The following is a 72,089-nucleotide window of genomic DNA, read 5'->3' as shown; positions in this document are numbered from 1 at the left end:
TACCATTTTTTATCAATTCTTGAAAGGGTTACTACAGAAAAAACAAAAATTTAAGGACTTTTTCAAGCAGTGTGTTTTTTATTTCCAAGGACTTCTTTCAAAGCAGCTATTTCATCTTCAAATATCAGCATACATAAATGATGTGATTAATGTTTGTCCTTTCAGTGAAGGTTTACTTATTAAACTTTTTAGTTTAGTTTAGCACTGAAAAAATCCTCAACAAAACATTTGAATGGCATGAGTGCTATTGTGTTCATACCACTTGAAAACACCATGTTCTAGCGCTTGAAAAGTTCCAATCCAAACAAGTTTCAGAGCCTCAGCGTGAAATATGAAACGTGAAACTCACCACAACTGAACTCCACAAGCTGTGTCCTCCAGCGTGTCCCACCCCTTCTGGCTGCCTGCACGCGATGCAAGAGGACCGGGAGAGTCCACCGCGTTGCCTGAAATCAAACAGCATTGTCAACTTGTTACAAATTATGTCCAAATTATGGAGAAAGGAAAATTGTTTTTCAATAACAAAAACCTGTAAGTAGCGCATGGAAATGATGCCAGTTTGAACCTTGGTTTACAACAACTTATGAGACATAATTAAGCATGAGAACAGACATTCTAAGCCCCTTTACATGCTAAACTTTAAAAGTTTAAATAGTCCCCTAACACAATGTAAAGTACTGAGCTGCATCTCAAATTAATCTTGAGGTTTGCAGCCTTCAGCTGATGTATCAAACATCTATGTAACACTGTTGACCTGCTGTGTCCCCCCAAAGATCCTGTCTTCTCTAAAAAAGACATGTTTTGGTCAATGGAGATTTTTAGCCACTACAAATATGAGATATTATGTAAGCATAACCACTTTAACCCTTTGAAACCTTGATCGACTACTACTATAACTAAAACTATATTTATAATCAACATAACATATTTGAAATTGTGTTACAGATAATTATTATAAATCTTTAAGCACCTTTTTCAGGTCATTTCTTTGCTGTTCTTTTTTCCTCTTTTTTTAATTTTTTTTAAATTTGTTGTTCATTTTAGGGTCATTTCTTCGTCATATGCTTTTTGTCTTCCAAAAGGTTAAAATGTGACTGAGAAAGCTCATATAAAATTCAAACAGTGCACAAGCATATAATAATAATCATAACTTAATTTGTATAGCACAGCTCATACAGCGTGTGCAACTCAAAGTGCTTTACATAATAAAATAAAAATTACTGAGAAAAGACAACATAAATAGGATAGGATACATGAATATGACTAGGATACAAGTACACAACCACACACACACACAAAAAGAGAAACAGAGAGAGAGAGGGAGAGGCATAATTGGACTAAAGATGATGCCTTTTACCCAAAAATGACATGGCTTTGCAGAACCGGATTTTTTAGGATACACAGTCTTACATTTCTCTTTCTACAAGATACAGGTAGAATCTGTTGGGATCTCATCTCACAACCTGGAGGATAAAACCACCTATAGATTCCTCAAAAACTGGTGTGTATGAAGGTTATGTTGCTCACTGAGCTGAGAATTCCTCTCTGCTCTGTGCATACTCGTCGATTCAACAGATACTGAATCCAGGACTGGCTGCTACCCAGACACAAGCATAAATACCGACATCTACTGTCACTACAATCTGCTGTTTGCCCTGGATTACGTCAGTGTAAGTCTGATGTTGTACACACTGACCAATACTGACCAAATATTGACAAGCTCAACGCTGTTTGGCGTCCATCATCCTGCATATCAGATTAGCACCGAGCTAACAAATAAAGGGCACAGCAGTACTCTGCCAATATCTAGCTAAATCTTGGGCATTTACACTGTAAGCTTGTTGTGATGACAAGCTTGGCAGTGGATGGTTGGGGCAGATTTTAACACCAGACTAAAGAGCTCAGGCAGACAGAAGCTCTGCTGCTCAGAGGGACAGCTCGTTCTGAGTCAGCCGTGCGGAGGCTACAATGGAGGATGCCCGTAGTGGCCTGGTACAGGAGGTGACCGAGGGACTTCTGGAAGCTATTTGGCAGGAGGAATCCTAATTAAGTGTGCAAGACAGCAAGTAAGCTCACTATTTGCTAATTTGTTTGGCAGTACCTTGCTCCAAGGTGGATTAATTGGCCTTAAGGTAAAGGGAAATTGAAACCCAAAGGAAAAAATCTTGGATGAAGTCAAGCCTTCACTTTGTTCAAACACTTGACTTTTAAAAGCCCCATTCAGTGTCTTACTCAAGGTGAAGTGTTGCTTTTCAAAACCAAGAAACTATCAATTTAATTTCCTCAGTCACATGCAGCCTGTTGATGAAAGGTGTACCATCAACAAGCCTTCTCAAGCGGCCAATTTCACCAAAGCTTTGGTAGGTACTTTGGCAGTAATGTGAGCTGCTCTGTTATCATTGCTCATGCTAAATGGTCCCTTATCAATCTGCGTAGGTGTGTGCACTCACCTAATTGAGTTCCCTCATATAGGTCATGTGTGTGATTCACAACATGCCTGCACATTGCTCTCTTTTCTCTTTCTGCACTCCTACTCTCTCACCCTCCCACTCCACTTTCTTGATGATGAGGACCAACATTCTGCAGATTTGTTAAAGCATTAAAATGGTGATTTCAGTCTGATTTTGATGCTGCGCAGCACATGGTTTGTGACAAAAATAAACATGGAGTTGGTGTTTGAGGGTAGATTGGAGGGAGGGCTATAAGTGGTTTGTGTTTTAATGCCAAAAACAGACAGCTTACAGGTCATGTTTAGTGTGCACAGAATAAATAATATGTAAATTTATGCAGGTTATGTGGAGCCAAAGTTCACAAGTGTGAGTTAGTTGTACACCATTGACAATAGGTGCTAAATAGGTTTGGGTGGTATTATGGTGTACCAAGGTATTTAGAAATCGCGAAAGTGTTTTTTTTCTATACTGTATGTAAGTAAGTAATCATAAATACAGGCGCTTCTCTTTCTAGGAAGGTATCAAAGTATGAAATATTACATACCGCCCAAGACTAGTGCTGAGGTTAGCACAACAAGGTAATTGGGGTGCATGTCAGTCACACAATGATGAGCACAAATGAAAAACTTGAGGTGGAAGACCTGCCGACTCTGCTGCCGAGGGTATATGAATGGAAACAAATTCAACATTAATGCACATGCAATGGCATCACCAAGATGAGATGATCACTGGGACAGGGAAAAAAAAACAAAAAAAAAAACAGAGCCAACTCCTTATCCCCGCTACTTTCAAGCAGCCTGACACACATACAGAACGGGATAAAATAATCAACTAGCAGTTGGCATTTACACTGGCTCAAAGCCTGAGTAGAACTAATTGTAACACAAATCCTAGTGCACAAGTTTCATTTTTTCATTTTTCCATTTTGTTTGTATTTTCCGTTTTACAGCATGAGAGATTTTTTTCCAGTTTTACAGCCTGTGACCTGCTGCCTTTTGGGAAAGTGTTTGCTCAGTGTTTGTAGAGTGTTATACAGAAGTGTTTGCTCCTTATTTTTAGGATGAAAACAGTGTATCAGAGTTGCCAGTGGGCAAAATGCTGCATCAATCCCAAAGCAAGAGGATGTCATCTGCTTTTGACACTTACAATACTGTCTGTTTAAAATAAATGAAAACACAAGTATCCCTAACCTTTTGTTTTTGTCCCCGCTTCATCGAACTCACACAGAATCGTGACTCCTTAAACTGGAGTATGAACTGACCCCTGACTTCTTGGTGCCTTTAAAAGAGAAATACATGGGGCACAAACGCAGCGCAACACATCTGTCACAGTTTGCCCAAAGCCAAGCACATCCCATTATAATTAACAGCTGATGTGGGAAAAGTCAGAGGCCTTCAAAAAATATACTATTACTACAAGTATGTCATGATACAATACTACTGGGATTTAAATATTTAGCAAATGTATTGCAATATTTTGCAATTTATTTTCCTTTTTAACAGCAAATTAAAGCAAATTTTGTCATTTGTCACTTTGTCAAACATCTGTTTTTACCTAATAGGGAAAAATGTTGTCTGTTTATCTTACTTGAATCATTTTCATTGCAACAACATATATTAAGTGGACTTGATTTTTATTTTTCTAGTTGGCTACCAAAACTTTGATTTGTTTTTGCAAAATTTGTAATTTACATATTAAGTATTGCATCGATACAAGATCGCCATGATCATGATTGTACTGTACTGACGTTCTCCCCCACCACTAATCAACTGAAGCTGCTACACCAACCAGGGAAGCCAAAACAACCCTGCAGGCATCACACCAGTATTGCGTGGCCCTTTTTATATGGCTGGTCTATTTCATTTTTTCTGTAAACGTGGCTGCGTGGCCCTCAAACAGGTAAAAAACACATTGAATAATGTAAAAAAAAAAAAAAAAAAAACACGTACAATCTATTAAAAAATGATTAAAATGAAAACATCATTATACAAAAGGCAATGTGACTCAGCAGAGCAACCTTGTGGGTGTTTTTACATTTCACATTAAAATCAATTAAAATCAATACATTCTGAACTTAAAATGATCCAGTTAATTCATTCAGTAACATTTATTTTGGTCTATGCTTCCAAACTGAATAACCAACTGCACTATCACTTTGCAAAACTCAAAACGCTCACACTGAAGCCGGCAGCAACCACATGCTACAAATATGGAGTTTGTGTAGTAGTCTGTGCATCACATCCTAACCCATGTATTTTGGCCATTAAAACCCTACTGGAAGGCGTATGATGAAACGGAAGAAGGCAGATGAGTGGGCATAATATGTACTTAACAAATACACTCATATATGTAAAACATGCCCACATATGTTTAGTGATACATATATAGAAGGCCACAAATCTGTGTACAGTTTGAAAACTCCCTGCCCTGCATCCTGTGACTCACACATACAGCTCCTCTAACAGGGTCCCCTGCAGCGATGGATACACACTCCGCTGGATGAGCTGTACTAAGCTCTACAGGGATGAGAGACAGGGAAGACCCCCTCATGCCAACATAGAGGAGCCTGTGACGTCTGTGGCTATGCGTGTCTGTGTGTGTGTGTGTGTGTGTGTGTGTGTGTGTGTGTACACGTGCTGATGAGTCAGACTGAACACTGAGTCCTGCCTCGGGGGCATCACTCCTCCCTGGCTGCGGCTGTGTCAGCATCAGAGACATTTCAGCCAAATGTCAAGCATACTACCACTACTACACATCTGTATTTATGTTTTTATTGCAAATTTGCATATGTGCATGATTGTGTATAATATATATGCACCACAGTTAAAGTATGCATGCTTAAAATGGCACAGCAGGTAATTAGTAATTTACAGAAGTGCAGAACTGCCGGGCCAGAAAAAAAAAAACAGTATAAGGTAAAAAGCAGGAAAAGTTTCTTGTTATAGCATGATTTTTTCAGGTTTTTACAAGATGTTTTCATTGTATAACAAGAAACTTTTTGTTATCACTTGAAAACATTTTAATCAGGATCCCATGCAAGACAGACCTCAGGCTGTGTGGGATGTTCAGTGTAACAAGTATTTGGCTCATAGTGAGCGCTGAACCATCAGAATGCCCTTGATAATGAATAAAAAGACCCGTGAGGAGAAGACAGAAGCCCCCCTCTTCCACTCTGTACGATACTTCCACTGTATGTCCCACCATGTTCGCTGGCCTTGCCACCTCCCCCAACCACTCAACCGCTGAGTGGCTACACTCTCTCTGAAGTCAGTCCGCACCAATTAGCCTTTGCTACAAGCTGTGCCTTCACACTGTCAGTGCACATCACCTGCTAGTTCAACGCTGCTTATTAAAGACGGAGATGACTGAACATGGAGGTTGTGGTGGAGGCTTGCTCTCAGGAGTGGTGCTTGTCTGCTCGTTGTTTGACTTGAGGAGCAAGATACATCTGCACCAATTTCAAAGCTACATCTCCTTTTTCTCAAAAATTTAAGGTGAGGAAGGGAAGGAAAGGGGGAAATGTGTGTTTGAGAGAGGGAAAGGGATGGTTAGTCTTTGTTGGTCTGTGTAAATAGGGGCATAGGAAGTAGCCATAGGAAAGCTGCATCTCTGCTGCCCCTCTCAGGTAATGAGATGTAACTGCGCACTCTGCTGGGAGTTTGAAGGCTGTTTTACACTCTCTCCAATCTTCTCCACCCCTCCCTCTTCCCAACAATTCTTTCTTGCGTCCTTCCCTCCATCATTTTGTGATTTTTCTTCTTTGCTTTCCCATTTTCATGTTGTTCCTTTCACGGCTTCATTACTCTCTCCGTCTCCCTGTTTGCTGCTCCCTTCTCCTCCCTCTCTTTCTGCTGCAGTACTGTGTAATGGATGCCCATGGGTTATGCGTACCTGCTGCGTACAGTGAGCTCATATAATCTGTCAGCGGAGATAAATTAGTCTGTGACATTAAATTGGGGAAAGAGATTAAAAAGCACAAAACATACCCTTCAATAAGGCAGTGCACAAGATGTATAGTCATCTGTGGAGAGTAAATGAATGTGTTCCCTGTCATAATATTTTTCACACAACTTCATGTAATTGAGAAGGAGTCACATTACTGGGCTAAGCCATGGAAGTCCACTGGAGACCAATAACAAGGACTGCTGGTAATGACAAAATTAATTAAAAACAGAAAGCCAGTGGAGAGTAGGCATGTTTTCACTGCATCAAATTACAGAACTGCAGCATCTTCTGAAATCCATGATTACATTTCCTTTACAATCATCATCACCTTCTCGAAGTGATTAGATTTAAGACTAAACTAGACCACCAAGTTCTAAATCATACAGTATTAAAACTGCAGAATAGGTTATTTGTGAGTAAATGCCTTCTAAAGTAACCCAAATGACTTAACACCAATATATGAGCGTTTCAGATCTGCCACCCCAGTGGACCACCAATTTATTTGCTAAACTTCTCAGAACTGTGTGGAAATATGAAGACATTGGTCTTTAAATTATTTCTTACCCTCCTTTTGGTATTGTTTCACCTTTCTCATTTTTAGATTGCGTGTTTGGTGGCCTAAAATCCAGCATGGCTCCAACCAGCTTCAACATGGTCTCATTAACAAGCAGTGGAAATGCACAAGTGGGTGCACAGGGCCTTTAAAGAGGATCTAATATGCTTACTGTCAGGTAAGTATTCTAACCTGGGTATTTTTAGTATTCTAAAAACACTTAATATTCCTCACACTATCTGTGCTGGAGCACCTGTATACACCCTCTGTATGAAAAGTTAAAAAGCTGTCTCTTTAGCTGTCTCCAGACATGTTCCAGTAGGAATATGATCAGAATTCAGGGATACTTAAGCAACATCAGCAACCAAGATTACTTTTTCCAAGATTACTTGTAGTAGAGTAACCTATGTAATGCAAACACTTGAAGTACTGTGCCTGGAGCAGATGAACATACAAAGAAATCTATCACAAGTTGATGTCAACTTGTCTCAAAAGCAGAAAAAATATATTGAAAACAAAGTATTCAAAATGTTCTGAAGCCTGATTTTATGCTCACAGGGATTACTTTTAAATACTGTCACCTCATTATCTGAAACTTTGGTAATATGATTACACTATTACATTAAATATAATGACATAATGAGTTCTATGAAAAAAATCAAAATAATGGACCAACTATGGTTATGATTAAGGTTACCAACGTTAACAGTTAATTATGGGACATGACCTATGATCTCCAGTGCAGAAGTCGCAAACTTTGAGTCCCACTCTGAGCTGTTCTCTCAGACTTTTTTATGGAAATACAACAACGTCACACCACTTCGTCCATCGCTACAGTCATTATTCACACAAACACATCAAGCTTGACTGGAAAATGTATACATAGTTTGTTATCAGTATTAAAACTAGTGCCTTGTGCTGTTTTGTTAATGAGCACAGCAACCATTAGACATAGGGTGATGATTTTAATAGACTTTAATATCAACTTTTAGAAAGAAAACTTGAAAGTTGTTGCAAAGCTGTAATGAGACTGAGTGCAGAGGTGCTGTCCTTGGTGCTGAAACTTACTGCATGCTGACTGGTTGGGCCTGGAGCTGTCCATGGTGCTGAAATGAGCTCAGAAAACTACCAAGCTCATCGCCACAGTTATAACTCCTTTTTACATAGACCTGCAATCCCACATGGGAGCTGAAACCGTGAATGTGACGCAATTAAATATACTGCTTTCAATCATTTTGCAAATCAGTGCAATTCTCACAGCACATTCACTGCAATCAAGCATTCCCTATCTAGTACCAAACTATTTTGTGATAAAGGCAAAGGGTGGTGGAAAATGTCTGTGCTGGTGCCGTGTTGTGCTTGGGGTAGCAGGGGCTTTACAGCAATGCAGTGACAGCACCACAGCTAAGTACAGAGTCTTGGGAAGATGTACTTAGAGCTTTAGTGGCGTATGCTAGACAGCAAAAGCTGACTGCGGAGTACTGAGCACCACAGGGATGCCAAAGGGAGACACGAGAGGGAGCAAGACAGAGGGAGAGGGTGAGGGAGGGGGAGCAGATGACAGAGGAGCTTCCATTACTAAACAGAGGGAACATTAAGAAGATTTAATTTGCCTAATGACAAAGGCAGATCCCTAAATGGCTGCGCACTATATTGTAGTGAAGCATATTCCATTAATGCAATACATCTCTGAATATTTAGGTCTGGCTCCCCCAGCTTTATTTTTTTCTCTCTCCTCTTCCTTTTAGCTTTTTTTGCTTATACCCCTCTGTGCCAGTTCTTTTTTTATTACATAATATTGCGGACAAAAAGTACAGAGAGGCTGGTGCATGTGCACCCATGCTCTCTTTATGTCTCCCTCCCCCTTCCTCTATTTCTTCATTCCATCATCATCCCCAAAAATACAAACACAGGGCAAATACGCTATTATTCATGCACAGATACACTAAAAAAATGCACACAAACACCCGTAACGATAGCGCAAAGCTATCCAAATTCTTGTCTTGTTCCACACAGTATGCGCAGTATGCGATTAACATCAAAGCAAAGTTTACATACAGAGCTCCAGGGTGTGGGTAAAGCTTGCACATTCATAATTAATAGCGAAATACACACATGCACTCACACACAAAAGCGGCCCTAACTTCATGCTGCCAAAGTTGCCATTACTCACACTGAGCTAGCGGGCCAAAAGAAATCAAGAGTTGTTGTGGGGCGTTATATTAAATGGATGCATTCATAATTCTGCACATGCTAATGAAACATACGGTAACCCCCATTAACCCAACAGAAGTCCAGTCAGAGCGGAGGGAACCTGTACTCACATATAAAAGATGGATTACCATGTTTGTTAGACCTTGCTTGGCGGGGTTCGTGTTTTTGCGAGGCTTCATTTGTTTTAGGTGCCGCTCCAATTTGTTGCACGTAAGCAGCTCATTTCTCTTCGTTAGCCGGCTAATAATGTTATAAGACTTTTGTTTTGTTGAGGGCTGTAACTCTCCGTCCTCTTTCCCGCCATACAGCTTCTTTCCACAGCCCGTCCCATATGACCTTGTTTTCTGCTGGCTGCGTTAGAGATTAGAGATCAGATGAGGGGAGAATACAACTGGGGAGGATTTAGATTGTTAAAGAGAATCTACGCTTTTTAAGCAGGGGATGGCGAGGAGAAAAAGACGGGTCTTAAAAGATACATTAAAGCGGAGCCACAGCAGGACTGGGAGATGAGAAAAAAGAGAAAAGGAAGGGTCTTGGTGTGTATGTGAGTGCACGGGCGGGTGTTCGTGCTTCTTTTTTTTTTCTTTGTATGCCTTTGGCTAGAAGTGGTGGGAGGTCTTTCGTTTTTTATTCTAACATAGCTGTTAAACCTCTAATTGTGCTTAATTACCTGATGGCTCTAATTAGGGGCCCTTGATATAAAAAGGGGAGGGACCCTCCTGAACTCCCTCTCTGTAGTGTTTGTTCATGTATATATGATGGACCAAGACGGAGATGAAAAAGAATTTAGAAAAAGACTGGTCACTCTGTATTATCAAACATAGGTCAAAAACTTGTGTCGGATGATCGCAGAAAACAGGATACAACAAGACAGAACAGAAAGGAAATCCAGGCACTCCAAAAAACGAGGAATTACATTTAAAAAGCCTTTATTATATCATATATATCACTTCATAATCATTAAAAAAGCCAACATATTCATCAGGGCTTTAACAACATATACTATAGCCCTACTGTGGGGCTGGGCAATATGACTTTAAAGTAATATCACAATATTTTTAGGTTATAACGCCATGCAAGATATATATTTCGATATGTTGAAATCTCCACTAAACTACTGTACTGGATTTCCTCCCTGTTTATCATGAAAAAGAATTTGTTGTAATGAGGGAATTTCCAGATCTCCAGATCCCTCGTCTCAAAGTCAATGGGTTTTTAAAATGTTTTTATTATTACTGTATTTCTATTTTAAATTTTTACACAATTTGAGCTGGTACTCTTTTCTACTTTCTATAATTCTCTATGCTTGGCATAAGAGCAACTTTAACGAACCACAATCCCCCCCCCCCCGGGATCAATAAAGTATTTCTGATTCCAAATCTCAAAATGTGTGAGCATGTGTTCACTTTTGTCCCTCTCCTCTTCCTTCCTTCGTCTTCTCTCGTTTTTTTTCCTCCGAATAATGATGAGGGGTTGACATGGCAGTGGGCCTGCTCTGTTAACCAGCTTATGTAACCGTGCCCTGGCGGCTCAGAGGATGTGCTGACAGCATGCTTTCTCAGCGTCATTAGCAGAGTTACACAGCTGGCTCCGAAATAGGGGGAGGAGCGAGGGAGAGCAGGAGATAAAATAGAGGGAGGAAAGGAAAAATAGGGGAGAAAGTGTGACTAGGGAAGTTGGGGGTAGGCTTTGGAAGTATCTATTTTTTCATATATGGTATTTGACAGTATCAGTGTGCGGTGCAAACACCCCAACACCCCTGACAAGGCGAGTTTGCAACATTCTGCAGGCCGTCTTGCCATTTTCAGTATATTCAATACACAATATACTCATGATATGTCATCAAAAGGTAATATTCTTACACCAGTTTTCCTCATTAAATAGAGTAAGACAACCATGCATCTTCTGAATTCATGTTTGTCTCTTTTAGCGAAACTTAGACTTCCACAATGTGGAACTTGTTGGTTTTATCTTCTGTGCACATGTTACCAGGTTAAAGTATCTATACTGTCATAGTGAGCAGCGCTGTTCAGCTGCGGAAAATCTAGAGAAACAGAGTCTCGATGATTTTTTTTCGCATCACGCGTGGTTATCAGCAAAAACAAACAATGAAAATGGTCTTTTGATCATGATATTGACAATGTATCACCAGTCTTTATCTGTCACAGACATGAGAAAATGCAAATTGATGTTTTATTCAACCTTTACTTTCTTCTTGTAGTGAATATTGGTCCAGATATTGGGAATATTCTTGTTTTAAAAGAATATTACCAACAAATATTCATGTCATCCTACTCCTTTCCAGACATGAAATACCGACATTGTTTACTGAATATGTCTGATGGTGTTGTTTTTGTTGCTTATGTTTTATTTTATCCTCCCAGTTTATCTGGTATGTACAAAATAAAGTCTTGGCAGCGTGCTTCGGGTGTGCAACTAAAGGATAATAACAGCTAGTCGTCCATCATAGATCTAACCGAATAAACACTTTCCTGTTTCTGTTGACAATGCAGTAGATTGCACAGCTTCATAAATGAGTAGATTATGTTCTTTAATTTGTGGAAATACAGTAGTTACAACATAGGGCCGCTCTGCAGCAGCATTGCAACAACACATGCTGCCATTATGAACACACGCTGCTCAAACATACAGTGCGGCCCGAGCATAACCCCCAGGGTACGTGATGCGCACTGCATGCAACGTATCCTAGATACAGCCTCTCCAGTATGAAGTTAAAAGAAAGATGAGGGTCCTTGTTTTTTACGGTACTCAAAATCACACCATCAGGATTTCTAAATACTCTTGTATACCCTAATACTGTGATACTGCCTAAGCTGAGCAAAGCAAAGGCATCAGCAGGGATGAGGTGGAGAGATGGCTGAAGATGGAAGGCGGGGTGTGGGAAGAAAGGGGAGGATGCAGAATTGCCAGGAGCGATGGGACTTCCAAGAGGTCTATCCCAGCTGAGCATCTTGTTCTCCATCACACACACCTTTTTACACACTTACACAATTTTTACTGCAGCAATGCAGCAGGAGCACCGCTGTTCCACCTATTGTTTTTTAGCCTCAAAGGAGACAGTCATGAAAGAAGAAGGAGGAAGTAAAAATTACTTTTCTCCCATCGGGCATTCCTACAGCATGCTATCGTGCCCCACATCAGAGGCAACAGAAAAGCAATTCACATGCAAATACCAAATCTCCCTGTGTAGTGAACACAGATTAGAAAAATAGCAACCTTGCATCACAGACCCCGAACAATGTCGGAGAAGACAACGTCAGATAACACAGACGTAATAAAAAAAAAAAAAAAACATCAAACGGAGACGGAAACTGTGCGACAGAGGAAGCTGTCAATCAAAAAAAAAATGTATGAACTCCAGCGCCCTGTGAGGATCAAACAGAGTATCAAGACGATATTCCTTATTCACATTCTGCAGTAACAAGTTGTGCAGTGAGCGGTTAGCGCAGTCAACAAACCCCTTTTTTGATTTGGCTGTAAAGCTGCCATGTACATAAAATGAAACCGTCGCAACAGGAGTTGAATCAGCAGCCAAAATATCTCGGAGGCAGTTACGAGCAATTTAAATTACGCTACAGCGGCTATCATTTCTTGGCCGCGGGGCTGGACGGTGATGAGAGGCACACAGGCATAATAATGAGGACAGCTGAAGATGGAGAAGACCGGCAAAAACTTAAAGAAAGGTGCAAAGCTACATTTTCTGCTCTGTGTTTTGTGGGAGTTTGGGGTTACGTATCAAAAAAGAGAAAACGCACGCCCACAGTCTCTCTGTCTGTCTCCCCTGCGTGATTTAGCACAAGCTGCTTGGCTTCAAGCTGATTGGTGGAAGGCCCAGGCCACTGAGAGCTGCAAGCTCAGGGCCTGGATAAACATCCGCTGGGCACAGCACAGAGACGGAGTGAGAGAAAGGAGGAGAGAGGTGGGGATAGACTGCACGTCTCCAATACCCTCGCCACCACTAGCAGCAGCACAAAATCCCCTTTTCTTAAAACTTTGATGCTGAGGGTAGACGCCGCTGAAATCTGAGGCCCCTCGTTTTCAAGTGTTGACAAGACAGAGTTGAGTCTGGAGGAAGATTTGGGGAAAGCGTGCTTAAGGAAGTAAGAAGAGTTGACTCTGAAGATGCTTTGTTTTTGAAAGAATTGGTGTCAGCGATGAAGGGTTGCATGCCTGCTCGAGGAATGAAAAGGAGTGAATATACAGTATGTGAGTGCATATAGATTGTGTTGTTGATGTTTATGTGTTTGTTTGATGCAGTGTATAAGGCTTTAAAGCCATCGTCAGTAGAGCTGGGTCGATTTCCAGTTTTGCCAGTCTGGTGTAAAAGTTTAAACCAGCTTGATTTATGCAAACCAGGTGAACCAGTATTAGTCATTATTATGGCAAGTTTAAAAGTAGCCTACCACAGCGCTAAATCCAACTTAAATTGCACTAGTAATATGCAATATGACAGCGCAATTAATATATTCTGTTTATGGATGAACAAATGCAACTAGTGTCATACAGGTCAGCCGCAGGAATTAACTTGCTGTTGAGTTGACGCAGCCAGTGTGGCAACATGAAAGAGATCAAAATGCAGCAGAGGTGTTTGAGCGGCCACGTTGTGTGTATGTTTACATTTTGGGCTGATGAGAGGAAACATGGAAGACTTATTTTCTTTAAAAGACTAAAACTGTATCAATAAGGAAAATTGTGGATTTGAAGCTGATGACAGAGCTGTCCTGACTGACTGCAGGTTTGTGAACTGAACTTTCGCCACCTGTGTTAATATTTATTTCCATTGCTTGCTTTGAAAGCGCTGCAGTGTAAGAGAACAAGCTGATTCATGAAGCTAAAATGACTTTTTACTACAAAAACCTAAACACAGTGCCAGCTGGCTGGGAGGAGACTGCCGGCAGCTTAAGTTTCTGCTGAGGTAAATGACCATCGCTAATAAAAAAAAACTAGGCTAACGTAAAATAAGTAAAGTAATTTCCAATTAATATCACAATTTAAAAAGTGTTTTCTGATTCAAAAGGATAGCAAGTAGGCTACTTACCCATCTTTTAAATGGTTACATCTATGGTCTGATCATGAGTGCACAGCTGATAGCTATATGGTTTGTTTACTTGACATAACTGAGGCGCATATTTAATGGATTCAGTGAGGACAGAGAGCTTCGATTTAATGTGATGCTACAGTGTTATTATGTTCCACTGAGGAGCAGCTGCTGAGTCAAATGGGACACCTTGCAAAATTTAGTAAACCAATTCTGTCCGGTGTTTAACTTAATATCAAACTGGTTTAAAAATTTTCTCACCGGACCAACCCTCGCCGACAGTCAGTCCCTCCAGCTCTGACAGCTTGCAGTTGTCCTACCTTACATCTTTTTTCTTTCTTTTTTTTTTTTTACTCCTTCTCACGTCCTCTTGCCTAAGGTAAATGCACACAAACAAACACTGATGTTAGATTCCTTTCTGTCTTACTTTCACACAATTTCCCGCAGTCTCTTCCCTCAATTCTTCTCCTTCTTTTTGAAACTGCTCCCATCTCTGCTGCATCTTCCTCTCTCCAGAGGGGTATTTCTGTGGGACAAGTGCCATGTCATGGTTTCTGGTTATATAACGTCTTGTTTTGTTTGTCTGGTTGTGTGTGTGTGTGTGTGTGTGAGCCTGGGTGTCTGTTCCGGGCGCAATGGTGACGTCACAGACAGATAACAGGCTTAACTTTGACGAGCCCTCCAAATGCCTTGGGGCAGCGCAGTGACACGGTTTCACCTCGAAACCACAGAAACATCCCGCAGCAGCGCTTAACACGGAGAGCAACTGCTCTGGGCTGATGGTAGGTCTGACATCTCCACGTGCACACAGGGGTGCGCCTGAGGAGACGTAAACAACAACTTTAAAAAAACAGGGGGAAATGAAACATGCCAGCAGGGTACAAACTCATTTGCTTATTCATGGAGTCCCTCCATACTGGAGCGTGACCAATATGTCATCAGGCAGGTAATATCCGTTGATATTGGCTTCTTAGAAATATATGGATATAGCTGTGTATACGTTGGCAAATATGCAAATACAAATTGTTGTTCATAAAAGTTTTATAGCCTCTCTTTTCTGCTGTGTTTTGGCCCTTTTTTTGTCTAAAATTTCAGCTTAAAATTATTTTTTCTTTTATAGTTAAACTTTAAAGACATCAATCAGAATTTCTTCAATTTTATTCTTTCTTGTCCTTTTCATCATCTGGTAAGCGTTGTGCAGGTTCACAATTCCCAAGCTCGAAGTTAATGCGGGTTTAAATTAATTAGTTCATTTTCACAGTGTAAGATTTGAATTGCGAGCTTCACATTAGTTTACGCTAATTTCTTTGAGGTTCTTGTTTTGTTTTGTTTTATAAAATGTAATCTTGTGATCATCACTCACTTGCAGATATTTCCCAAAATTGGCTGGGTACTTTAACTTGATGTCTCACTTAAAATTTGTTGCCCATGTGGCCGATGTTGTTTTTCAGACACTACAGGCACAATTTGCATAAAAGTGTGGCATGTGTTTGATTGGAATCTGTACAGACTTGCTCATAAAACACCTTCAAATACTCATATGGTACTACTATGGTAATACTCCACTGGTTTCAGCAGTACCATTAGCTAGGTTGTCTGAACTGCCAGTTGTACTAGCCACTACCTGTGTCTGTTCCTCCTTCGAATGGCATTTGGAAAGGTGAAGACGCTCAAATTTAATGGTATGTGTTCAGGTTACTGTCCACCAAAAATATAAGCATCTTCAAATAAATTACTCTTTTTGCACATTTATACACAAAACTGTATCTGGTGACCTTTGGTCACCCTGACCAATAGGTTGGGAACCACTGTTTTGAGTTACAGGTGAAGCTTCACTCCTTTAGCGAGTCAAAGTAAAACATTTGACCTATCTCCCTCATCAGAATGGAAGCCTATGATTTTAACTGACTCTCAAAGTGAGTTGAAATGTGGACAATGCAGTGATACAGCGTCGCCTCGGGGCCACAATACTACTCAACTGGCGCCAAGGCTCCTCCTAAGTCGGCTGGTACTCGCTGTGCTTTGGCTGCTGAGAGAACATCCCTTGAAGAGGGAGACAGAGAGGGAGTGATAGATGTGAGAAATGCTACTGATTTTCTATTCCGTGTGAGGTATGCCGCCTGCGTGCGCGTGTCTCCTGCAAATTTTTGTGGGTTTTTTCCCAGAGCTTCTTTTAAGTAGCACACTGCAGGCAAACACAAATATCCCTGAGGCTGGGGTGGCGGGAGGGCTTGAAGATGGCACAGAGAGAATCGATTAGGACACACACATATACATACAGGGCTCCCAGACACTTCCTGGTTGCATTCCCATACACACAAACACGTATGCATGAATAAATGTTACACAACACCTACCCCGCATCCCTTGCACTCCAGAACTCACCCTCTCTCCATTCATCATTCACAGTTTTCTCATTTTGTGCCATTCTCCCCTGTCTCTGTTCTGTCCTCCTCATCCCCAAACCCCCCATTTCGCCATTATTTTTCACAACACACTGGAGACAAACTTCCTTGTTCTTTCACTCATCCCACAATGGATCCTTTCCTTCTCTTTGACTTTGATGAATCATTCTGTCCCCCAAAAAGTCCAATTATATCTGACAGAATAGCTTCCACGCCATTGATGTTTACCAAGCTAACTATCTATTGCCAGGACTCTGCTGCTAGTTACAACATGGTTGTCACTCACTTGGCTGAGTTGAGAGTGTAAAAAAGCTGAAGTGGGGTTCTAGCTGCCAGTGCAGTAAAAAAAAAAAAAAAAAACACGTCACAGTGAGCCAAAAATGGTGACAAAATGTCATTGTTAAGGAAGTGGAACTGTGGACACATCCTTATTTAGTGACTCCAGTGTTTCTCTTAAGCTAAATTCTTTAAGACATCTCTGACATATTGCCGCAAATGGTACAAAAGTTGATATAATGATGATATTCACTTTGCCTACTCACCTCCCAAGATGACAGAAAAAATGAACAGATTAATAAGAATACTTTGAGTGCTGGCTGTGTGTGGCTGCACTGGTAAAAAGATGGGATTCGGTCTGTTGCCAAGCTGCACTCGCCATGTTTGTAAGGCCGCCTTTCAGTGCACTCTCTGTTTTGTAAATCACTTTGGATAAAAGCGGCCGTTAAATTATAGATTAAGCACAAACCAGAATTGCACTTGTGATGAAATTATTTCTTTTTAAGAGACGCTGGCACACAATCGACGCCGGCTGGCTTACAACTGGGTGCAGGTGGTCAGAGCTCAGTAGTGTTTGATTAGGATTTCCACATAATGAGTTGATACATGCACTTGCATACAGGCAGAAACTCACTCACACACAAAAAAAATCTATTTCTACTTTCTATTCTTGTGAGGACTCTCCACTGGCTACATTTATTTCCTACCATAACCTTCACCCTGAACACAAAAATAACTAGATAGACCGCCAAGCGGTTGTAAGCCTCGTGCACCACTGAAGTTGCACTTCCAGTTCACATGCATGTCTGTGAAAACATGGATGCTTCACACACAGCAGATCTATACAATCAGCACAGTTTCAAGGTGGGCAGCGGAGGTTCTTGAGTTATGGCCAAAACATGTTTGATGAGGTCAGCATGACCTTGACCTTGACCTTTGTACACCAAATTCTAATTAGCTCATTGTAGAGTCCAGTGGAATACCTGTGTCAAATTTGAAGAAATTCCCTCAAGGTGTTCTTGAGACATCACGTTCACAAGAATTGGACGGACGGATGGATGGACAGACCCAAACGCATATTGCCTCTGACCTCGGCTATCGCCGGCACAGAGGCATAAAAAGCGGTCCGCTTTCTCAACCCTGCAAAATTGGTTGGCTCCTAAAACATAAGCCTAACACCAGGTTTTGGACCTCACAGTATAATTTAATCAAGAGCCAACATGCATACTGTATTTGGCATAATGTCCACCTATTGGTATTCAACACAGTGCTGTGTAGCTTTGATCTTTGTCCCGCTTATGCTCTCCCTGCTCGCCCTCTCTTTCTGGCTCTCACTCTCCCTCCGACTACTCTATTTACCTCAAAGACAGTTTGTCCATATTTCAGTCTGATTTGCATGACAGCCTTGCTAAAGCTGTCCTCTAAGTCAAGGTGGAAGAGGGACTATATGACAACTTGATCATACAAATGCAAACTGGGAGCTGCTGACGAAAATCAATAAAAAAAAACAGAGCTAGTGACAAACGCTCACAATCATGTAAATCTGGTGTTTGTTGGGTGAGATGAGCCAAGATCACAGAGTGAAGACACTGTTTGATGAAGATTTATAGATTGAAGTGGCTTTTGTTCTGACAACTCTATGGGTTTGTAATTAACTCTCAGACTACCAAATGCTTTCATATGAAAGGCCAAAAAAAGAGATCACCCCTGATAATGTCCAGTGGAATGACAGCACCTGTATTTAAGTGTACTGAAAAGTAAAACGTAACAGATTAGGAATATTTCCATATCCAATGCTATTTTCTTTATTAAACAATTAATTATTTGGCCATTTCTATATCACAAATGAGTGACAAATGCCCATCATATTATCCTAAAGCCCAAACTTACAACATTCCAATACAATTTGTTTCCTATTATAGAAAGAAATTCAGTAAATGCTCTTATTTGAGAAACTGAAACCAGTGGATTTTGGTCATTTATGCTAAAAAAACACCAATCGCCAGACGAAAATGTTGCCATTGTACGTTTCTGTAAACAATGGATATGTTACATAAATGTGTGTCCTGCATCGGGAGGTGGAGGGGAGTGTGTTCTCAAGGGGCTGTCATGTGTTGTAAAGCATGCAGGCATGTATATTTGATGAAAGTGAAGGTAAAGATAACAGAGACACTGCAGAGTGCTCTTCATCAATATATGCTCAACTGTGGGTTCTCTCCCTTGATCTATAACAATAAAAAGGCAATTCTGAAGTTAGACGGGAAGGGCATTGATCTGGCCTTGTGAAATATCAACTACGCATCTAGCCACACTTGGCTGAGCCCACCGATCGAACTTTGGCAAGTCATGAGGTGCATGTGTGACGGCGCACATGTGCAGTGAAAAGACCTCGACCTGCGCCCACCACAAGCAATCCAGTAAAGCCAGAATAATGGGAAAAAGATTGGCGAGTAAAGCGGTGTCTGCTCTCTTTGTTTTAACATAACAGCGTGGAACTGAGGCAATCTTTTGGCAGTGTACTCATGCAAACTCTGACAGCCTTGCCCCTGAGTCGCCCATGCCTGGGGAAATGTGCTGAGTTAAGAGTGCTTCATTAAACCCTTACACACATATACAGACGCACACATACGAGCACTCCCCCTCCTCCAGCCCCTATAAATGTGCAGGTGCATAAACACGCATGCGGTACAAATGCATACACAAGCACAAATACGTACACACGGAGATAGGACCCTTGTCGCCTGCAGTGGGCTTCCTGGCACACTTCCTCCACCTAACTGTTATTGCATTAGCTATATAATGTAATGATGGGCAAGGTTTTGACTGTTTGCCATCCTTGAGGGCCTAAAGACAATGTAGGCTTTCACACGGCAGAAAGGGACACACCAAGGTCGGGAAGGATTGAGGCTGACACACGAGTGTGTAAACTAAATTAAAATGAAGTGTTGAAAGCGGCGCACTCAAGAAAAAGGACATGAAAGGAGTGGAGAGGTGGTTTAGTGTTTATGTGTGCCTGTAAAAAAGTCAATGACAGAAAATCTAATGCGTCAATTTAATCCTATAAGTGTTTAAACCAGTACGGTGTTATATAAGAATGTAAAGACAGCGAAGCCCAGTCGCAAGAGGAAAATGTTGGCACTGTATGTTGCTGCAAACCACAGATAAGTACTTTTAATTGATGATATCAATATTTCTAAAGCGAGATAAGTCATGTGTAGGGGCTGACTTTGCCGTCAGGTGGTGGAGGGGAAGGTGGATGGCATGAAACCCAAGCAAGAAGGCTGCCAAACTGCAGACGACTGTTTGAGACTAACAAACAACAAAACCAGGCGGTTTTTTTAACGAGATATTGGCGGCATTTCCAGCGGCAGTTGTGTCATGAACCAGGCGTTAATTAGAGATATCAGTGATTGCAGTTACATGGACATGAATAACCACTTTATGAGGCTTATACTGGTTAAAATATTGTTATTCAGGATATGGGGTTACTTGAGCACAGAGCACAGTTTCTTAAATAGGAGACGGTGTTTACAGGCGAGATACTCAAAAAACCTGATCATAAACTTATTGCTCATGTCCATGTAAATGCAATTTTATGAGCCAGCAAAACTAACTGCTTTTTAACAAGACTTTGGCGGCATTTACTGTGCCAACTGTGCTGCCTGAACCAGTTGCTTTCCGTGAGACACTGGCAGCATTTCAAGCAATAATGATGCCACCAAACTGGGTGTTTAAGCCAAACCATGATTTTTTCTTTTATAAAAAACTTTTTTTTTTTGTGCCTTAAATATAACGTTGAGAGGTAAAAAAAGCTTCAACCTATTTGATAAATATGACACATACAAACATAACATATCCGTGGTTTGAAGAAATGTACAAAGCCAACATTTATTATGGTGATTGGGATGGGCTGTGATGAGCCCTTTCCTCAAAGTTATAACATGTCTCGGTAATCAAATGTGAAATAAAAGCGCTAACTGATACTAGACACTGGTAGAAAATGTGCTGTGTATCTAAAACAGTGTACACGTAAAAAATATCCAAGTGTTTCTTTTTTTTGTTTTAGAAAACATTCAGTAAACTGAAATAAAGATTATGCTTAAGTGAATGGTGTGAAAAAGCACTGAAATCAGAATCCCTGTCTAAACAAATTATTAAACAAAAATATTATTATTAGTGATATTTTCTCTTGTTCTTTACTCAACTGAGAAAACAGCCATGAATAGTAAGAGGAATCACAGAAGGAACAATGCCTCATATCTAATAAATAAAACCCTAACTCTAGAGATAGAAAGACAAAACATCTTTTTAAGACAGAAAGGGATTCTTGAAAGACTCTCAGTGGAAAATTCTGATGCATTAATCTCAATAAGAGCAATATTTCTTAGTGCAGCAAAGAGCATAATGGCCAGAGTAATAAACACAACAGACAGATTAAATACCCTCATAAATAAATACAGTAATATAGAGGGAACTGTTCACAGCGGAACACAATAAATATCTCAGATATTAGTTTATCATGTTGCACAGCAGTCAAAAGAGTGAGTGACGGCTCAGTCCAAACTTGGATGACTGAAGCAGTGTTTACAAATCTGGCTTGCTAACAGCCTTAAAATACAAAGCCAACAGTTGGCCAACAGGTGCTGTTGGATTGTGTGACTGCTCATCAACAGTAGCCTAGTTTTTGAGGCCCTGTTGGCTCGAATTGTCTATTTGAATCAGTGAATCAGAGATACATCAGTGATTTTGCTCATTTTTTTGTTCCATTTTTTTTATCTCCCACAAATGAAAAATCATGGGCTGTCACTGTTTGTAATACGTACTAAAAACTTGTATTCTGAGCATTTTTAGAGGCAGTTTAATTGCAGCTACAGAAGCTGGCTAGCTTGGTTACTGGCTTTTTTCTCGCCAGTGTTCTTTTGTGCACATTGTGCACATTTTGTGCAGACTAGTTACTCCCTTTCACAGTCTCAGAAAGTGCAGCACATGCATTTTGGCGGTAACTGGCCATTGGCTAAATAACATATAAAAGTTATTATTGTATATGGTTTGCTCTGGTGCAAAAAGATGTGACCATGCAAGGCAATCTAGGGCGACATGTAGCACTCCTTGTCTGCTCTAGCTCTTTAACCCTTTGAAACCTGAGCAAAACAGCTTGATTTCTTTGATAAACATGGGAGGAAGGCAACTTAACAAGATATTACCCCGAAAATAGCAACAAATTCCTAAAAAGTTACAAGAAAAATATCTGAAAATTAGCGACAAAAAAACACATTTAAAAACGAAATCAAAAAATGACCTGAAACAATCATACATTCTGTAAAATATTTTGAATGTATAATTCTAAATATATAGTTTCTTGAGCAATGGCAGAGAGAGACTGTTAAGAATAACAGCATGGTTTTTTTTAACATCTAAGTCGGTAAATTAAGGATTTATTTTGACCATATCGGAGCTGATGTTGTTGAAGCACTGGACTTAAAAACTACATCACCAGCAAGAGTAATCAAGACGGTTTGGGTAAGTTTTTGTTTCTGTCGGAATTGAATGAAGTCTGTTTTATGATGAGTCAACAAGGCCATTAAGCCTCATCAGTTTTTCGTGACCGAGAGAAAGCCGAATTCAAAAGCTTTACAGTTGTATTTCTCTGTTTAAGAGTATCACTTTTGGCAATATTTCATGGGTTTCTATTGTGTATTTATCAATCTGAAAAGATGAATGTAAGTAATACACTCTCTGATACCTCTCATTTCACAACTTGACAGGATTGTTTCCTGAAATATTGTTTGAAATAGGGATGATAATAAGTAATCGACAGTCGATTCATCGTTGTGAAGAATTTAACTGACGTTGTAAAATGTATTTGATCAATCAATGATTGAGGAAAAAACAAATAATCTGGTATTGTCTGAAGTTTTTCTGTTTTTTGGGGTTTGGGGGTTTTTATTGTTTGTTTTTTTTTTTAATGATTAATTGATCATTAATGTGAACACTAATCGATTGAGGAAAGTGCTTACAATGTGCAACCCCATTTTGAAACCCTGGCTGTCAACATCTGTGTTTTTGAGACTGTAGTTTCGAGGCAGAAATTCTCAGCCATAGAGTTTGCTGCATGTTTTGCCTCTGATATGTCTGGGGGGAAAAAACATCAAAAAACATCATAGGGACATGTTAATAAGGTTACAAACTCGATCATCATTAAAGGAGGTCTTTACAGTTGACATCATATAGTTTTCAATGCCAGTTGCATTCACACCGACTCACAAAATTTTCAAAAATGTTTTGAATATACAGAAAAACCAAATGATGTGTTAATATTGCTGACTACTGAGGCTAAACTCTGGGACATACAGAACCTCAAAGTGTACATTGTCACAATTTAAAAATACCTTTAACTAACTAAAGGCATCACTTGGTCCTTCTAGAAAGCAAACTCATTTTCTTCACAGAAAATGAAGTAGTTGCCTATCATAAATAATTGAGAGAGCGATGATGTTTATTGGTAACAACAGAGGTTGTAATCAGATGGTAAGTGATGCTGACACGTAACGGCTGTATATTACTCTTCTTATCTCCTGTCCTCAAGGGGCCATATTGATCTTTTGAGCACTGAAGTTGAAACAAAGAACTCCCCGGCTCCCCCCGACCTGTCCTTTAAAAGGTTTTCTCTGTGAGAGCAGGGGTGCAAGTCAACTTTTATTGCTCTTTATTTCACCTCGCACTGCCTCTCCTGCTGGAAGACAGCGGGGCCAGATGAAGAAAGTTAAAAGATGAGAAAAGTTGGAGAGGAAAAAAAAGGGGATGCCGCTGTGTCTCAGCACAGTACATTGAGAAGAGGTGACCTCTAAAAGAGTCTTTTGATGGAATATAAATGAAACTATAAATCATGTCAAATCTGTTCGAGTTATTGCATTGTAGCGAATACAGGGTGGAATTATATTTCCATGGAAATTTATATCCAAACAATAAGTTGGCAGTCTTCTGCTTCTGAGATGGAGGTTTATTTGCTAAATTTACACACTTTATGCACATAAATACACAGAGAGAGGCTGTCAAATTGGATAATGACAACAATAACCGTGTCTATAGGTATAGGATTAAAATATGATACTGATGCTATTCTCAAGTATAATTGTATTGGCTTTTAGATCTCCAGAGACTCTTAAAGACTGATGGCTGACGTAAAAGTGGGTGAATAAATGAGTGATCAACCAACTTAAGTATATGAGGAGGAAAATCACTTCATATAGTAATAAAGTATGACGGTTCAGGGATTTTACAATCTAAAGATGTGGGAATTATCTTATTTATGGTAGAAAGACCTTGGAACATGTCATTAGCATAATACTGTATGATGAACAGACAGTTCCCAAGGCAGTGTGAATTGAAGACGGAGGGTAGGGCGGCAATGTGGTTTGCTGGCACACTGCCAGAGCACTCAAGGGTCAATTAGGGCATATCAGCCGGGTTTTCAAACAGCATAGAGCTTGACAGTGTGTTGGAGATCTCGGTAGGCCACACACCACTGAATCGTTGGGGTCCAGACAGGCAATTAAGGTTCTCCAGGTGAGGGGAGTTTCAGAGAAGCAGCTTTTTTTTTTTTTTTTTTTTTCTTCAGCAGCCACATTGTATATAGTGTGGTGGGAGCTGCCTCAGTGATCCAACACTGGTTGGATGGGGATTTCTGGGACATTTGCAGCAAGGGAAAAGGGTAAACTAAACACAAGTTTCTTTGACAGGCAGGCTGGTTCCCTTGCCAGACAAATCCAGGAGCCTAATAGCCCCTTTCCATACACATGTGCGGGCTTGGCTTGACTTGGAGCATCAGCACAGTGCATCGGGGATTTGCTTCGCCATACAACACACCCCCAAATGCTAGAATGCACTTGAAGGTGTCTCTAAGAAGAATACTACGCCTGCAAAATGACCATTTGTACATCAATTAAACACAGTGTTTTACCTTGGAGTTGGTGAGATTTTTAGATTTTCTTCAACAGCAAAACAAACATCCATTTAAAAACACTCACGCAACTTGTGAAGTATAATCTGAGTCCACTCATATGCTCAACACTTCCCAAACACATGCACTTTTGTTAACACATTACAGCACACCAGCATGCTCTAGCAAATGACTCAGCTGTGCCTGAGATTGACTGAGAATGTTCTAGCAAAATGTATGTTTGGGAAAACTACACAAGCTGTGTGAAAGTGAGTAAACTCATTTTTTGATATAGTCTGCTCCTATTTTACTACCCATTTTTCTTTAATTTAGGAAGAATATTCTTCTTTTGAAACACCTTCTTTGGATTCTTCATTCATTGTGGAGGTAGCAAGAAAAATAAAACTTCCTTCACAAACTCAAAATAACTGAGTTTTTAATACAAATGATCATTCTGCAGGTTAAGTTTTCCTTTAAATGATGACATGCTTATGAACAAACAGAACATTTTTCTGTACTCCCTGCTGGTGTTATTGCGGTCAACAACTTTCTCTTCGTTGGAGATCTTTATAATATAATTACCCATTTAAAATGTTTTACACTTTTTTTTCCCTTTCTTTTTTTTTGCTAATTTTTCGGTCATTACGTTGCTCATTGCCCTCTTTCCATGTTTTTGAAAGAAATAGCTGATGACGTATTAATGGAACGAAGGTTTTCCAGAGAGAGTCCTGGTTCATCCTTCAAATGTGTTTTGTCAAAACTCGGTCCACTCTCTCAAACTCGTGTCGCACGTACTCTTAAAGCACGAAGGTGCAAGTCAGAGAGCAAAAAAGGTGAAATGGCGAAAGTTCTATGCAGCAGGAGTAGCAGGCAAGGTCGGCCTAGTGGACTACACATCCCACTCTTGTGTGAGTGTGTGTCACAGTAGTTTGTTTTGCGTATACACACCCACTCAGGCATCTTGACAATGACAATGTATGGCACTGACAGCCTGCAGCCACATCCCTGCTAGAACAGCATCCTGCATCACTCTACTTTCTACATGGAGAGCACAGTTAGAGGACACAGCCCCACACACACACACACACACACACTGTACAAACACTGTCACAGGAAGTTGTGCTAAAAGTGTAGAGGACAGATGCATACTCAGCTGGGGAGAGAAGAGCGAAGCTAAAAGCATCGAAGGGCACACCTAACACTACAGTCACAGAGAGAGTGAGAGAGAGAGAGAGAAACAGGAAAGAAACAAAATGGACAGCTAATGGCGAGTAAATCAGGGAGCGAAATCCAAACAAAGCAAAGACGTCAACTTCAACCTTGAGGTTGTGCCACTAAAGTTCCTTTTTAAAGCCGATCGTGGCAGGAAAAATGAAGACGACAATAAAGTCCTGGCTAAAGCAGGGAGTCGCAGCATCTTCAAAGCTTCCCTTGCTAAGAGAAGTAATCCAACGTGATGTGTAATTAAATCCAGTTGATTAAGAAATTAAGGGCAGAAAAAGAGAGAGGCAGAGTGGGAGGGGAGAGAAGGAGCTGACTTGAGATGACCTTGTTAAACAACAGGGCAGGTGTTTCGCAGTGGGTGAACGTCTGCGTGCATGTGTCCTGATATTTGAGTGACCAGGGCTCAAAATACTTTTTCTGTGTAGATACATGCACTGGAGTAGTAGGCGATATTGAAAATACTGTCAGCGATATGTCTACATTATATTGAAATCATGATACACTATATATCGTCGGAGATTAAGGATATAATAATATTGTAAGTATTGTCCTTTCTGGGTTTTAAAGGGTGTGTTACAGTAAAGTGACGTCAATTTTTTTTAATTTACAAGATTGTTGTAGATGTTGTAGTATGTGCCTTCACTGGGCCTTCAGCAGTTAACTGATTAGTTGTAAACTACTTGCCGAAAAATTGGATAACTGAAAACTGAAAAAGATAAAATCTGAATTCTATTTTCTGGTTTCTTATCTCCTCTATGATTTAAAACAAACAAAACTAAAAAAAACTTTTTTAGGTTTGGACAGAAGAAGACATTTAAGGACATCATCCTGGGCTTTGAGACAATAAACCATTATTTTTGTCAGTTTCCTGATATTTTTTCAAGAAAATAATACCAACTGAGTCATTATATCCACATTGCTGATGATTATATATTTATTGATGATTATTTATTAAAAATCTCATTATGTAAGTATTAAGTGGAAATACCGACCGTCAACCCTACAGTACTGATGTCAAGATATTTGGTAAAAAATATTTTGATATTTGATTTTATCCATATCGCCCAGCTCTACACTGGAGTATGTCACAAAATGAAATCCTACCTTTTTTTGTCACCTATACCATTTTTTTTTTTTTTTTTTTTTTTTTACCGATTTTGGTGTATTATTCTCTGTCTCGGCACTTGCTCCAAGGCCAAAACAAGATCCAACTGAAAAAAATCCAACATTATCGCGCAACTGTTTGTTTCTCAATATGTTATAATCTAGTTTCGCTTTGGATAAAAGCATCTGCTAAATGAAATTGTAAATGAAATTGTAGTTTAAGGTTAAAAAAAAGCGTACAGTCAATAAAGTCACAGGCGACATACCTGAACAAGATTAAATTGAAAATTTCAGTTAACCTCTCAGAGGAAACATTTATTCATTTCATTTGTGAGGGTTTAAAAATGAGGGCAGATTCAGTGTGTTACAAAACAATTTGAGCTGACTTCCTCTGAACAGTAATGTTCAGGGAAAATCCTTCATATTATATAAGGTCAAAGGAACATTTTAAGCAGAATTCCATTGAGCCTCTAAGCAAATAAAGGGTTTTCTTTATATATTAGGACTGGCTAGATATGATTTGTAATAAATAATTGCTTTAATATAAGTCTTTTTCGTCCTTTTTGGCCACTTTAAGTAGGCCACCAGTACGCAACAGCAGGAATAACCAACTCTAAAATCCCAGCAGCAGCTGGCTTAACCGGGTTTTACACAGTGCTGCTGTGCTGCACTGCTCTATTTTCTCTGTACGTGCACTGTCAGTGTCCTCTTTTTTTGCACTGTGATGGTATCAGTTATAAATTTGGTTTTCACTGTGTGAGAAAGTGGACATTTGGTGTGAGTGTGTGAAAACTGTCAATTGCGTGAGTCTGACTTTTCCCAGACTAATCGAAATTCAAACCATGGCATTGACAATGTTTTAGATAACATTAAGCTCGCTTTCTCCACTCCAACACAACAAACTTTTCCTGGAGCTCCTTTCTCCAACTCTCTCTAACCTTTTTTTTTTTTTATCCGTGTTTTCCTTTAACAAGTCAGCTCTTGTGAGATTTCAGAATGTGACTTCTCATTGAGCGAGACCAACAAAAGGTACAGAAATTCATTTCAATCAAACGAGGTCCAAGTTAAAAAAAAACAAAGTTCTGCTTTAATGTGTAACAAAAAAGTAGATTATTTTGCCTGAATGCCTTAACCTTGGTTAACTGATGCAAGCGTTAACCATCACCATACTTTTTGGCCTGTTTATAAGGTGCATAATTTTTATTAACAAAAACAAAACATTTCACATATTCCTTTCGCCAGTCAGTTGCCTTCAGTACATGTAACTTTTACTTCAACTGAATCGCTATATTATTTAGCTTCTTCTATTAAATGGCATGTTTGAAAAGAGGGGCAAAATGTATGTTCCGAGCGCTGCAAACTGCGAACTGCAAACCTCTGAGGAGTGATAAAAGTTCAGAGTCTAACCCACGCTGTACTCTCTTGTGTGCTTTCAGCTGACGGCGACAACAGTCTGTTCCGTCACTGTCCACACAACCGGCTTTACCGCAGCCAATGTGTATTGACTCTGTGGCCTTCATGTCCATTGTGCACACACATTTCTGACTCATCTCACCCACAGATGCATTCACAGACATTGATTACTTTGCAACCATTTTTCTCTCTCTTTTTCTCCGTAATGCTCTTGCCTTTACCCTTTATGTTGAATGTTTTGTCTGTTTATGCTCGCATTCAAACTCGGGTGAAAAGGGACACTTGGAGAGGGAGTGGGGCCACTGTCGCTATTGTACTTCTTATCTGCTCATTCCTGTAGAGGCCGCCGACGCCTGAGGTCTGATCCTGGCTGGGAGCGTGGACGTCGGAACTGACCAGAGACAAGGCCGAGGAGTGATTTGGGGGTTGAAGGATGGGGTCGGGCGGGGTGGGGGAGTAGTTGCCCTTTTATATGAGTCCAGACACACTTTCCTCTTTTGCTAGCAGCTCACATTCCCCAGTAGAGCTCCCCTTACTCTTGCACAGCCAGCATCCTAAATTGACAGTCTGGGGCTGCAGACAGTGGCAGCAAAAACACAGACAAACTGTTCAAAGCTACAGAAAAAGGACCCACAAACACAAACTGCAGTCTAACTAAACTTATGAGAGCATTTCCACTGACAAGCAAACCTGATGAAGCGCGTTGTTCGCACAGCTGCACTTTTGATTGAATAAATACTGTATGGAAAAATACTGACATGAGCCTCCCAGTGCGCAATGATTTACTGTCGCTACCCGAGTCTTGCTGTCGTCAGCAGAGACAGCAGTGCTGTGCAAGAAGCAGTCCTACTTTATTGATACACTTCCACTGACTTCACACAATACCTAAGCCCTAATCCCAATTTTAAGCATCACCACAAAATCCTTACCCTTAATCTCATCTCAGACTAAACATGATCCTGATTCGAATCTTAAACCAAACTTAAAGATGAAGAGTGCAACTTTTTTATGCATTTAACCCTTTGAAACCTGAGCAAATTCTTGGAATGCTTTCTTGCAAAATCATGGGGAGAAGACAATGACCAACTTTATAAGACATGGCGCAAAAATTACCAAGAAATTAGTAAAAAAAAAAATTACCTGATAATAAGCCAAACAAAAAACAAGTTAAAAGTGCCAAAAAAGTGCTAAAAATTAAGTTCCTAGAGGTTTCTACACGTACGCTACAAATAATTCACACATACTGTAGTTCGCATGAACCAACACAGACACATGCTCATCAAATAACAAACACCATTGATTTGTGTATGTACAGACATATGCTGGCAAACAACACACACACACACACACACACACACACACACATCTGCTATTCACACACTCCCAATTCTATGTGGCATGGTAGAGAGGATCAATGTGTCAACACAACAAAGCCAGGGTGGTGGCCTGCTCACGGCATGACAAGGTGGGAGATATTGAATGGCTGGCCCCTGATCCCAGTGGTGGAGACGGACCCTCCGGGGAGGAAAGATAAAACGGAAGCAAGGAGATGGAGAGACAAGAGGCCTCAAAAAAAAGTGATGGCAAAAAAGAACAGAAAGGGAGAGTAATGATGGGAAAAGAATGAGACAGAGAAGGTAAAGGTCTTAGAGGCAGAGAGTAAAAGGCAGAGGATGGAGAGACAGCTGGGAGGAGGGAAAGGTAGATAAACACTACTGTATGAGGGAGCGTGAGAGAAACTGTCTGTGCATGTGTGTGTGTGCTGATGCTGAAAGACACTGAAAGCAAAGAAAAGAGGCTGTGTGTGCTTGTGTATGTTCACACCTTAGGTGCAGATTAGGCATGGGCGGTATCACAGTATTATAGTATACCAGAGAATTTAGAAATCTGAATAGTGTGATTTATATACCGTACAAAAATATGGACCCTCATGTTTCAACTAACTTCATACTGGAGAGGTTGTGTTGAGGATGTTTTGCATGCAGTGCACAACTCGTGCACTGGAGGTTACACCCGGGCCACACTGCATGTGTGAGCAGTGTGTGTTCACATTGGTAGCATTCATTGTTGCAGCTCTGCTGCAGAGCTGCCTGTTATACTGCACTTCCACAATTAAAGGCATATAATCCACTCATTTATGAAGCCATGCAGGCTACTGTCAACAACACCATCCTGCAAATGTTTCACAGTAAAATGCCTTGTGTCGGCAACTAGGGGATTCTGTTGACCGAAACATTGTCAAAGGGCTTTTATTTTGAAACGGACAAAGAAATGGTTGAAAAATACTTCTGTTTTTCCTCAGGTCTGTGAGAGATAAAGACATTCAAACTGTCCTAAAAAGTGGTACAGAGTCAATATAATGATCAAAAGACCATTTTCACTATAGTTGCTGAAAACCGTGCACGTCATGCAGAAAAAAATCGGCGAGACTCTGTTGCTCTAGATGTGCCGCAGCTGAGCAGAACTGCTCACGCCATAAGAGTGGCTGCTCTTACCTGGTAACAGGACGTGGAAGTTTTTGGTAAAAGAGAAAAAACATGAATTCAGAATGTTTGATAAGCAAAATAGGTGTAAAAATATTACTTTTTCTTGACATCACTTGAGTGTATTGTGTACTGAGTACACTGAAAATGGCATGATAGCCTGCAGAATGCAGCAAACTCTCCATATACCCTGGTGAAATTCCAGGAGGGTTTGAAGGTATAAAAAAAGAGATATTGCCTTAGCCTCATGTAGATCTTCTTAGACTTCATGCAGTTTGTGTTTGTGGCACATAAATACATATAAACAGTATTTTACGGACATTCAATTCCAATAAGAGTTCTGCCAACTGTCATCAGAGCAAAGTCCCAGCTTCACTCATCACAGCGCACTTCTTTGATGTTTTTCCTTGCGTTGCCATTGCATATGATCCACGGATTTCACAAGTGAATGAGCACTGATTGGAGTTGGCCGACGCATAAACAACTACGATCAAGCATATGTTGTAGAGTTGGCAGTTTGATTATACGTGTGCACGCAAGTACGTGTTGTCAGTGCTGATATTGGTAAATTAATGCGGCAAAGGTTGATTTACATACTGATAGATATTCAAGAGTACCTATTAAAATGTAAAACAACAGCATGCATATGGCGTACATACTGCTGAGTGAGTGTCTTGCAACCTCTTTGAGTTTGTCATTTATGGCTGGCAGTGTCTCTAATGACAAGATGAGTGAATCACTTTCATGTACATGTGTCGCCTCGCTCAAGTACGAGAAGTGCATTGCGGCTGCAGCAGGAATACATAACTCTGTTATATTTGAATATCTGTAGGAGCTCGCATCTGAGGGCTATGGGGGCTTGCTCCCCACTACGATGCTGCATTGCGGAGGATTCCCCTGGAATCCCTCAACTCTGCACAGAGCACGGAGACATTAAAGATGTAACTGTTCTCTGGCCGTCTCTGGTCTTCACATACAATACACTCCTTCCCTCAACCTCCCTTTGCGTGTGTCCTGTATGACCACAGACACATGGACATTCGGGAGTGCACAGAGAGAGCTGTGTGTCTGAATGAATCCATCAGCCTTCATGACCTTGCACTCACAAAAATGTGTTTTTAACTTCAGAGTTTGAACTGCAGTTGAAAAAACTGAGGTGGCATTTGCCCAAAAAAGGCAAAACAACTCCAACATATACATGCACGTGTGCAACTGTCTGAATGTCTGTAGTTGCCCTGCACATCTGCGGCAATGTCAATCTGTGTGCGTAACTGTGTTTGCATTTGTTTATGTTACAGTTTTGCTGTACAATTTGGTTTTGTGTACAGTATGCATACACTATTTGCACGTTTGCTCTGCTGCGAGTAAATATGTGTTTGTGTGTACACGTCGGTGTGTTTATTGAATGCGGCTGGCTTCAGATCCTGATGGCCCAACTCTGGGAAAAGAAGAGAGAGCGAGGAAGGCAAGGATGAAAAAAAAAAAAGAACAGGTCCAATCCTCTGAAGCTGATGACTGTGTGTTTGTCGGAGTGAATTTATTTATCACAGATGCCAGGGAAATTAGCATTGAAATGATTCTGGTGACAAACTCGCCCTGGATATCTGCAATGGCAGACACCCAAAATATTTATGTTTACAGAACTCAAGGAGGGAGAGTAGAAAGGGACGGTGGTGTGGGAAAGAGCAAGAGAGAGAGAGACTATGCATTGCTGGGAGATAATTCGAGAGGTAAGATTAGGTAGAATAAAAAGCCAGGGCAGGAAAATTGGAGGAAATGCTGAAAAGAGATAAAATATGTAAGAAGACGGAGAAAAAGAGCAAGACTCTAGAGGAAGAGCTGCGCTGTAGAAATAGTTGAATTGTGAGTCACGCTTGATAAGGACTTCAGCTGAGAAAGAGTGTGCTCCTCCTACACAGAGGGAGTAAGAAAAGAAGAGCGTACAAAAAAGAATAACAGATACTTCTCTATGTATGGGAGCGATGCTGCCTATAGACGAGGGATGCTGGGAGAGCAAAAAAAATGTAAAGGGGAGATTCAAATTTTTTAAAAAAAGAAATGGTGAAAAAAGTTTTGGGAAGCAAAGAAGCAGGGTCAATGCAGAGGAAGATATCAAGATGAAAGCTACTAAGACGAAGTGACAGAGCGGAGAGAAAAGGGAGAGAAAAGGGCACTAAGGAATAGATGCCAGAAAATGAGCTAGCGGTGCAGTTGAGGGTGCAGGCAGGTATATAAAGTATACCTTTTTCCTCTATGTGCATAATAACTTAACCCCACCTATCACCCTTTTTATTATCAACCAGCATATCACAGTGTGCCTTCCTCCTGAGCTACACCGCTGGCTCAGGAAGTAAAGAGACTGAGGGGAGAAATGCAAAAGAATAACACTGTCAGAGGAAGAAATGGATGAAGAGGAGAAGAGAGGACATTTGCAAATCGCTTCTGGAGAGCGCGGAGAGTAACACTGCGTTGCCATGGTAACATACACGAGTGGCTAAGTGTGTCAGTGTGCACACAAACTGGTGCGAATGTGAATTCTCTTGCAATTCATTACGAATAAAGATCTCAATTGAGCTCTCTCGCTTATTGCACCTTGGATTTTAAAGTCAGGGTCTGCCATCATGATCCCCACCTCTCAGCCACATTCATGAAGCTCATTATGTGTGCAGGCATCCCAGCCGGCGTGCCATCCAGGCAATCTAATTGCTAAACGGAATGTGCGCGCCTTCACAGAAAATGAATCAAGTTTTCTCTTAAGATTCATACGGCTAAACAGAATCTTTTGGTGGGATTCATTAATAAGAAATGGAGTACCACTCTGCAGATAATACTTGCATCAAACTGAAATGTTATGATGTCTGACTGTGACTAAACAAGGAAAGATTGCAACTCATTATTCATCATGGGGCTCGACTGTAAGCCGATCCATAGGGGATCTATGAAAACCTTATTAAATCATGCAATAAAACTTCAAATTAAGCACTTAGCGCTTTTCATTTGCGTTGATTATTCAAAAAAATCAAAAAGCTGCAGCTCGTGTTGTTTTGGGCCAGTCAATCAGACACGTAATTGTTCGCTGCACACTGGCCAATATTACCATGAACAAATAACATAATCAGAGCACGCTCTCATGCAAAACTACACCAGACGAAAAAAAGTGGAGCCAAATATTTCTAAATGCATGCATAATGCCGTATTAAAAGTTTGACGTTTTACAAATCAGCTCCATTTACCTTAGGTTGAGTTTAAATGAGATAAAGAAGAAGTAGCAAAGTAAACAATCCTGGCGTATAATCTTCTAATGCGGAGATGCTACAGAATAAATCCCTCACAGGCTCAGACATACAATTCTGTTTACCTCCAATTTCGCAATTAAGCAGCGTATTAAAAAGAAAAAAAAATCTCTTCTTTATATAAAACACATGCATAAATAAAGTACCACTACAATGGATAAACAACTCAAGGGGCTACACGTGCCCGGACTGCAAAGTCGACTGTAGTTTCTTTGTAAACGCTGGAACAAGACATTGCATAAGCGCTGTGTAAGTTTAACTCTGTATTCTTTGGCCGCCTTTTCTGTTTGTTATCTGTCTTTCATTATGGTAATTAACCGCTGTATTATGAGACGAAGCTAAACGCATAGTGACTCTCTCCCTCGCTCGCTGCAGTGATTGCAGCAATGCTTTGGTGTTAGGGAAGAGGAGAGGATGTTTCTGGGTCACCAGCTGCCAACGTTTTCTGCAAACACAGCACTGCTAGACCTCACCAGCTGTTTTCTCTCACCACCTCTACCCCTTCGAACTTCCTCTCGTTCTCTCTCTCTCTCTCTGTTTTTTTCTCTTTATCACTACATGTTTCTCTACGCCGTTTCCAGATGCTTGCCTGCGGCTAGAGGAAAATTAACTGTCTCCTCTCTTTACTACGGCCCCACTTCTGTGTGTAATCTTGTTTGCATATTAATATTAGAAGGACAAACAGAGGAGACACATATTTTTCTTTTGATTTTGGACTCGGTGTCATGAGGAGGAAAGTGTTGATCATACAGCTCTGAGAAAGATGTGATAACTCTCTGCCCTCCGATTCATTTAATTACCACTCCATAACCTTGCAAATGAAGGGGAAATGGAAAGAGGGAGGGAGAAATAAACTGAGAAATATTTTAAAAAATGATAAAAAAAGAGGGAGGGAGGGGGTGCAAGAATGCAAATGGAAATGGGAAAAGAGTAATTGGACAAGAGTGATAATTCTAATCCTATAGCAGTTAAATATGCATAAATTGGATTTAATCCATGGGGCGGCAAATGCGTGGAGCCACAGTGGAAGTAATTGTAAGTGTGTTTTAATATATGTCCCATATTATGTATGAGCCATTTACTCTGCATGCTGCTGTCTGAAATGCTGATGCGTGTGTGCCTACCTTTAACGGCTGAAATGATAGCCCGAGTAAACTCGAGTAACTTGATTACTGAAAATCTTCAGTGCAAAGTTTGTTTAATCCATATTACTATATACAATGCAATGTGTTTCCCATTAATGATTATTACTGTGGCACAATGCACTTGCCCTGTGGACGTACATGAAGACAACAGCTCAAAATACAGGACATGATGTAACAGTGCAGATTACAAGGAGCACTTGGTGAAGAGAGGGAGCAAGCAAGAGAAAACTTTGCACAGTGTGACTACTGTAAAATCGAACAAAAATCACCATAGCACAACGTCAATGTTTCAGCCTATCAACAGAAAGTCTGGTCCATGGAGCGGACCCAACACAGGACGTAAAGGCTCTTAAAGAATGCACATTAATTGTGGCTAATTATATTGATTTTCAACAAGCTCTGTGTCACTGACATGAACAACACTCAGCTTCACTGCGGGCTGCCAGCACCTGGAGCTGCCTCCTCATCTGCCAGCAAAAACCTGTAAAATGACACAAAACTCAGTCACAGCTGCTGCCGGATGCACGGGGAGCTCTGAGCTGCCAAACGCTGTTTATCTGCTCAAACTCCCCACAATGTGATCACACAGAGCTCGCTAAAAATCAGCAAAGTTTACCTTTTAAGAACATAAATCAATATGGTGGCTGGTTAGACTTTCACAAACTGAACCAGCATCTCGTGTTCTGTTTATTTTCTTGAGAAAAACTTAATGCTAACTAACTGAAGGACAAAGGTTGGACATTAGCACCGGCCACCAGCCAAATGCTGGTAACATACATACATAAGTGGCTGCTATATTTGCTTAATGCACCATTAAAAAAAAAAAAAAAAAAAAAAAGCAATCTATTGAGTGTCCGGTAAATTGACGGTAAATTGCCACTGTGGCTGGTGGACCAAAAAAAAAGTGACTTCCAAAACTGGACAGAAAATAAAATACTCCAGACAATGTGTGAAAACCTGAGTGTCATTCATGGTATTATTATGATAGTTTCACTCACACACACAAACACACACACACACAGTAACTTACTGTCCTCACAGTGATGAAAATACCCCAAAAAGCAAACTTCACATGGTTCAAGTAGCAATTGGAGCCTAACTATTGTATGCAATAATTGTACAATTAATTACAGTACAAGCAATTAAAATGTTTCTTTTTCTAAAAAGGGGGCCAATTGGTTGTTCATTTAAGGGACCAGTCTTGATTTCTTTTGAGTATAGCCTATTAACTATAGCTTTTTAATGAAGTAAAAATATTTCTTAAACAAGTAATTAGTTGATGGATTAATAGGAAAAATACTCTTACTAAAATAATCGATAGCTGCAACCCAACTACCTCATTTTTGTGTGTGTGTTATTTCAGTGGCCTGCTTTTGGGCCTTGAGCCAGTGGATTTGTTTGTGTGTTTAATTATGCATATTTGTCTATTTCATCACTTTAAAACACCTGTTTATGTTTTCTCTACAAAAGGACATCCAAAAGAAATGTAATCTCTACTTGTGATGGATAAAAGTGTGTAAGCGCAAGTGTGGAGGGGAGCAAACAGAGTTGAGTTTAAGAACTGGAGGTCAACTCTTGTTGTTGAGTAATTAGAATTAAAACGGCGTCCTCCATATCTGATGAACGTGTTTGGCCAGTTCTTACAGGCCTGCAGTCTAAATTTAATCTTGATCAATACGTTCTGAGCTCAGAGCTAATCTCTTCATAGTCTGCACGTACTGTACTATTCAATCTTTGTGTTTTGGAGATAAAAGATCAAACACAGTCAAGTGCAGGGATTTATGCTAGGAGGTCACATGCACCCACAAACACACACACACACACACACACACACACACACACACAGATATCCACTGCCATGAGCGCACAATCTTAAAGTAAGACCAAACACTCTCATGCTCATGTAAAGGCTCATAAAAGTAAAGCTCAACCATAGACTAATAGCTTCACTGTCACATGCATGCACATACGGGATGAGGATATATAAAATGAGGTGAAGCATTTGCTACTTTTGCACAGACACACACATGGAAGGATGAGATAGTAACACTTAAAGGCAACACTGGGGGGTAATTTGAATTTAAAAACAAGAGATCAATCACTTCAAGCAAATATTATCATTTCACACACGCGCTTTGAACTGCGGCTGGTGGAAAATGTTAAACACTCTGACAGCAGCCAATATGCCCTTGAACACACTTCACACTATGACACAGTTCAGTGAATCTACTGGGAGCAGTTACAGCAAGCCACAGCAGCACCGCCCTTCCACGCCTCAGCTCTTCAATAAAGAAATGAAGAGCTTTGGTCTTTAACAAGTCAATATCTTCTGAACCTCAATCACGCCAGAGCACTCTGATCCTGTGTGACCCTGAATATAGATATCTTTTTATAATACTCAGGGGTCATTCAGTGCTATATTAGCCAGAATTCAGAACTTTTCCAAGTTCGTATCATGGATTTTCTTTGGGGGGAAAAAAATCATGTAAAAACTTCTATTGAATTCATGAGACCTTGCAAAATCCTGCAGCTCTTTTCCAAATACTTTTTTAAAAAGTTTTTTAATGTTCTAACTTTGGACCTCTTAGCTAAATTTAATCATTTTTTATACTGTATTCTAAGCCTCATGAGTTGCTTATTTTTCACTGGATTGAGGTAAATTTGTACAAAGCATCTAAGAACTTCCTTATCACCAAATTTCAATTCTCTGTAGTATTAATTAGAGATGGGCAAGAGTGCTCAAGTACTTGATTTGGATGTCAGTATTCTCGAGAAATTGCCGCACAGCCTCTCACATGGAAACACAACTTTCAGGTTCTTTTTTTTTAAACTACTTAAAATGGTTAAAATCTCTTTTCATTGTTGGGTTTCGATGCTGAATGTTATCTGCTGCTGGTTTGTTAGATCGTACTCACCAGGCAACCGTTGAACTGACAGAGGAGCTCTGGATTCCGGAGGCGGTCCTTCAGTGCTGCGTCTGACCTACGTAACGACAGCGCCATTAGTCAATTTATATTTCTATTCTTACATTTAATTTTTTTTGCATATACTAAAGCAGGTAACTCCATAATAATTTAATGTCAGCACTTGAGAATGTAAAAATATAAATTATAAAAAGAAATACAGTAATATTAAAAACAATTAGCACAAGAATGTAAATATTTAAATGTACAAATATGTATAATATGCTGAGAGTGGGAATAAATATAAAACTGTGTACTTAATGCTGCAAGACAACATATATACATAAGTAAAAAAAACAATAAAAATGTATACAATATGTGTAGCATATGCTGAATGTAGCCTACATTCAAGAGTTGCACATCAGAATAATTGCACCGAGAAACGTTTTAGTTCAATTTTTGCACCAATTATTGCACAGTTAAAACAGTGTATAGAATCATCGCACCTTAAAACTCCTATTGCACATTTGAAATAAAATAAATAAATTATGGAATTATAATTATGGGTGGCTGAATTAAGTCAAAGTATTTTCTCCAAGAGGGACTGATTTAATTTCACATTTTTTAATGGGAATATTTTAATATTCAATGCAGATATATTAGAAAAAGAAAGTTGTTATATTACTCCATCATTTAATAAAAACAAATAATTTTGATTTTTTTTTTTACACATTTCCTTAGCTGTAATATTACATTCAGTGGTTTTATTTTATAGGGAGATATTTGTGCTATTTTAATCTTTCTATCTTTGTGTGATGCCTGTTGAGTCTGTTTTTTTATTGGATTCAGGGCATTTTCAAAAGTTACAGCTTGTTATGGCCTGGTTTGTTAAATAATACATAATGAAAAATATAGATATAGATATATATATAGTTTTACATGACTTTCTTCAAGAGAATCCAGGACATGAAGGGGGGAGTCCTAGGTGAGTTGGCATGGAATGACCCTAATGGGCAAGTAAAGCATGTGAATAAATCAGTATATTTATTCAAATTTTCTAATGAAGTTTCTATCTTACTCACTGCCAAATCTCAACTAAAGGTGGTATTTATCAAAATGCTCTCAGTTGTATAATTTCCATTTTTCCCCACCAAATCACACAGGCTACTTTAAAGAAGCTTTGAGAAATTACCTTCAATCACTTTTTGCATGAATGCATTAAAATGTAATGTGAAATAGAAGAGCGATGTCACCGTATTCCTTAGAGTACATAATGCACTGAACACAGAAAGCACCGCATGTCTCTGAATGCCATGGTGCAGTGATATATTGGGAGCACTGTGGCAAACCCATAATGACAGTGACTACTACTTCTTTGCAAAGCAATGAAGGCATCGCAAGACCTTCTGTAACAACTATTGTAATGCTGAAGTGAAAAAGACAGCAAAAAGGATAGTGCAAATCGGTACACGCGATAACGGCATGAGGACAGGAAGAAATGACACTAGCACAGAGACGGAGAATAGGAGCTAACATGAAAGGGGTCCTGATGTAACAGGAAGGATGAGGGAAGGTTGGAATTAGGGAGAGACATGGAGGATGAACTGTCAAAACCACATAAGCTCTGTCACCATGAAATCCACACTTTCAACAGCTCACTTTACCGCTTAATCAAAGTCTAGCCTGAGTGATTACATGGCCCCCTTTTTTTTCATAAAAGTGCCACTATTTAAAAAAAGCTCCTAATACTGCGCTCTAGGAATCATTTCTAATTTATTCTCACCAGTCCTGGTCTGCCAGCCAAAGCTATTATAGGAAAGTCAGGATGATGTGCTGTCAGAAACCAGAGAAATAGATGTCATCCACAGCAATAAGCCTGTAATAACTACCGTCAAATTATTTTCAAGGCCTAAGTAACTTTTCTCTCATCTCCCCATTTGGCCCCTAGCGCCTCTTTTGCAGCTTGTAAAATGCTTATTATCATAATTACATAACTACCCATATAGCATTTGAGATGTTGAGTCGGGTAATGCACTATGCGTCATCTCATCATTAACATACAAGGGAATTACCGAACTCCACTCGTGCACAAAATCATCCTCTTATGTGAACGTACTCTCTGCAACAGTTGTGACTAATTAATACAACTGCACACATGTGGCACTGCAGTGTTCGCATGCACAGTCTGATTGTACTGCACAGCAAGCACTTAATTACAACACTGTCCTGACTTTGCTTGGCATTTACATTCGTCTCTTTTCCCCAAGAGAATGATTCAGGTGTGTTCGCAAATGAGGGAACGAGCAAAGGAGGAGGCGAGGAGAGCGAGAAAAAGCACTTGGTTGTGTTTAGGGTGGCTCATTGTAGTGAAAGTGACATTTTGGTGAGATGTGCACTTTCCAAAAAGCCCTGTGGGGGTGCAAGGGGCATGCCCAGCCATGCCAGCCTTCTCAGCGCACTCACACTGTATCCTGACACTAAGCACAACAGGCAGTCCCGGCCACGTGCCCAAACACATTACACTCTTCCCTTTCTAACACTCAAATAAAAAACACGTTAATTTTATCATACCTGACACAAACACAATAGCCTCTGATGATCAAAAAATGAAAGAGTGCACACGTACACACACAATATCATCTGCTGCACTGTGAGATTAAACAACTGTGTCCCTTTATGCCCTCTGGTAGTCCATCTGGGCACTCAATTTAATTTGTTCCATATAGGCACTATGGACGTTAACAGTTAACTGTTAATTAACCACAGAGAATATTTTTGACCTGTCAGGCACATCCATGGTTTCTCACACACTGATTTATTTGTGGCAGCCTGCCATGATTGAAACATCTGCAGCCTCATACTGATTTTATATTTTTGGAGCTGAACCGCTCAATAGGAAAGCTGTTGGAATATACCATTTGGTCATTCGTTGCTCCACACTGTTAAAGTGTAGAGCATGCTCTGGGCACAGACAGAGCAGCACAACCTTAGCTACAGTGAAAGTGACACTTAATAGTTCATTGCACTGGGTTTAAAAGTCTCTCTACTCACCCCTGCAGCAGGTCCTCCTCTCATCCACCAATTCTATCAGCTCTGACTGGATCGACAGATGAATTTTCCGCCGCTCGACTCAAACTCCTCAAACTGCAGCTGAAAAAAAAAAGAACAATCACCTGGACTGTTTTCACAGACCCGCAAAAACATCTGAATTTAAAAAAAGGAAACACAGAATGGTAAAACAGAGACACACACACACACACAAAAATGGCAGTGGCTTCCCTTTGTTACCACTTTGTTACCAACAGAAACATGATCCCTGAATGAGTGGTGCCACAAGCTAGCTCCCACCTGACCTGACTGGTGCATGGTGCAGAGCAGCCATGGCAAATGTTAGCTATCCAGTGGATACCACAGGTTGGGCCGTGGATACTATGTTTTTGCATTTTAACACAGCTAGCTGTCTGTCTATCAGCAAAGTCAACAGAAAATATGCTTTATTTCAGGGCTGGATGGCCATCTTTGACCTTTCGTGGGCTTAGTTATTGGTATTTGTTTATTTATAAAGCCTCACCGGCTAAACTCCCCTCCTCCATTTGCAGTTTAATTGAACAGAGATGTGACTGCAGCTACAGCCTGCGATCTCAAGATTTAGTTTTGTTGTCTGTTCCTTGTGCACAGACGGAGCTGGAGACGACAGCTTTTATGTGCTCCACTCCCCACACTTGGAAAAGTCTTCAAAAAGATTTGGAACTAGGAGAAGTGGTCTCTCAGCCTGATTATAAAGCTCTCAATAAGCGAAATAATCAGTTAGTATGTTTCTTGTGCATAGGTGTATTTATATTCCTACATATTACTGTGTATTCTCTTATGTTTTTAATGTAGTTATCTTATGCTGCTGTCTTGGCCAGGTCTCCCTTAAAAAGGGATCACTGATCTCAATGAGATTTCACTGCTTAAATATGGGTTTTATAAAATAAATATAAATAAAAGGCAAGACATTTACAGTACAATTTTACCTAATGCTCACTGAGTCAATGGAGCGCTGGACTCAAAGAGAAAGCCTCTTTGTATTTCAAGTCATTTTGCTTTTTTTCTTCTAAGAAATTAACTGTTGATCAGTTGATTGGTGTCGGGCTATCGAAAGTAAAATTAACCAAAGCTGAAATCCCTAAAGGGCACTATATAATGAAGGCTTTACGTTACACGCACAGCCAGCCGTATGTGTTCTGCATATGACCCACAAGGTCTAGACCCATGGTCTGGCACATGAATACAGGTGAACACAAGGCTTGGTGAGTACGAATGGCTCCAAAGTGATGTGATTGAACAAGACAGTGGTTTTACAGAGGGATTTAGTGAGAATATTGTGTGTTTTGAACTTTGACACTCTGTTATAGAATCATCTTGGGTGGATTTAGAGGGGCTGAATGGCTACAATGTGCTTTCATTCCCAATGATGCACAGCAGGCTGCAGTATTGACTGAAAAACAACATGACTTTGGCGGAGAATACACAAAATACACACACCAATCAGGCAGTCTGCTATCCCGGGGCGCTAAGGGGGGGACAGTACGAGCTGATTCTTTCACACTCTGACAGAACAACTAACGCTAAAATGTCAGCACACTGTTGGGGGAGCTGGCAGAACAGAAACTGGAGAGAGAGGGACAAAGAAAAAGGAGGGGTAATATGCTAACTAAAAGTCACAACTCCTCTGAGCACAGGTTGGGGTTAATGTTACAGCTGCGCTTCAGTGCCCTGCCAACAGCAGTAGTAAACAAACTGCACACACAGCGTCTAACCTAAAAATGTCAGAAATTAATACGGAGTGAAATATTTTTGTGTTTTTCTCAACATTGTGGCTGGAACAGTATTTTGCTGCACAAGTCAATAGGGGAACGTAACCCAGATTCGCCTCAGTGTACCTCCGTGAACAGATTAACTGCTTTGTGCCACAGGGGGAAACAATATATGAGGCATGTTTTAAGCTACTGTATGTCACTGTCCAAAACTAATCTAATCAATTAGCTGTAGTGACAGTCGTGCTGGAAACTGTGGCATTAGTGTCAGTCAGCGAGTGCTACTCAAAGCACATTAGCATTTCTGCTGCTCGAGCTGCACTTTTAATGACTGCCCCGAACTTGAACGTACAAGGAAGGCATCAGGTGAACTGTAAAACACAACAAGAAGCAGCAAGACAGGTTCATCCATCAAAACAGGGTGATTTTATTTTATTTTTTAAAATATTAGAAGCCACAGGACCTGGGGCCTTGTTCATAAAACTGTGTGCAGGAAAGCTGAAGACATGGCATAGGGACAAAACAAAGGAAGTAGGAAGAAAATATCCTGAACGTCCCACATCTGTCTCCCTTCATAAATCACGATCAACTCGAAATTTGGTGCACGTGACCAAGCATGTTGTCCCACCCACAGGTGCCTATAAATGGTCAGTGGAGCACCCTTCATTAATATTCCTGCATGTTTTTGAAAACATCTAAGATGAGAAATAAGCAACTCAGTGAGTGAACCTCTGAATTTGTTTTCACTATGCAGGAGGCAGGGGCGACCACTTCCGGTTCACAAACTTTCACCGTTACGGGGAAACGAGGGGGTTAAAATACATTTCTGAAAACATCTGAAGTGAGAAACGGCAGTTCAGTAACATAATCTTGGTTTATATTCGATCAGCACTGCCTAGTTTCTTAATCAGCTGTATACTCTGCGTACGTGGTGGCAGCAGCGGGGTTGGCGGCAGTTGGTGGGCGATACAAAAATGTAGAAGCACAACCTGCAGTTTGAGTAACAGCCCCAAAAGCCAGCGAAACTCCTCCAAATGAGATAAATAACATAATTTGTAGGAGTTTTGCTGGGGAGGAAAGGGGGGTATCTAGGCACTGCTTAGATGAAGGAAAGTTTACCGTAGTTTACCTGCACATACTTCCAACATCGTTTTGAAACAAAGCTGGTATAAATCAGCGAAATATCCCTTGAATGACATACACTAGTGTCACCTTTAAGAGCATGGGGCTACAAGGCCAAGAAATGCCTCTTTGTTAAAGAAATAGTTTCATATTTGGAAAGTAAGCTTATTCATATTCTTGCAAAGTGTGACATGAGGAGACCACCCTCATGTCTGTATGCTAAATATTAAGCTTTCTCAACAAAAATGCTGGAAACAGAAGGAAACAACCAGCCTGACTCTGCCCAAATGTAACAAAATGTGCCTGACTGCACTTCTAAAGTTCTCAAATTAACACTTTGAATCTCATTTGTATAATCTGTGCAAAAACGGAAGTATAAAGAGTCTGATCTGAACATTAAAAAGTAAAGCTGTGGTTCCCTGTTTGGAGATAAAATGCCATTGTGGGTGGCACAATTGCACACTGTGTGGCCCCAGCCATCATGTAAACTATTCCTGTCCTCAATCTTATTACTTCACAGCTGGCAAGACTGATATCCCATGACAGCATTGTGGTACAGAGGAATGATTAATGTATTTGCAGCACAGCCCGGGAAACTTCCTCAATACTGGTGAGCACTGTCGCTGGCAAGTGGAGCTGTGGGCATGGTGCCCAGTCTGGTCCAGCCTCTCAAGGTTTGGCTCTAAGACGGACAGAGTGATGGGCCTGGGATCGCCTGAGAATGTGCTGCAGATTATCAAAGATGAATGGGTGCAGATTAGGCTTTCACGCTGGGAAAGGAGCGAAAGTTGATCCATTACGCTGCTGACGAGTTTAATCTTCAATCACAGAGTATGGATACTCTGATACGGAGTATCAAAGTATGTGTCAGCAATCTCCCCTTATCGTGCTGTGTTTTGACAGAGGTTCAGAGACCCCATCCTGACATGTTTTTTTTAATGGGGAGCTGGGAAGAATTGTTTTCCGGAGAAAACACTGCTGCTTGCTTTGATCTTGGCACAGAGCGCGTGATCCGTGTGCCATTTTGGACAACAGCTCTCTGCTCATAAGAGGAAATATGAGTCCATCAAAATCTGCCAAAATACTGTCGTCCTGCCCAAAAACATGAAGAACACATTAGGCCGATGATGATTCAGCTATAATAACTCTATCCTTCTCACCAAACAGGGAAAGAAAGGAGAAGTTTGTAACAGCACGAGTCCATTATGGGCTGAACAATTTCTACTCCATGGAAATGCCAAATTGACACAACCTTTTTTATGATGTTCGATTTTGAATATTGGGCGATGTCTGTGTTTGATTTTGTGACAAACATATCTTAATGCCTTAATTTTGTTCATCAACAGACTCATATGTTGCAGATTTTGGAGCCATTTACTTCACATAGAGAGAAGTGTCTGCAGCACCCTTTATAAATAAGTCTGCACTTTTAAATACTTCATCAAAATAGAACAAGACATCACTGATATGGATTTCCCAGCAAGAGCAAGTTTAAAGTTTTTCTACAACACTGAAATGAATGAGAAAAACAGCTGTCTATATAGCGGGAATACAGGATATGAGGAAAATATGCAATAGCCCATTGTTGATGAATATTGTGGTAACAATATTACTTGTGATAAATAAACAGATATAAAAATGCAATCTGTCTTGCCTTTCTGCTGCTTTCAGTATACTGCTAAAATACATCAAATTGCTGTTAAACATTAAAGAATGAAAGGAAATCATTTCAAACATTCTTGTATTGAATAAACTGAACTCCACAAAAAAGGTACCAATAAAAAAAGAATGATGATTACCTTTTAAAAATATCTTAAATTATACAATATATTGTGCAGCCAAACTCAAAAGCCCTGAAAAGCACAACATTGCACAACATTGCACTTTGGAGAATATTTGGCAACAAGAATACATGATTTGATGAGCTAAAGGAGATGTCAGACTGCATAAATGTCAGCAGCAGTAACTTTTAACGTTTGCATATGATAAAAGAACAAGGAATTTAATGACTCTAATCAGGCTGTAACCTCACACATCTCAGCACAGTCGTACATAACCTCTGCGAACACTTCTATCAAACACTTCAGCAAGTAAGAATACTCTAACAGAACAAACGAGGGAGGGAAAAAATCAAACCCAATCACCTCCAGCGTTAACCACACTACAAGGACACTGCTGGGCTATGACCATCTTCTTAACTTTAATGGAAATAGTTCTATGGTTCAACAAGCACAATCAACTACAGAGCGCTAACAACCTTGCTGACCAAGAATGTTCAATTTGTGCTTCTTCCCCCTTGTTCTTTTCTTTATATACGGGGCTGAAGTGTATATGTAGGCATACTGCGTACACACAGACCGAGCACACACACACGCTGGTCTAACACTCCAGAGACCCAGAGCGCCCTTTCTCTCTCCTTCTTTTTCTAATCCTGGCAATTAGCAAGAAATAATTAATGATAAAAAATGAAAAAGTTGAGGGCAGAGAGCCTTGAAGATAGAGTTCTGCACCGTAAGCATTCAATTCCCCCTCTCAAGGTCCTCAAGGTCCACTGCTCTCTGGCTCTGATCCTCAGACGGCTACTGGGGGAGGCTCAAACAAAGGCCTCTTTGATATCAGCGCGTCCTCCGTCACTCGATTTCACTCTCCTTCGTTTTCCTGTTTTCTTAAGTGTCTCCACATGCACCTTAGTTATTTTTCTCCCCATCTCTCTCTCCCTTTCCCTTGATTTCATCCTCCCAATGCCAAGGTTGTGGCCTGCCTGCTAAGGGTCCTTCTGAATATACTTCGAAGGTTACACCAGACATCTGCTGCAACCCCCCCCTAGAGTAAGGCTTTGTTTGATTGCCTCCCTGTGAAATTAATAAGAGTAGCCATTAACAATCTGGTATAAATAGGAAGCCAGTAGATGTGTAGCTGTGCAGGGCGGCAGCTGATCACGCAGTGAAGCTGCGAGTGGTGGCGGTGGCGGTGGGGGAACGGGGAGGTCGTGACCTTGTGAAGTCACTCCGGGGCCACATACAAGCATAATGTGATCAAAGAGAAACTGCAATGTCATCGCAGTCTTGGGAGCAAGCGTGATGTGATATCTGTGCAGGCTTTTTTTTAATATATATTATTTAATATGTACAAATATTTGTAAACATCTAGATTTTCCCCATGGAAATCAATATTCATGTTCATGTAAGGTTCAGCGTGCATGCATGTATGTATCCTCACTGTGAGCAGACAGACAAACAGCCGAAGAGCAGGCATGAGGGAGAGAGGGAGGGAAAAAAAACACTCCTGAGCACTCCTGCCCCCTGGTGGCAGTTTGCAGCAGCACCTGCAAGGAAGGTTGCGACTGTGTTACAGTGGAGCAGGCACTGCTGCGTGAATAGTCTGGGGGTTTCTGCTTATTGCACCACCTCTTCCTCCTGAAGGGGGGCTTTGATCTTTGCATACATTTAAATTCCAAAGAGGCGAAAAATACCGAGGGGTGGTAAAGCTTCATTCATTCACAAATGCCGCGACTGGGATTTAGATCTTGAATTACAGGGAGAGTAGACATCATTTCATAATACTTCTTCAAGCTAATTGTGTTTCACTGGGTGGATATTTCAAATGCTTGATGTCAGACTTTGAATATTGCCTTTATAGAGATGTTCTATTGCCGCTGGCGGTGATGATTCGGAGCACATTTGAAGCATGCAGATTCACCAGCCCAAAAAGAAGTCTCTCATCCTATCATTTTCAACAGATCTGCTGGTTTTTATATGATCCAAAAGACTGCACTTTAGTGAAGCACAGAAATTCAGAGCAGGAAAACTAACATGTGAATGAAAAACTAAAATAAAATAGGAAAGGCAAGGAAGGATTGTCACAATTTGCTTGTTTCAACTCTTTGTGAAAAGCCTGTAGAGAGGTATTTGATCTGGTGGATCAGTTAATAATGTGGCTGCAGTTTAATGTCTTGGCCAGCAGATGGCATCAGCAGTTAGTGCAGTGTGCTGTGGTGCAGTGCTACCATCCTGGTGTTGCCTGTCTTCTTGGTCAGCACTGAGGTGACCACATTTTGGCAATTCGCTTGTGAACCAAAAACAAGTTTGCTCACTCTGTCACAACAACCTAAGCTCCAGATTTCAACATCAACTGCACAAATTCATGCACTTTTGCACAAGTGGATTTCATTTCACTCCATCAGTGTCTGCTTGATATTTCAATCCCCTCGACTGCAAACCCTCCCACGCGCTTACACTCACACACATGCATCCCCGTCAAAGTGCTCGACCTAGCAGCACACCAGTTGCTCGTGTGAGTGTGTGTGAAAGAAAAAAGCGAGAGATCATTAATACACATGCTAAGGAGCATGGCAAAACTTGTCTGGGGAATCAATAGAAACATCACAAGGAGGAAGAGGAGGATTAGATATTGACTGAGGTAATGGGGTGAGGTGAGAAAAAATTGCATTTGGCTAACTGGTGTTTTCATCTAGCTGTGTTAAAGTGGCCAGCGTAAATGGATGGAGCGGTTTTTTTTGCTCTGCTTTGTCAAATGTACAGACAGTTTCATCATGGAAATTAAGAGTGTGAGAAGTAGTTAAATAATGCAAATGCACAATCACTGCCATGTAGGATGGAAAGGGTAAACATTATCCTTCGATGGATTTTATATATGTGCTATCAATAATTAAATATTATCCATTTTTAAAAAGGCACAAATCAGCACTTTGGTTAATGGGCCAGAAACTTAATTGTGCATGTTCATTTGCTCTGATGGGACTGTTTCTAGTCAAGACCACCATATAAAAGATATGACGTTGTTACAGTCACATTTGGGTTTGTTTTAGTGCCCTTTCATTGTTTAGGAGCAATATGTTTATATCTCATCGCTAGGCTGGGCTGAACAATAACAAAGTTTTTCATTTCAAAAAAGAGGAGAAACACATGAAATTTTGGGATGCTCAGCTGAAAAAACACTGAGTGTCAAACACTTCATTTCTAGCATTTTGGTGATTTATTATGTACCAATCTGTGCCTTCTCTGCATCAATTTATGGTGTAAATGTCTTAAATTTTGTCAAAATAAAAGTCCTATTCTAATTTTTTATTAGAGGGGACAATGCACATGTCCTAAACACCGGGGGGGACGTGTGCCCTGCATCCTCCCCTAAAAATACATCTGTGCTTGCTGGCCCAAGGACAGCAGACATCCACACCAAAACACAACTCAAAAGCTCACTATCCAAAATTCACATTTTTGTCCTTGTAGCCTCTCTGCTTTTAGGCTGCTCCTAATATCCACAACTCCCAAACAAAAATAAGTCACAGGAAGACACGCAGTGTATCATCTAGTCATCTTGCTGACAGTCATTACCATCATCATCACTGTCACGACAACAACCACAACGCTCAAACTCTGCAATCAGTCAGAAATCAGCACAAGATCAAACAAAAGAATGTGAAATTATGCCATTTCTTATCACAAATACACAAAATGAAGCATTTTTAAGAGGCGCAAGAGTCAGCAATACAGACAGCAAGATGCCTTCTCCAATCTAATTTTTAAACTAAATGCATCAGAACTCACTGGACTCAGTGTTTGATTTTACTGAGTCACAGATAATTAACAAGCTGGAGCGAGAAGCCAATAATGCAACTCCACTACCACGATATCATACCATGGAAGTTAATAATCAAGCAGATACGCTTGTAATGTTGAGACTATTGTCACTAATATTAACTTTTACAATGACAGACATAAAGCATGAAAGCTGCAACTTTCTGCTCTTTAAAGCTGTGGCTGGAGTGATAACTGCATGCAGTGTGATATGTTATTGACCCAGATGAAACGAAAATGATGGTAAATGGGGTCAATTTATGACTAAACATCACAGCAAATTGCCTAAAAAATGAAAACAACTCCTGTCTGACAATCTCATCAAAAACGTGCTTTCTCATACTGGAATAAGTGGTCCTATTAGACTAAACTGACTAAAACTAATAGTGAAAATATGTATATAGCATCTAAATACCTGAAATGTCCACTTATTGACAGGGCAGGTCCTCCAGAGTGGCCGTCCAGTGATGTGTAATACAGGTTACAGTAATTATGCGGAATCCATCCATATCCGCCATCCTCAGACAGTGTTTGTCTTGAGGAAGTCGTCACCTGAAATAACACATAATGATGAATAAACACAACGCTGGCCTTTTAGTTGCATATAATTGCAAACTGGCCTTGCATTGCTAAATGTTACACCTTCAAAACGTCCTATTCACAAGTTAGCTAGTAGCTTTTGGCTGGCAGTTAGCCGTCGCGGCTAGTTAGCTAGTACATTTAGCTAACAACAAACTTTTGTTTTACTTTGCGCGGCGATGACGCAACGTTACCGTAGTAATAGCTAGCGTTTACTACAAGGTTCATTCATGCTGAAGATAGCTTGGGTAAAAAGTGTAGCAATTATTTGTAGTAATCGTAACGTTTGCTAAAGTTTGCTAAGAGGCCGCTTAGCCTAGCATGAAACGTTTGCGGACGTAAAGTGAACTGAGTGACGTTTATAAATGTTTTAGGACTACTATGAAACTATAATAGACACGGGCTTTTTACCTTATTCTGGTATTAACTGGATTATTATCTTCTCATTTGCACCGCCGGTAGCTACGCAGTTGCGCGTTAAGAACAAACTTGGTCTTCCGGAAATGACGTTTAAAGGGTAATTTCACTCAAATCCAAATTCTAAAATTTCCTTGGTGGTATACCATCAACCCATGTAAAAAAAAACACAGACACATGACATAAAAAGAAAATTCTAACTTAATTTCTAGGGAAACAGATGCTTTCATACAGATGTAAGCTATTAGGCCGACACAATAAAGCAGTTTACTTAGCCTAATTTAAAAAATGATCAATCACCTTGTGTTGCTCTATATTAGGCCTATGTTTGACTACATATTTTAAATGCTGAACACAATTTTGCACTTTATAGGCAGATTATAAGACAATAGGCCTGTGCAGCTATGGAAAACACACCACCACCTTGCGTATATAGCAGCAAGAAACACAGATTATGTGGTCATTTTGCTGCTTTCCTTATTGTTGATTTGAGTGCCAACTTTATTATGCATCTTTTTTGATGGATGATGATGGTGATGATGGTGATGGTGATGATGATGATGATGATGACGATGAAGGATGATGGTGATGATGATGATGATGGTGATGGATGATGGTGGTGATGATGATGATGATGATGATGATGATGGTGATGATGATGATTTATTGTATGTCTTTTTGCAATTCCTTTGCATCCCTTTGTGGTCATTTTTATTTTTTTCCTGGTCAATACACGTGTTAATTTTGAAGGACCTTTTGCAGGTGAAGGCTAGGGGGCCTCCTGACACTTTGGGCCCCTGGGCCTTTGCCTGGTAAGCCTGTTCAGTAATCCATCCATGGTTAATTGTATAACATTTAACCTCATGTAACCATATACGCAGTATACAGTTGTGTGATTCTATATTTGATGTTGCTCTAAAACATATGAAACATGGGTTGATAAAGAAGAAGTGCATTGGCATAGGTTCAAGGTTATCAGTGTTATCCTTTTTGTTGTATCCACTTTGATATTCTGGCTGTAAAAATGAGAGCAACCAATCCAAGGCAAACCAGACCCCATCTGGAGGACCACGTCTGAATTCAGTTTGATCTGGGTATCATCTGTGATTTCATCAGCAGAACTGTGGAGAACCTGGAGAGTGTACACACACAGCGCCACAGGTTCTTGACATTTTTACACATACTATTAACAGAGTCTCCCCTGTAACTGCTGATGTGGGTTGGTGTAGATGTAGCTTCTAGTGTTGAAGAACATGCATAATTGTACCAATTTCCATCAGATTGGCGAGGCACATCACTCCTTAAGACAATTTAGAGCTATTGCCAGCTGATGCCTCCACAAATTCATGAAAAACACTGTGCAGAAAAAAAACAACCATGCCATGACAATTATGGGTTCTTTTAAAAGTCTGGCTATCAGAAAGCTATTTGCATTATAGGAACGTTACAGTGGATGCAGATAAGGCTAAAAGGATCTCTTCACATATTCTAATGCAGGCAGCAAGCAACGAGGTACAGTGCTGAAGCTTGAAAGCAATTCTGGAGTTGTGTTTTATTTTGATAGAATAATTCAAGGAAAATAACACTATGCTATAACTTTGGGATCTGATACTATCCTTTTCAAAACAACAATCTTTATAATGCAGCCTAAGTTATATCTGATAGGAGTTAAAGTTCTCGGAGACAAAAAAATACTACGGAAGCATAATTTATTCATTTGAGATTAAAAAAAAAAGTATTTTTTAAAAAATAATTAACAAGATTATTATCTCAGAGATAAGTTTTATGTGGGGAAATAAAATCCCATATTTCACAAGAATTTTCAAGATTATACCTTGTTAAATCAGGAAGACAAGAGCATCTTTCTAAAAACTGTTCTCAGAATTCTGAAATAATCTTTTTAATTCAGAAAAACAAGAGCAGATTTTATTTTTTCATTCAAACTTTTCTCATTGCTCTTAGATAATGATCTTATAATATCAGAGAAACAGATTTTTTTTCATAAAAAACTTTTTTCATGATTCTAAGATTTTAAAAAAAATCTTAATACAGAAAACAGAGCACATTTTTTTCCATTGTAACTTTTCTTAAAATCCTGAGATAATAATCACAAAAATGTGTAACAAAGATAGACTACAGGAACAACTCTCCACAGGTGTATTCTTGCAGCCTTAACGATTTTGAGTTGCAGGTTAAGCTTAGTTTGGCAATAACTGTTGCATGGTGGATTTTAGCCACAACAGAAGCCTGAAGTAATAATCTAAGTAAACAATACTTAAAATATTAAAAACAACAGTCACACACTGTTTTTGTGTGGGATAATCACTTATTTAGGGAAATCACCTTGGCAACGATTGGCAGTTTGCCGTTGCGGTATACTATCATCTCGCGATGCTGCCAGAGTTTTTCCTTTTTTTTTTTTTTTTTTTTTACCTCATTCCTTTCTTTAAGGCCACAGCGTGAATGCAGCATCACCAAGTCATGTTCCAGCGCGCGTGCTTCTAGCCGGGTGTCACGAGGCTGGGGCGTGTGCACGTGAACACGTGCCAGCATGTGAGCGGTGGTGCACGCCAGGGGCGCGCGCGGCGCCGTATGTCACTTGATACAGCAGATAGATGAAGCTAAAGCGATTAAATGGGAGGAGGGCTCTGCGTCACTGGAAAGGTGGCTGCCCTGGATATGTGAATGGATTAAGGAGAGAACCACATGAATGACTGCATGAATGAAACAACAATGAATGAATACAATAAAACAATTTTCTACATTTATTTAGCCCTCTTTTTTCAGCCAGTCTGACTCTGTTTCAGATAAAGTTATAAATACTTGCAAAAAGTAGTCTCAGTCTGCTTTATGGTGATCATCAGTTTCAGGTCAAATGTTATATTTCACAGATTTTCAAACAGACCTGTGATATACTGTATGTTTTGCACGTCTTTACATTACCGTATGAATGATGTACATTATTTAACGAAAAGGAAACAATGAAAGTGTTTCAATGTTTCTCTTCAAGCATAATTTGAGATTTGCCTTATGATAATAATTAAGTTTATTTAACATTTTTAACCCATGTATCATTGACTAAATGAAGAATTTAAGATTCTGGTAATGTGTAGCCTGCATCAAGGTTTTTGGGAGCGAACTACATCCTAGATCCTCAATGCATAGGCGCTGATTTTGGAAGGTTGGTGGGACACATGCAGTTGCTGGACTATTATTTTGACAAAATTAAAGACACCATAAAGTGACGCAGAAATATACCTTGCTATAGACTGTTTTCTTTTTGTTGTGTGCTCCACTTTTCTCTGTATTATTTGTGTGTCCTTTCTATTATTGAAAAGTTGAATTGGTTTTTTTTAATGGTTGCAGAAAACAAAACCAAAAAACCTGATAACTAAAATTTAAGTGTTTGCTTAAAATTTCCTGTGGGAGGACCCCCACAGGAGGAAGTTTCATGTGTCTCTCCACAATGTTGAAACAAAACCTTCGCCCTTGCCTGGATGAAGGGGACGTGCAACAAAATGTTTCTCTCAATATGGGACTTTCATCACCTTTTTTTCAGAGTTTAAGTGGACACAGTTCTTTTGCATGTTAACTCATATAAAAATATCTTATTGTCACTGTCTTGCTGATGTTACACTATGTATAACATACTAGCAAAATATTCAGGAACAATATTACATTTTTATTTCAAGGAGCTTTATCCCTCTATCTTCCAGTTTTTCAATTTATAATTTTGGGAATGACTGTGATAAATAAACCGATAAGCCAAAGATTATAAATAAATAAATAAATAAATAAATAATGAGATAGAGAGCATGGCATGGGGGTGGGCATTACTAATGGGTTACTTAAAAATACTAAACATATTTATTTATTTATTTATTTGCTCATATTGTTTATAATAAATCTGCATTTTGTTTACCCATAGTAGTCAAATAGACGTACATACTTAAATGCATTAAATGTTCATACAACCAGTTAAGCATGGTGCCGTAGATCATTATCTTTTGACTGCAACCAGCAGCTCTACAGTATGCTTTGTCGGTCAGTTGGTCATTCAATTGGTCTGCCTTTAAAAAAATGTCTCCACCCTTTGAAGGCTGCAGTTTCTTCCCTAAAATTTGACCAATTAGCAAATAGGAGCAATGTGTAGATGCATTCATGCACCTGGTCACAGCTATCGTAAATTAATTCTTGTTAACTTGTGATGCTGCTGGTTTGCAACTATACCAGGTGCTTGGTTACCAACAACTGCAATTTTTTTTTTGATGTAACTTGTATTTAGTGTTTAAATGTCCTGATTATATGGTTAAAAAAAAAGAAAGAAAAACAGCAGTGTTCTAGGTCCAAAGTCCCAGGCTCCTTATAACTACTACTTCTTATAACTACTCTATGGCAGTGGTTCCCAACTGGTGGGTCACGGTCCGTAAGTGGTTTCATTCTGAATTGACTTGAACTTCAAGTTTGTTAAAAAAAAAAGAAAACCACACACTTAATTTTGAATTACAGTGATTTTTTACGGCATAGAGCTTTTATTTTGAAGTGCCGTTTCCTGCTGTAGAGTGAGTGAATACTGAACAATTATTTATCAGAGACAGCAAAGCAGCTCAACGACATGGCCAAATGCAAGTATAACACTGAATATATTAAACTGTGTGGACCTTGAACTAATGACTAAGGAGAAATCTGGATCCCATGGTTAGACCAGTTGGGAACCACTCTGTGGTATTCACCACACCACAGAGCAATTCTCCAAGGCTCAATGACCAAATGGGCAAAGTGGGAAACTAACCAAGAACTGCAGGGACCCTGAAAGCTCCAGCCTTACTTCATGTTCACTGATTTGTGATAATGTAATTAATTTCTGGAATATGCACCATTAAAACACAATATCAACTATGGGCCCTGAGGTAGGTGCTGATGAGGCCCTGTCGCCTTGTGTTAAATTCTAGTTTTGAGACATGAACTGCTTTAGTTTTGTTTCCAAAATTAATGTTTGATCAAATCACCACACAAAAAACAAGGAACCACGTAGTATTAAAAGATTGCACAGAGAGCAGGAGAAAGAGGGCTCAATGGGGGCCCACCATCTAATATTTGCCCCTTGGCCCCCAAGAAGGTTAATTCATGAGTTCACCAAAAGGTTTCAGATGTGGTGCTACTATGGAAATATTGCAGTTAAAGGGACCATTCAGTTCAGTCTCCAGGTCTGTGTATTGTCTTGAGTAACCAGGTCATGATTTCTTGAAAGAGAAATTGCTGTTGATTTTTTCAAATGCATTTTCTTTTTTTTCTTTTTTTTTTTTTGGTGGTGCCCAGTGCCATATATTTCCATTATATTGGAGAGAAGGCAAACATCTCTATGGCCAAAATAGCCAACGCTCCACAACTCACACCAAAACAATCTAAAATGATAAATAGCACTACAGGCAAGAGGACAAAAATGTATTTTTGATTTTAGGGTCAACTGTCTCTTTAAGAGTGAATACTACAAACATAGTTAACATTAAAGCATAAACTACAATAACACAATTTTAAGATTACAAATAGGCCAATGACATAATGAAGTACTCAAAAAATACATTCAGAGATTTTAATAACAACTCATTTCTTAAAGGTCCAATGATAAGGATTTAGTGACATCTAGTGGTGAAGTTGGAGAACTGAAACTTCTCCTGTGTGCAGACAACGTAGGAGAACAACAGTGGCCGAGACAAAAAAAACAATCTAGAGCCATAGTTTGGTTTGTCCAGTCTGAGCTACTGTAGAAACAACATGGCAGACTATGTGGAAGAGGACCTGCCCCATATGAAGATATAAACATCTCATTCAAAGAAAACTCAAAGATTCTTATTTTAAGGTAATTTTACACTGAAGAAAATATAGTTAGGAATATTATGTACAATTTCTGCAAATAGATGCCCATAAAACCTACACACTGGACCTTTAATCCCACAAAAAATGGAGCTCTTCCCAGACCGTTAAGAGAGCGTATAAATAACCTTCTGATACAAAAATGTCCACAAATGCTCACAATGACACAGAAACACAAGAAAACTCATACTATAAACAGTGAACTGATACCAGAGGAGCCCAAGGATGACAGCATAAATAAATATTAAAATAATTTACTACCATGTATATTTTAAACACCCTCTAAAAATATGACAAAGACATTTTTCCTCATGGTTGGAATAGTAGAGCTCAGTAAGCAGCAAAGGGAAACCAAAGAAAAAGGGGTGTGTATTTGTGAGCGTGTGTGAGTCGGGGGTGGGAGGGGGGGTCAGAAGATTATGGATTGATAGAAAGAAATAGTCACCAAAAACAGCCCCCAACTACCCCCTACCCCAAACCCCCTCCCCCCCAGCCTGGGGTTTGAATTAATGTGTTTCTATTTTTGGCCCTCCCGTGTTTCCAGGGGAAACCTAATGACGCAATGACGTCAATGCAGGTCACCAGCAAGAAGCAGACTGGAGGAATTGAGTGGCTTCCATTAGAGGTTTTGCAGCATTTTCCAAGAGAGGAGGGAGGAGGACAAAATGGATTAAGATTAAGGGAGAAAAAATGCACAGAAATAAAATAAATAGAGAGCGAAGTGAATGGGAAGGCAATGCGACTGACGTCTGGGAAGAGAGAGGATGGAGGGGAGGGTGAGAGGGTGGAGGTGGAGGGGTGGTGGTGGTGGTGGTGGTGGAGAGGGTACCCGTGCTGCTGCATATCAATGGGTGCCGTTCAAATTCCCAGGGATTATTGGAGGGAAAAAAGGGGGGGAAGAGGAAAAAATGATGCACGCGTCCTCGGATCCGTGATGACTGGGTGAGCCCATTCTATTTTTATTATTTGCTTATTGTTGTAAGTGAGTGAAAAAAAACAACAAGCTGCCATTCTGTTTTCGTGGTTATAGACTGTGTTGCCATATACAGAGCCATTGAGAAATTCATGCCCTGAGTTTTGACGGTGAAGCGTGAGTGGCCAGTGTTTTCTCCGGAGAGACGTGTTGATGTGTGATGATAGAGGAGGAGGGGAGGGAGAAAAAAAACATATTCAAGTAAAAGTGTTGACTTCCACTGAGTTCTTTATCATTAACCGCAGCGGTGGACGTGCTCCGTCTACAGCCCGATGCAATACAAATTCTGCATCCATCGATATATATTCACCGCTGAGAGTGTGTGTGTGTGTGTGTGTGTGTGCGTGTGTGTGTGTGTGTGTGTGCGCGCGCGCGGGCCTTGGGGGAAGGTGTGTTCGTTTTTTTTTTAAATCTTTGACAAAAAAATGTTCGAAACAAAACGAAATGCGGGAGTCCAGTTGGAATCACACCATTTTTTGGGGGGGATAGTAAACCATCCGGGTTAGTTTCATTAACATTGAGTTATCTATAAAAATGGATCATCATTTGCCAAGAGGCTACTTTTCACTGCTGTGTGTGTGTGTGTGTGTGTGTGTGTGTGTGGTGGGGGGGCAGTCGTGCGCGTGGTACCTAGACTTGTTTTAGCGCTGGAATAGCGAAGATTACACCGATCCGGGGGGTGCACGCGCGCGCGCACGAACACATATTGCCCACTCGGCAGGCTTTCAATGGCAACAAGTGCCAATTCATGCACGATCAATTCATCTTCACACCCCACGGTGACGCTCCCCAATAGAGATATTAAATATTTTTGCAGTTTTTAAATTCTGTTGTTTTGTTTGTTTTTTTTTTTAGTTTGAATTATTTCTGTCACCTTTCATTTAACCATTTTCTTTTACCAACTCCACTTTGTCCACAAACTGAGCTCCAGTGCAGGGCGTTCACCACGCAGCCAGAGCTGGTTTCAGCACCACGGACAGCGCACAGTGTATTTCAGCACCATGGAGAGCGCTCTCCCCTACATGCATCGTGTCTAAAGGCCGATGAGCAGGTGCCAAGCATTTGTCTCTGGGAATGATCTCGCTTTGCTGTAAAAGGTTCACCAACCTCAGCAACTTCTATAAAATAGAGAGCTCTTAAAGGCCTGTAGAGGTGCAAAAATGACATGCACGTTATTCATTATCAAAACACTCTGCCAGTGTGTAACAAAAGTGAGCCAAATATGGGACAATGTAGGACACATTTAGAGAAAGAGCAGTAGGGGATGTGACACTTTTTTTCCCCCCACATATGACGCATGTGGTGAGGTAAGTGTGGCAGATGCCTACGTGTGCAGATGGTCCAGTCTGCTGGTCCCTATCCGCCCTGGGCTTGACGTAACAGCCTTATACACGCATAGGCCCCCCAGATGTGGTCTTGTGATGTGCATGCCTCCTTAATGCACACCACAAAAGCTCCCCATTTTTTGTTTTTTTTTTTAAAAAAAAGGTCTTTTTATGAACTTGGTCTTTACTGGAGCGTGAAATTTCATAATGTAGGCCTGCGCATTGAATGGATTTAGACTCTCTGTGTGGTGTTTGATGCTGGATTTTCCCCTTTTCTCTAGATCTAAGTTCAAATGGATCTTCAATTCATCTTAATCCGTAGATTTATATTTTGAGACATGGTTTATGGAGAAGACCAAAAACTATTAGAGCTGAAAACAACTCTCAAGATGGCTGTTGGAATGATGATTGCTGCAAAAAGATTGCATGTGTAATGATATCTTGTGGAATATTCCCCCATTTTCACACTACGTCCTCTATAGTGGTGTCACTGCAAACAATTCTTTTTAAAGGTACAAAATGAAATGCTTACACTCCATGAATTAACACAACAACACACTGCATCCATTTAAGTTTTTATAAACTGTAAAGTGACAAAACATGAGCTGGCTGACATGATGAATTCAATTGTTTTCCTTAAAAAGACTGGACGTTTCTTTACAATAAATGCCGCAGTTGTCATCAGAAGTTATGACAACAATGTAAATCTTATGAGGAGCACACCAAAGAGAATAATAGAGCTGCTGGCAATGGGCAAAAATTTAAACATGAATGTAAAAATTGTGACATCAATGACTAAGTACTGTCAGAAAAGCACTTTATAGGTTCAGGTTATTTTATTTGTACCAGAAGATAAAAAGATAAAGATAAAAGATATGTAATAAATATAATTCAAAACACTAAACTACATTTTATATATTGTGTTTAAAAAATGTTGAGATGAGACAGGATGAAAAGGTTTTTTGAAAGTCCCACTTACACCACATTATTTGTAGCCTTCTTTAAAGTATGACTTAGAGCTTAGGCCAGTGATGCTCAATTCATAGTTCTGGCCCACAATAGGGTACTGGGTGGCCATTTCTAATTCACACAGGGATTTTTTTTTGTACTCTGAATGTAAATAAGGTGCCAATGTGTATCAAAAGCATCAAAATAGAGCTTGTTTATCAAAAAACGTGCCGTGGAGGATCCCCTGTACCCTCCTGATAGAGGGCCATACTAATCCCCGAATGTGCTAAAATCCTAGAAACGCCCCTGCATACACCTCACCTGTGCATGGCTGCTGCAACGTTTGTTTATTAACTGGCCCCTGGTCTCCTGTCATTTTTGCTAAAGTTGAGCATCCCTGGTCCAGCAGAGCACACTTTAGGGTGGTGATTTTACAGACACTTGTTTTTGTTATGATAAGGGTGTGGCATGGAGCGGCACTGAGAGCAATGACCTGTATCTTCTTAAGGTGCACTGGCATTTATTGTGGCTGGCTCATGATGGCAATGGTGGTTGTTTTATACTACCTGTACCTGTAACAAATGTAATCAGAAGCAATGCACGATTTTGGATTTCTAGCCGATATTCAATATGCCGATATATAACAACTCACTTGGCTGATAACTGGTGCAGATAGATAAATCGACTTAAATTATGCAACTTTCTTCCTTGAATCCTCTGACTGAATACACCTCTTTATCTGCATGTCTGTGCCACGGGGCTATTGTTATTTTTTGTGTATTTTCATTGATGTACTTATTTATTTGATCGTTCATTTATCTTTGAAATTTTTGTCATTTATATTTTTTCATACACACTTGTATCATACTTGCATATCTTTAGATATGTTTTGTTAACTGTGCCCTATCATTTACCTGATGTTTTGTAATTTGTAAATATCTAGTCAGATCTAGTTAAGAAAGTAGATCGCTGAATTTTTCACATTTTCATTCCAAATGTATAGTTATTTCAATACTGGACAGGGTGCAGATGTTCTAATTGTATATATACAGTTTAATTGCAACCTTTAAGAGCTTTTTATGTTGATTTGTGGTTTTACAAGTCGTAAAGCTCGGACATGGTGGAAACATGAAGTTCATTTTTTAATATCTGTACTGAGTGTCTGAGGTTTATTGCTGATGCTGCAGTATCATGAATGAAACTTTAAACTTAAGTTATAGGGAATAAACAACAGTTTAAGGCTTATTTGTCACAAGGTGATTAAAATTAACAGCTTACAGTTTTTGTAGCATGTTGCCTCAGTGATATCACAATTTTGACACCTCAGTTTCAAATTGTGACAATATTTGGGGTATGCTTTACCACAGTATTTGATTAAAAATACACATGGATTAAATATCATCATTGGTAATGTGTTTCCCAGTGGCTGAAAAGGTAGAGGTATTTGCACTGCATCACAGCATTTAGATAATTTGAAAAAAACGGTTTCACATAACTGGAGTGTTGTCTTCTATACCAGAAAAAAAACATTATATTCAAACTATATAACAATGTACTTTCCTTCTCAGGATCCAAATTCAGGGGAATTGATGTTTGTGCAAATCAATGCAGAGTGAAAGCTGAAGCGCTTGAGTACAGTGATGGTGGAGAGCAATACATATCACATCGTGGGGTTTACCACCCAAGGAAAAGAGAACGTCTCTCTACCTTTAGGATTGGACTTTTTAGGATAGCAGCTCACTGATGTGTAGAGAAGACCAGGGCCAAGAAGGAGAATGTGGGCAACACTGACGTCATGTCTCATCAGGCGAAAGGACGAGGTGAATGTTCCACCTCTGGCCAGCTACACTCTCAAAATACAAAAGGGACTCATGTCCTCCACATGATGTCTGGATTTCATAAGTTCTTCTTGGACGCTTTTCATTACGCTAACATGTCTTTTCGCTTCCCGCACTCGTGTCTCTTCCTGGAGTCTTAGCTCCTCCCAGCGAGGATGTGAGAAAGAGATGTGAGGTAAACTGTAAAATCTTACAAGCTGATCTGACTTAAAAGTCTAGGACACCAATTGCCTTGAAAAGGGTCAGTATATACATATATTTGTCTTAAGCGACATCAGTTATTGCATCACATGTGGCAGTGTGGCACTTATTCTTCAGCTTAAGATACACATGTGTTTCATCGCTCTAAGCTCCTCCAGAAAGCCTTCTTTCTCCTCACTCCTCATCTTTGAAGTGCATTTAAAGGATTGGAAGATCCCCCGTGATGGTGGGGTGAAACGATCTCCGGGTCACAGGAGAGAGGATAAGAGGAAGAAAAAGTTATCAGAATGAAAAGCAACCCTCATGGACACATTTTGAGTGGTTGCATCTGCAAGTTGTGGAAGAGCGACTGGAACATCTGGAATTCTTGGCTTAAATTTCGTAGAAAATAGCTTCAAGATGTTGAATATGTTGCTTCCACCATCTTGGTCAAAAAGGGAAATTTCAGCTTCTTTTTTTGTCGTTCTGATGATTAAACAGGGGAAGAGTGTGTGTTTCATTAGAGGTGATTCTTTGGTTGAAGATAGAGACCACAGATTGTATGACAAAGATTGTAAATGAAAGTTTTAAAGAATATTTTTACACAGGAAGGACAAAAATGAGACAAAAATGTTGTAAAATGCAGCTTCCCTCCCGGAGATGGCTGGTCATGATCAATTTGATCTTGAAGAGTAAATTTTCGTAAGTTTAATTTATCTTTACCTAACAGGAGTCTCTTCGACATGAAGAAACAGGTTACAAACAGAGACTCACAAACAACAGCAAAACTGCACTGTTTCAATTAATTTCTAAACCTACTTTAAGCATCAAATCTGCTGCCGACCAGCAGGAAGTCACAGCTTTATAAAAAGGGGTGTGGTTGGACACCATGTTGTTGCTGAGGTACTGAATGGATCAAGTGTCTCATGATGACCTAGACGGTCTTTTGCTGATGTTATGACCAAAATCTCACGCTAATCAAACCCCTGATCACCTGTAAGACCCCAATGTCATTACAGTTTGATACGATAACACTGTTAAAGATCACACCATGCACTACCAACGGTCAAAATCAACATCATCCGTCTCTAAAGTCTCAGCTTAACATCTGATGAAGAGCTTTCTCTCCACAATTAGTCAGCAGAAGTGAACTGACTTACAAACCTGTGCTTGACAGCATGTGATAAGGTCCCAGTCATGGTGCATGATATTCAAATATCTTTGGGATCATAGATTCTGCCAAAGTTTTTGTTTTCTGATTGTTCCCCCTACTTCCTGAATAATAGCTATGATTTAAAAAAAATCTTTCTACCTTTGTGTTTGCTGCTTGTCTTCCTATAATTGTGTATAATTGTCAATGATTTTGCATCGTTTTAACTGGGAATTACTATATCTCATGTTTAACACAAAGGGCAACTGTTATCACAGACTACCTGTCCTTAACAATATACTATGTGAGATTTTCCTCAAAAAAAAAAAAAAAAAAAACACGATGTAAAGACACATCATCACTTATGACCCACCGGAAGTGAGTGGCGGTGTATTCATCTGCATAGACACTGCCCTCTGCCTTTATTTTCTTCTTATTTTCTATATTTAGGTTGGCGCTTTACAAAAAGGTAGCATCCACGTGCCAGACTGTAAGCAGCAGGCATTCAAGTATGGTGGCCCTAAGAGTCAAAACACAACAACATGTCAGAAAACACAACATTTCAAAAGAACACGGCAACTAACATTTCACTAAACACGACAACATTTCAGAAAACACAACGTTTCAAAAGAACCAACATCTCACCAAACATGGCAAGGTCTCACAATAGACTGCAACATTTCACAAAACACAAAACAATATTGAGTATATTGATTCTCAGGGCTACTGTATCTATGAGACGCAGCATCTTAAAACTCAAACGGCGTAACAGCAAACATACACTTAATCTAGAATCGCCTTTTACTTTCTCCTCTCCTGGTGTGCGTGTTTACGAATAGTAACCAACAATCCTCCATAGTATACATTTTTTAAAAATCCAGTAAACAGAGGAGGACTGCAAAGATTAATTGAGTAGTATTTCAGGCCTGTTGTGATTTCGGATGGATGAATCATGTTTAACGTGAGAAATAATTCAAGCTTTTCTAGACAGAAGTGTCAAGAGAGGAAATTCAGATTATATATTTTCAAGCTTATACTCTACTAAGTAAATTGCTTCCAAAAGTTTCCAAAATATCGAAAGCTCATTTATAAATTCGTGCATCAGATGTACTAATGGCTCTTTTTCTTTCTACAGATGCTGAGGAGATCGCACATCATGATGAAGTACATTTTTCTTTGTCCTTTGCGGGTCTTTTTGCGGTCTGGGCTTGCTGTTCCTAAGGCAGTAGCCAGGAAGCCCTTACCCCAAAAAGTATCTGCGCTGGATTCTGGCATCTGAATCAGGCGTCGCCTTTCTTTCTCTCTGATGGAGCCGTGAGTACCTCTCATCTCCGTGGGTGTTTCAGAGTGAGGCCACCACTTGTTTGCAGCACACAATGCAGATCATTCACAATCTGAGCTCATCAAAGGTTTGGCCAAAATTAGGTGTGGCTCTTGATCAGTTGGGAATTTTGAATAGGAAGCATTTGAGAGGCGTAATACAGGATGTGGCAGAACAGATGTCTCTGTCAGAGCAGGCAACCTGAGAAAAATCAGACTGCGGTACAGTAAGAAACAGAGAGCAGCTTTACTCATCCTGACCTCAGATCAAAGAGTGAAAAGCTATACTTCCTAAAGTTAAGCCTTAGATCAAAAGTTAAACCAGGCAAACATCCATTTTAACATACAACAGAGTTTAGATACATTCTCTATTGTGCACATCAAGGGGGTTGTTATTAGGCTGCAGAAAAAGGTCTACTGTAAATATTCAAAATAATCTAAGTCTTTTCACAGACAAATGCATGTAAAACCCATTATTCATTTCCCATAGTGCACATAAGTTCATATGAATAACTATAATAGCACAGGAGCAGGTGTAGACAAAGAAATGCATATGAGTTGGGGAAAATCTGAGATAATCCAGATGTGAAATTTAAAAAAAAAAAGAAAAAGAAAAGGGTTAATTATTTAAAATGTTAATGAGATTCTTCCTACACCTATAATGCATGTGGTTAACTTATCTTGTTATAAAGTCTAGAATTTTTGACAACACTGTTTAGCATTACCAGTTATTTTTAATGTCATCTTTTTACTTTTTTCACCTGGATTTTTTTTTTTTTTAATCAGTCACTACTAGACTGTTTTTATACATTTATGTTATATTTTCCTGGGTTTTGAATCATCTCTTAACTGTGAATTGTTGAAGTGTGTTGTTAAGATGTAAAGATCTTGCTACTGCCTGCTGCTTGTCACACCACCAATACCAAGGGTGTAGGTTTCATTTCAGTACTGAAGGGGACGGATATATGTATAAGTTAGGGGTGTGATGGTCGTCCACCAGAACATTTTTTTAGCATCAAACAATAATTTCCTGCATTCTGGTGGATTTTTATGCACCAATTTCTGCCTTTTCTGCATCAACTTAAGGTGTAAATGTCTCTAAATTTGCCAGCGATAAACATCTTTTGCTACTTTCATGTTTTTATTAAGAAGAACAAACACACATGTTTTGGATCTTGAGAGGTACGTGTGCCCTGTGCAGGGGTGTTGTCATGAGGGTCAAGTGGGCCTGACTACCCAGGGCCCCAATGGGAATGAAAAGTCTGGTTTTATTTGCAGTTTTTTTATTTCTAAGTAATTAAAGCCAGGATTTCATTAAAACCAGTTGAATGAAACAGTTAAAAGACCAAACTTACTTTTCCAAATGAGGGAAATTGAGGTTCCCAAATGGAAAGAAAGCAAGGAAAGGGGATAAAACGGAAACTGAGTTTGCAAAAGAAAAAAAAATCAAGAGATGCTACATAGAGACATGGATCAAGAGAGGGGAAGACAGGGTTCCCCCAGAGACTGCGTATACATGGTACCCAAAATTTGGTACAACGCGCCTGCCTCTGCATCCCCCCTGAAATCTACACCTGTTTCGAACCAACAATGAAGAATCCAAGTCATTTCCACATTACAACATCGGTTTTATTCATATGTGTAGCTGCGACAGAGAGGGTAATTTCTTATTTTAGAAGTGACATCATAGTGTTTAACAGCCAATCACAGTGCTCAATGCACACAGAAGACAGACTTGGTTCATTTTATAGTTTTTTTAAAAACTGCACTCAAAATAGTTATAGTTATATTACAATGCTACAATTTATAATGTTATATACACAGATGACATAGTTGTTAAAACAGCATTATGTCATATATTTTATAGAAGTTTATGTTTCATTAAGAGATAAATACAATGTACACACAGGCCAGCCTTTATAGAACCACCTCTAGCAACATAAACAGGATGTACACCATGAACAAGCGAGCTAAGGGGGAAAATGCACGTGCGGCTTTATTGAGCCTCTGACGCACGATGTGTTACATAAACGTCATCATTTACACAAAGCCACGAGCATTGAAAATGTGGTTTTTATACATCTAAACCTGAGGCAGTTATTGTGTGCTGACGAGGACACTTTGCTCAAACTAACCACTGTATGAACTTACCATGTGTACTGTACATGTGTACTGTACATACAGCACACAAGTGTGTATGTGACGTTCTTTGTGCACCGTTATAATAAAACACAATAAGTAAGTTAAAGGAGATTATGCAGATGAAGAGCATCTCTCATTACCTCACATTGCATGTTCATTATTATGAGCTGGACATTTACTCGTAAGAGTTCTGACTTGTTTATTAAAGACTGAATAAAATAATAAATAAAATGTTGCACTGTCTTGTTATCTGTCCAATATATTATAAACAGTACAATCCTTCCTTTGCGATTCATACAGCTGTTTTAGTACTTTGTCTGTGTCTTCATTAGTGTTTGTGTGTGTGTGTGTGTGTGTGTGTGTGTGTGTGTGTGTTTTTAAGATACACTTAATAAATATTGCTGATATTAAACTAAGATATAATAAAGCTATAATTTGGCATAGAAAAAATGAACAAATTGTGATTTCTAATTATTTAAAAAAAATTAAATGTAATTTCACTTACAAATGTACAAACAAAATACTACTACTGAAGCAAATGAAAAAAAAAAAGAAGAACAAAGCACTTTGTGTTTATGTCTAACTAATAATCCCGGACTAAATCACTCTCTCATCCTGCCTCGTGGGTGGCCACAGTATTAACACGAGCGGCATGTTTTCCGGTAGACCGGGCCTCTGCATCCATTAATTGACCTAACAAATCTCTGACTGACCTTCAGATGGGAGCTCGAGATTCCCAGTTAAAGCACAGCCGTGGCCCACAAATTGTGTGTCACACATCGCCCTGGGAAATAGGGCAGTGCCTCACCCATGTCATCAGATAGGGACGTGGGTTGGTGGATGCACTTTTGCTCCTCTCCAACTCGTAATGGAGTAAATTAAATTGGTGACCAGAGGCAAAAGACAGTGGAAAGAGATTTTCTTTTTTTGGTCTCATATTACTGGGCGATATCTATTTTCAATACCATGTCATATTATACAACATTAAATAGAAGGACATCTGTGGTATAGATTTCAATTTAGATTGCTCTTGGCTATTAGCGATCATATTATCCTGTTTTTGAGATTTATTTATTTAGTTTTATTAATAACATTTTATAATAACAAATATTTTTACTATTATTGTTATTATTATTATGCTATGTTGAACAAAAGATTTTTTATATAATAATAATAATAATAATAATAATAATAATAATAGATAATAATAAAACAATTAATAAAATAATAATAATGTTATCCTACATCTTAACACATTATGTATTTATTAATATTATCACTATTATTGGAGTCAAATGATATGACTAAATTTGGCATTGTAAATGTAAAAGAAGGTTTAATAAAATAAAGAAAAGAATCACATCATTCTTCTTCTTTTAGATTTATTCATATATTAATGTTAATTTAACATGAATATAGAATATTTACAGAAGCCATTTGATATGTTGACCAAAAGTGGCATGTTTTTTGTAAAATAAGAATCATATCCTCATACCTGTATGTATTTATTTTCATTTATATAATAATAATAATACGATGTAGGAAATAAAATCTTTATTGTTGTGAGATTGTTTTTGAGAGAGTGAAGGAGAATAAATCCAAATTCCACAGGAAACTACTTGCTGATTATCCTCTGTAACTAAAGGAAATGAATAATCAAAGAAGAATGCCTGTTGAGAAACACTCAAAGCAAACTGACGATGTGCTCTTTGGTTGAATTTCTGGGTGAGTATAGCTCTCCAGAGGACGTTTTAAGAACTGCACCCAAGAGCACACTGTTCAGCTCCATCACAAAGAAAAAAAAAAAGGAAGAGAAAAAAGGATGGTTGAAAAAAAAAAAAGTCGCGAATGAAATTCAAAGATTTCCGGTAAAGTTTTCACGAGACCCAGCTGGGAACTGAAATGGGTACAGCAGATTCATACTGGCAGTCTCCTCCCCTTGACGTATTCACAATGAAAGTTACGGTAAAAAGAGTTAAATATAAATAATTCATTGCCTGGCTTGGTGTAACAAAATATGTCGTCTCAGGACAAGTTTGCTATTCTTGGCTCTCGGCCATTCAAGGATCTGGTCTTGGTGTTTTTTGTTACGCACTGCCAAGTATTTTGTTTCAACTCGATGATGTGATTAAATTTAATTGCCAAAAGCCTACTCATAAAAGAGATTTGAAGTGACTCAAGTGGACATAGAAAATACATCTTGGCAGAAAATAAATCTTGTTCCAGTCATTCATGCTGCTGGTAAGACTTGGCAACAATATTGTTTCATTCAGGCCACTGGAGATGACGCAAACAGCACATCTCACAGTTCTGGTAGATGAGTTTAAGCAACCACTTGTTTATGCTAGAATTATGGTTAAAATGTTATCACGAGTTAAATGAAACATGATGACAATGTACATAAACAGTGAAAAACCTGCAAATTACACTAAAAGACTGCGGTCACAGTAACGAGAAAATTGCCTTGGATTACGACTATGTGGATTTACTTCACTGCAGCTGCAACATCGAGCAGAGCTACTCGAAGTGTTGGAGAGAAGTGACCTACATGTATTTATGTGGTATTTTAATAACATTTTGCATTAGCTTACTGGTAGTTAAATACATTCATATTTGCATATAGTGATTAAGTCGTTGGAGTCATAAAAGGAAATTTTTTTTTTTTTTTTAACTTTACTAGATAGCACCCCAGAAATTAGTCCTAAAACCTGGAAACCAGTAAGCATTTTAGCACCTCTAGTTCCCTCATCTTAAAGTCAATGTTTTTTTTGGAATGGGTTTTTGAAAAAAGGTCTATCACTCACAAGCATAAGAGACTTTCACGTTTTGTTCTACGACATAAAATATGTCTGTAAATACCCAACTGAACTTTGAAGTTTTTATGTGTCTTAAAAAAGGCAGCTGCCAGCAAGTAGCTAAATGAGACTACAGAACACCATCATGCCAAACTGCGCCTAACACACCTTTACAGGCTCGCTGTGCTAGGGATGTTAAGTCATTCGACCGTGGTTTTAATTTGTTTGTAGCCTAACATTAGCTTTTGCAGTTGCATTCAGGCTTCAAAACATCAGTATCATAAATGTTTGTTTACCACAGAGCTTTTTTTCCGCAATAATCCTAAATTCTACAGGCTTTTTGACTATGACTTCTGCATAGGTGCACAGAAAAATGTCATGCCTGGAGCGTTCTATTAAGCAGCCTTTTCTTAGCTTTTTTATTTAATATTTTTGTTATAAATTTTGTATCACATGTACATCTTCAAATTGCTATATATTTTTTTACAAATAAGCTTCAATTTCTTTTTCTAAGTAGCTTTGAACTATATTTTTCCCTACAGTAGCTCGCTATATCCGCAGTTCAAACTCTTCCTGTGTGAAGTAATTGGTAGTAAGTTTCCAAGTAGTTTCCCTAACACTGGCTACACATACAATTCAAGACAAATATGGATTAAAATATATTTTCTTTACTGTTTAACTGTTTTAAATACAGACTACAAACATATTTTGAGGCCCCGAGCTAATGCCGAGTTAGGCAAAGAGTAAGATTTAACACAGTCTACAGCCTTGTTGCAGCTTTATGAGGCTGAACTTATGCATAACAGTGCTTAAAGCAAAATGCTAATTTCAGCATGCTTATATGTTCACAACGAAAATGCTAAAGATCTGATGTTTAGCCAACATATTTACCAGCTTAGGTTAGCTAATGCTAACATTTGCTAATTAGCACTAAATGGAAAGTACAGCTGAGGCTGACAAATGTTGCCAGGTTTGCAGGTATTTAGTTACTAGAATTTATCCAGAAAGGGACAATAATGTGTTGAAATTTCACAGCAAGCCATCCACTCGCTGTAGAAATGTCAACCTGGTAGTGCGCTAGAGGAAAAGTCAAGGAATCATCAAACTCCTTAGAATCCATCCTCTGACGATCATGAAAGTCTGTACAAAATTTGGTGCAAATCCATGTAGTTGTTTTTGAGATATTTCAGTTTAGACAAAAGACTGACTGTTTGCCAAACCAACATTGTCATCTATAGAGCCATGCAGCCAATATGGCTAAACATATGTGAGTAAAACTATTCTTTATTTGGAGTAATAATAGATGTAAATATCAAAAAGATAAAGGTAAGTGATACCATGCAAGACATCTACCCACACCCGACACCATGGCTGCATAATATTACATTAACTGACCGATTTTATTTACTAGCCTTTTTATTTTGTGAGATTCAGGGGAAAAATGCACAACTTTTGACCATCTATAACTAAACTTTAAACAAATCTGTCTGTGAAATCTGATGCTTTGAGAGATTTGGTTCTTTACATTCATCCTCATTCCTCAGTTCATCTGTACTAACCACAACTATTTCCTGTGGAGACGAGTCATCGCCTATGTTCTTTGTTCTCTATCACAGTGGTGCACTGAGTTTTCACCAGAAGGGGGGTCGTCTGATGGAATTTTTTTTTTTTTTTTTTTTTTTTGCAAAGGGGTCGTACTGAGTCAGCCATGTGCCACGTCAGTTTACTGGAATTGACCAAAGCCGACATTCCAATAAATCGCTCCTCCCCAAGTCCTACTTTTGTCTGGTCTACTTCAGAAGCAAAGTATTTCCATCTCAACTTTGTTTCTTTAACATAAAGCAGTAAAGTGTTAGACCTGACTGGATGGATGAAACACTTTGTTTTGGCAAGACACGTTTTTTTATGATTTTCGCTCCCTCAACAAAACTACTGACCTTAATGAAAGTTCTGGGAATCGTCTTGAGCCACTGGGTCAACAGCTACAGAAGTGGGTCTCATTAGTGCTCAGGGGGGGAAAATACACACAACAGAAGGGATAAGAACAATGAGCTTGTGAAAGGAACGAAGAATAATTGTTTTACTGGAATAGTTCACGGCTCAGTGACTGATAAATACAATTAATTCACGAACCTGTCAACAGAGAAATTGTGTTTATTTTGCAGTTTGCTCATTATGGAAGCCCAGTCCTGACGCTGTGATGAAGAAAAGATCCGTCAGTCATTGAAAAAAGAAACCTTCTCAAAATAATAATGAGAAATTATCTGAAAAAAAAAAAAATATTTTGAATTTCAAAAATAATCACTAAGTTTCCTAAATAATGACTTAATATCTTTAAAAAAAAACTATTACTATTTCAAATTTATGACCTCATTTTTTTTTTTTTTAAAGAAAACTGACTCACTTTCTTAATGACTTCTCAAAATAATGAGAAATGTCTCCTTAAATATAATGTCTTAATAGCTCAAAATGACTCATAATGACTTAATATTTAAAAAAGAGATTTCTCAAAATAATGACCTAATATCTAATAATATTCTGTATAAAATGAGAAAAGTCATTATTTTGAGAAATCTCATTTGTAAATACCAAGTCATTATTTTGTGAAGTCAAAAGGTATTAAC

This window comes from Plectropomus leopardus, chromosome 22 (genome assembly GCF_008729295.1).
Source record: "Plectropomus leopardus isolate mb chromosome 22, YSFRI_Pleo_2.0, whole genome shotgun sequence".
Lineage (NCBI taxonomy): Eukaryota > Metazoa > Chordata > Actinopteri > Perciformes > Serranidae > Plectropomus > Plectropomus leopardus.
This window is presented reverse-complemented; position numbering follows the sequence as displayed.